The following is a 72,089-nucleotide window of genomic DNA, read 5'->3' on the forward strand; positions in this document are numbered from 1 at the left end:
TAGAGGATAGGATAGCATAGAGGATTGGATAGGATACAGGATAGGATTGAGGATAGCATAGGATATAGGATAGGATTGGATAGAAGACAGGTTAGGATAGAGTATAGGATAGGATAGGATAGAGGGTAGGATACGATACAGGATAGGATAGGATAGAGGATAGAATAGGGGATTGGATACTATAGAGGATAGGAGAGGATAGAGGATAGCATAGGATAGAGGATAGGATAGGATAGAGGATAGGATAGGGGATTGGGTAGGATTGAGGATAGGATAGAGGATAGGATAGGATAGAGGATAGAGTAGGATTGACGATAGGATAGGAAAGAGGATAGGATATGATAGAGGATAGGATAGGATAGAGGATCGGATAGGATAGAGGATAGGATAGGGGATTGGATACTATAGAGGATAGGATAGGATAGAGGATAGCATAGGATAGAGGATAGGATAGGATAGAGGATAGGATTGGATAGAAGACAGGTTAGGATAGAGTATAGGATAGGATAGGATAGAGGGTAGGATACGATACAGGATAGGATAGGATAGAGGATAGGATAGGGGATTGGATACTATAGAGGATAGGATAGGATAGAGGATAGCATAGGATAGAGGATAGGATAGGATAGAGGATAGGATAGGATAGAGGATAGGATAGAATAGAGGATAGGATAGGATAGAGGATAGGATAGGATAGAGGATAGGATAGGATAGAGGATAGGATCGGACGGAGGATAGGATAGTATAGAGTATAGGATTGGATAAAGGATATTATAGGATATACGATAGGATAGGATAGACGATATTATAAGGTAGAGGATGGGATAGGATAGAGGATATTATAGAACAGAGGAATGGATAGGATAGAGGATAGGATAGGATAGAGGATAGGATAGGATAGAGGATAGGATAGGATAGAGGATAGGATAGGATAGAGGATAGGATAGGATAGAGGATAGGATAGGATAGAGGATAGGATAGGATAGAGGATAGGATAGGATAGAGGATAGGATAGGATAGAGGATAGGATAGGATAGCATAAGGGGATAGGATAGGATAGAGGATAGGATAGAAGATTGGACAGGATAGGGGATAATATAGGATGGAGGATAGGATAGGATAGTGGGCAGGATATGATAGAGGATGGGATAGGATAGAGGATAGGATAGGATAGAGGATAGGATAGGGGATTGGATAGGGTAGAGGATAGGATAATATAGAGGATATTATAGGATACAGGATAGGATAGGATAGAGGATAGGATAGGATAGAGGATATTATAGGATAGAGGGTAGGATAGGATAGAGGATGGGACAGGATAGAGAATAGGATAGGATAGAGGATAAGATCGGGGATTGGATAGGGTGGAGGATAGGATAGGATAGAGGATATTATAGGATACAGGATAGGATAGGATAGATGGCAGGATAGGATAGAGGATACGATAGGATAGAGGATAGAATAGGATAGAGGATAGGATAGGATAGAGGATAGGATAGGATTGAGGATATTATAGGATATAGGATAGGATAGGATAGAGGATGGGATAGGATAGAGGATGGGATAGGATCGAGGATACGATAGGATAGAGGATAGGATAGGATACAGGATAGGATTGAGGATAGCATAGGATGTAGGTTGGGATAGAGGACTGGATAGGATAGACGATATTATAGAATAGAGGATTGGATAGGATAGAGGATTGGATAGAATAGAGGATATTATATAATAAAAGATAGGATAGGATAGAGGATAGGATAGGGGATTGGGTAGGATTGAGGATAGGATAGAGGATAGGATAGGATAGAGGATAGAGTAGGATTGACGATAGGATAGGAAAGAGGATAGGATATGATAGAGGATAGGATAGGATAGAGGATCGGATAGGATTGAGGATAGGATAGGGTTGAGGATAGGATAGGATAGAGGATATGATAGGATAGAGGATAGGATAGAGGATAGGATAGAGGATAGGATAGGATAGAGGATGGGATAGGATAGAGTATAGGATAGGATAGAGGATATTATAAGATACAGGATAGGATAGGATAGAGGATAGGATACGATAGAGGATGTGATAGGATAGAGGATAGGATAGAGGACAGGATAGGATAGAGGATAGGATAGGATAGAGGATAGGATAGGGTAGAGTGTAGGATATGATTGAGGATAGGATAGGATAGAGGATAGGATAGCATAGAGGATTGGATAGGATACAGGATAGGATTGAGGATAGCATAGGATATAGGATAGGATTGGATAGAAGACAGGTTAGGATAGAGTATAGGATAGGATAGGATAGAGGGTAGGATACGATACAGGATAGGATAGGATAGAGGATAGGATAGGGGATTGGATACTATAGAGGATAGGATAGGATAGAGGATAGCATAGGATAGAGGATAGGATAGGATAGAGGATAGGATAGGATAGAGGATAGGATAGAATAGAGGATAGGATAGGATAGAGGATAGGATAGGATAGAGGATAGGATAGGATAGAGGATAGGATAGGATAGAGGATAGGATAGGATAGAGGATAGGATAGGATAGAGGATAGGATAGGATAGAGGATAGGATAGGATAGCATAAGGGGATAGGATAGGATAGAGGATAGGATAGAAGATTGGACAGGATAGGGGATAATATAGGATGGAGGATAGGATAGGATAGTGGGCAGGATATGATAGAGGATGGGATAGGATAGAGGATAGGATAGGATAGAGGATAGGATAGGGGATTGGATAGGGTAGAGGATAGGATAATATAGAGGATATTATAGGATACAGGATAGGATAGGATAGAGGATAGGATAGGATAGAGGATATTATAGGATAGAGGGTAGGATAGGATAGAGGATGGGACAGGATAGAGAATAGGATAGGATAGAGGATAAGATCGGGGATTGGATAGGGTGGAGGATAGGATAGGATAGAGGATATTATAGGGTACAGGATAGGATAGGATAGATGGCAGGATAGGATAGAGGATACGATAGGATAGAGGATAGAATAGGATAGAGGATAGGATAGGATAGAGGATAGGATAGGATTGAGGATATTATAGGATATAGGATAGGATAGGATAGAGGATGGGATAGGATAGAGGATGGGATAGGATCGAGGATACGATAGGATAGAGGATAGTATAGGATACAGGATAGGATTGAGGATAGCATAGGATGTAGGTTGGGATAGAGGACTGGATAGGATAGACGATATTATAGAATAGAGGATTGGATAGGATAGAGGATTGGATAGAATAGAGGATATTATATAATAAAAGATAGGATAGGATAGAGGATAGGATAGGATAGAAGACAGGATAGGATAGAGGATAGGATAGGATTCAGGATAGGATAGGACAGAGGATAGGATAGGATTGAGGATAGGATAGGATAAAGGATAGGATAGGGGTTTGGGTAGGATACAGTATAGGATAGGATAGAGGATAGGATAGAGGATAGGATAGGATAGATGATAGGATAGGGTACGGGATAGGATAGGATTGAGGATAGGATAGGATAGAGGATAGGATAAAGGATAGGATAGAGGATTGGATAGGATAGAGGATATATTAGGATAGACGATAGGATAGGATAGAGGATGGGATAGGATAGAGGATAAGATAGTACAGAGGACACGATAGGATAGAGGATAGGATAGGATAGAGGATTGGATAGGATAGAGGATATTATATAATAGATTATAGGATAGGATAGAGGATAGTATAGGATAGAGCATAGGATAGGGTAGAGGACAGGATAGGATAGAGGACAGGATAGGATAGAGGATAGGATAGGACAGAGGGTAGGATAGAGGATAGGATAGGATAGAGGATAGGATAGGATACGGGATAGGATAGGATTCAGGATAGGATAGGATAGAGGATAGGATAGAGGATAGGATAGAGGATTGGATAGGATAGAGGATATAATAGGATAGACGATAGGATAAGATAGAGAATGAGATAGGATAGAGTATAGGATAGGATAGAGGATATTATAGGATACAGGATAGGATAGGATAGAGGATAGGATACGATAGAGGATGTGATAGGATATAGGATACGATAGGATAGAGGATAGGATAGGATAGAGTATGGGATAGGATAGAGGATACGATAGGATAGAGGATAGGATAGGATAGAGGATAGGATAGGGAAGAGGATAGGATAGGATTGAGGATAGGATAGGTTAGAGGATAGGGTAGGATAGTGGATAGGGTAGGATTGAGGATAGGATAGGATAGAGGATAGGATAGAGGATAGGAAAGAGGATATTATATAATAGTATATAGGATAGGATAGGATAGAGGATAGGATAGGATAGAGGATAGGATACGATACGGGATAGGATAGGATTGAGGATAGGATAGGATAGAGGATAGGATAGGATACGGGATAGGATAGGATTGAGGATAGGATAGGATAGAGGATAGGATAGAGGATAGGATAGAGGATTGGATAGGATAGAGGATATAATAGGATAGACGATAGGATAGGATAGAGGATAGGATAGGATAGAGGATATTATAGGATAGAGGGTAGGATAGGATCGAGGATGGGACAGGATAGAGAATAGGATAGGATAGAGGATAAGATAGGGGATTGGATAGGGTGGAGGATAGGATAGGATAGAGGATGGGATAGGATAGAGGATGGGATAGGATAGAGGATACGATAGGATAGAGGATAGGATAGGATACAGGATAGGATTGAGGATAGCATAGGATATAGGTTAGGATAGAGGACTGGATAGGATAGACGATATTATAGAATAGAGGATTGGATAGGATAGAGGATTGGATAGAATAGAGGATATTATATAATAGAAGATAGGATAGGATAGAGGATAGGATATAATAGAAGACAGGATAGGATAGAGGATAGGATAGGATAGAAAATAGGATAGGACAGAGGATAGGATAGGATTGAGAATAGGATAGGATAGAGGATAGGATAGGGGATTGGGTAGGATACAGTATAGGATAGGATAGAGGAGAGGATAGAGGATAGGATAGGATAGAGGATAGGATAGGATAGAGGATAGGATAGGGTACGGGATAGGATAGGATTGAGGATAGGATAGGATAGAGGATAGGATAGAGGATAGGATAGAGGATTGGATAGGATAGGGGATATATTAGGATAGACGATAGGATAGGATAGAGGATGGGATAGAATAGAGGATAAGATAGTACAGAGGACACGATAGGATAGAGGATAGGATAGGATAGAGGATTGGATAGGATAGAGGATATTATATAATAGAGGATAGGATAGGATAGAGGATAGGATGGGATAGAGGATCGGATAGAGGATAGGATAGGATGCAGGATAGGATAGGATAGAGGATGGGGACTGAGGGGATATGGGCTCAGTAGTGGTGACTCGGATCCACTACTAGGTATGCCACAGTGGTGGCGGTCATATCCCTAAAATCCTCTACGCTCCACCTCCGCGTGGTGGTCCCTGGGAACACACATAGTTGTGTGTTGCTAACGGAGCGAGGGGTATTCCGCGGGAAGTAGTCCTAATGATGTGTGAGGCGATGCCGGCGGGATCTTCGGATCCTGGCAGGGCCTCCCTTGCCGGGAAGGCTCACACGGAGGGATGAAAAACCGCGGAATGGGTCCTGCGATAACGACCGGGGAGGTCGCCGCAGGGCCCTTGCCGTAAACCGGTGGTCATGTTTTACCGGAACGGTGGTCTTGCCTTAACCGGCCGGGCCGCGAGGATGATAACCTCTATAAAAAATCCCCAACCCTAAGCTTGGTGCGCGGTGAGAGGGTACGCCCTTGTTACAGGGCGTGGCTGGTGGGGTACATCAGCCACTAGCGCACCAACGTCTGGATAGCTGGCGAACTCCAGCGGAAATTAGCCTTACCCGGGCAAGGAGGCTCTGCCCGGGCGGTCGTGTTTTTTCCTGCCAATCTCGTGGGACCAGAAATGGAAACAAATGACGAAAAAAATCTCGATGTTGTGGGGGAGGCTGCCGATACGGCAGCAGCGACTGTGGGGGAAGCGACGGCAGCGGTCACTGCCGGGGAGGGGATGGCAGCGGTTACTGCCGGGGAGGACGCGGTCGTGGTCATCGCGGACGAGGACTCGGATGGGGATGAAACAATCATCTCCATCTCGAGCTCCGTCGGCTCGATCGTGACGCGCGGGGGCGCGGAGAAGCGGGGCGCGACATCTGGGGTCTCTGACCCCAAGCGTGCCCGGTTAGAGGGGGGGCAGCACACCCGCGGCGGGTCGGTGTCGCGGACGGACCCCGGGGAGGGCTCGTCGGGGACGCCCATCATGGATCTGGCTCTCGGCGGCCGCGCCGAGAGGAGTCAGAAGAGGAGGGTCGGTGACCTCATCGAGCTGGGTGGGAGGATGCCGACAGCGCAGCTAGTCGGGGAGGTGGAGGAGGCGATGTTGAGGGTGGAGAGAGTCTCCACCGTCTCAAAGGGCCTCAAGGGGGACCTGGCCAAAGACTTGCGGGATTGTTCTGCAGTCGCCAGGGCCCACTGCACCACCTTGATGCAGCGGTGCTTTACCGGGATGGCGTGGCAGGGGAGCCAGGAGGTGGCCCGCCTCCGCGAGCAGAACGCGGCCCTCGCGAAGGAGGCGGGTGACCTCCGGGCGAGGCTCCGGTCAGTGGAGGCCGGGCGGCGGGCGAACACCGACAGCGGTCGCCGGGCGGGACATGCGCCAATAGGGGAAGCGCCCCCCGCCTCCTCGACAGCGGGGGTCCGTACGCGGGGGACGGAGGCGATGGGGTCGTCGGGGGAGGGAGTGGGAGTTTTGGACTCCGAAGCCCTGCTTCTCCGGGTCGGCGCGCTGATAACGGCCAGGAACCGGGAGCTAGAGGCCCGGATGGAGGAGCGGTTCCGGACGATTCTGGCCGGGTTGGCCCCGGCCCTCCGGGCGGAGGGTAAGTCGGCGCGCGAGGCGACGCCGGTGGCTTCTCTGCCGGCGACGTCTGTCACCAAGGGGACTGGACCGGTGGTTGTGTCCAACGTGAGGGTGGTGCCCCCCGTTATCATTCCGCCACCGGTCGTCCCGGCCTCGTGGATGGAGGTGACGAGCAAGGCGGCGAAGAGGGCCAAGAAGAAGATGGCCGCGGAGGAGGCTGCGGCGAGAGCAGCCGCGGCCGAGGCAGCTGCCGCCGCTTCACGGCTGCAGGCTGCGAGGGAGCCGAGGGCGGCGGGCGGCGCACGAGTGCAGGGCGGCGCAAGCGCGGCGAAGCCCGCCGCCGGGAGGGACGGTGGCCTGGGACGCACCCCCAGAACGGGAGCAGTGGCCATCACCATCCCCGAGAGCTGCAAGCTCACTTATTCGGAGGTGATGGCCAGGGCAAAAGAGAGGGTGGACCTCAAGGCTATCGGGATCGAGTCGGGGGTGCTTCCCAGGCGGTCGAAAACCGGCGGGATCCTCCTGGAGGTCAGGGGCACGGGGTGCCAGGAGAAGGCACGGGCCCTCTCCGGGAGGATCGCCGAGGCGCTTGGGGGGACCGGGGTTAAGGTCTCCCAGGCGGTCAAGCGCGGCGAGGTGCGCGTGGCGGGCCTGGACGACTCGGTGTCGTCCGGGGACGTAGCGGCGGCGCTGGCGGCGGCGGGGGGGTGTTCCGCGGCGGAGTTCCGGGTCGGCGAGATCCGCAGACCCGCCTCGGAGCAGGCGCTGGGCTCCTGTTGGGCCCAGGGCCCCCTCGCGGCCGTCAAGAAAGTGTTGGCGGGAGGCCGGCTGCTGGTCGGCTGGTCTTCGGCCCGCGTCGAGGCGCTGAGGGAGCGGCCCCTCCAATGCTTCCGTTGTTTGGAGACGGGGCACACGCGGGCGACATGCAAGAGCGCGGTCGACAGAGGCGCGTTGTGCTACCGCTGCGGGGCGGCGGAGCACCGGGCTTCGGCCTGTAAGGCCGCCCCCAGGTGTCCGCTCTGCGCGGACCTGGGGAGACCACCGGGCCATAGATTCGGGGCCAAAGCGTGTGCCCCGGCTCCCAAGAGGGGCCGCGCGGCGACGAAAGAGAAGGGCGCGTCTGGGGCTGCATCCGCGCAGCGGCCGCAGACGGCGCCGGGGGCCCGGCCCTCCCAGGGAGGGGACTCTGCAGAGCCCATGTTAGAGTAGGTACTTTTAATCCTACTCCGGTTCTGCAGGCGAACCTCAACCACTCGCGCGCGGCACAGGACCTGTTTGTCCAAGCCGTGCGCGAGTGGGGGGCTGGGCTGGCAGTTGCGGCGGAGCCGTACGCAATCCCCGAACACCCCTTCTGGGTGGGGGACGAGATCGGCTCCGTAGTAATAGTGGCGGGAAGCCGCCCCGGGTCCCCGTCGGTCTCCCTTCTGGAGCGGGGCGAGGGATTCGTGGCGGTGCAATGGGGGGACATCGCGGTTGTCGGGATCTACATCTCGCCGAGCTGTGGCCTCGATCAATTTCGGGGGTTCCTGGGTGGGCTGAACAGCTGCATCGCGCGGTGCAGCGCCCGCCCGGTTCTCGTTTTGGGAGACTTCAATGCCCACGCGGTATCGTGGGGGAGTCCCAGGACGACCACTAGGGGTAGCGAGGTGTTAACCTGGGCGGCCGGCCTGGATCTCCGGTTGATTAACCGGGGATCCACGCCGACGTGCGTGCGTCCGCAGGGGGTCTCGATTGTCGACCTGACATGGGGGACTCCCTCGGCCGTGCGCCGGGTGTCGGGATGGAGGGTGGCCGAGGAGATAGAGATTGCGTCAGACCATACGCCCATCGTCATGGACGTGTGGCCCACCCTCCACGCGCGGGATTCCCGGCCGGGCCGGGGGGACCGACGGCCGCGATGGGCCTTGAAGCGGCTGGACGCGGACGCGTTCGGGGCCGCGGTAGCCGCGGCGACATGGACGGGGCCGGCCCTGTCCGAGCTGGCGCCTGCGCAAGGGGCGAGGCGGCTGCGGGAGGTAATGACGGCGGTGTGCGACACCGCCATGCCCCGCAGCCGGTTCGCCCCCAGGAGGGCGGCGTACTGGTGGTCCGCCGGCATTGCGGAGCTCCGGCGTGCCTGCAATGCCGCGCGGCGTCGGTACGGCCGAGCGCGTAGGAGGCGCGACGTCGAGGAGGCGACGGCGAGGCTCGGCGGGGAGTACCGAGCCGCGCTCGGGGTTCTCCGCAGGGCTATCGCACGGGCCAAGGCCGACGCGTGGTCGGAGCTCGTCGGCATGGTGGACTCCGATCCATGGGGGCGCCCGTACAAGCTTGTCATGAACAAGCTGCGCGCGTGGGCGCCTCCGGTGACGGAGTCGATGGACCCCCACCTGCTCGAGGGAGTGGTGGCGTCCCTCTTCCCGCGAGAGGGGGGACAACTGCGCCGCTCCCATTGGGAACAGGAGCCTCTCTCCTGGTCCGCAGAGTGGGAGGTGTCGGCCGGCGAGCTGGGTGAGGCGATGGCCAGGGCGCGGCGGGTGGGCCGCAAGGCCCCGGGCCCGGACGGGGTGCCGGGCCGCGCGTTGGTCTTGGCCCTGGAGGGGGGACTCGCCGCCGAACTCCGGCAGCTGTATAACGGCTGTCTGAGGGAGGGGGTGTTCCCCACGGAGTGGAAGTCGGGCAGGTTGGTCCTCCTTCCGAAGGGGGGCAAGTCCCGGGACTCGCCCTCAGGGTACCGGCCAATTTGTCTGCTGGACGAGGCGGGGAAGTTGTTCGAGCGCGTACTCGTTGGACGCCTCGTCCGGCACCTGTCGGCGGGAGGGGTCCCCGATCTGAGCGGGGTTCAATTCGGCTTCCGGGAGGGTCTCTCCACCGTCGACGCTATTCGGCGGGTGAGGGCTCTCTCGGAGGCCTGTACGAGGGGGGGCGGTGTTGCGTTGGCGATATCCTTGGATATCGCTAACGCGTTCAACACCGTCCCCTGGGATCGGATAATGGAGGCCCTGGTCTTCCACCGGGTGCCTCTGTATCTCAGAAGGGTGATCGGGAGCTATCTCTCCGACAGGGGTATAGAGTATCCCGGCCGGTACGGGATGGTGCGCAGGGGCGTCGTGCGCGGGGTTCCGCAGGGCTCGGTGTTGGGCCCGTTGCTGTGGAATCTTGCGTACGATCGCGTCCTGCGGGAGGAGATGCCTCCCGGGGTCAGCCTGACGTGTTACGCCGACGACACGCTGGTATTGGCCACCGGGAGGTATGCGAAGGAGGCCATCTGCCTGGCGGAGCGCGGCGCGTGGCGCGCGGTGCGCGCGATCCGGTCGCTGGGCCTAGAGGTGTCCGTCGAGAAAACCAGGGCCATGTGGTTTCTCCGCTCGGCCCGGTTGGCGGCGCCTCCCCAGTGCTGGATCTGCGTGGGGGAGGGGATGGTCAAGGTCGGGTCCCAGATGCGGTACCTGGGACTCGAGCTTGACGGCCGGTGGCGTTTTGACCGCCACCTTGAGTCGCTGGCGCCCCGGGCGGAGAGGGCGACCGCTGCGCTCGGTCGCCTTCTCCCGAATCTCGGGGGACCCTGTGGACGGGTGCGTCGTCTGTTCGCGGTGGTGGTGCGAGTTTTGGTCCTGTACGGAGCCCCTGTATGGGCGCGCGATGTCTTGGCTAGGGGGCGCAGTGGCGGCACACGGTCGCTGCTGCGTCGCATCGAGCGCAGGCTGGCCATAGGCATCGTGCGGGGGTACCGCACCATTTCATACGCGACGGCGATGGTGATGTCGGGGCTGATCCCCCTCGAGCTGGAGGCCCGCGTGTTGGCGGATGTGCATACGCACTCCAGGGAACTCCGGCTCCGGGGGGTGGCCCCGGATCAGGCGCGGCTCATGGTGGATGAGCTCAGGCGACATGCTCGGCGGCACGCAGCCCGGGAGTGGCGCGATAGCCTTCCCGGGACGAGGGAGGGCGAGAGGCGGGCCGTTCGGGCCATCCTCCCGGTGTTCGATCAATGGAACAGGGGATGGATGGGGCATAGGGTCTCCTACCGTGTGACGCAGGTGATGAGCGGGCACGGGTGCTTCGGCGACTACCTGTGTCGCATCGGGAGGGAGACCGAGGAGGCGTGTCACCACTGCGGCGAGCCGCGGGACACGGCGCAACACACTCTGGAGGAGTGTCCGGCATGGGGGGGAGAGCGCCGTGCCCTGCGGCGCGCGGTGGGCCACGACCTCTCGCTCCCGGCTGTCGTCGCTGCGGCAGCCGGTGGCGAGGAGGCGTGGAGGGGGTTCGCTTCCTTCTGCGAGCGGGTTATGCTGCGGAAGGAGGCTGCGGAACGGGATCGGGAGCGTAGTCACGATCCCGGCCGAAGGGGGGGAGGCGGCGCAGGGTACGCCCCGGGGGCGTACCCCCGTTGCGACGCCTCTGACGCGAGCGGGGACGCCCTTGATGATCTCGAGGCGGGGGATCGGATATCCCCTTACACTCGGTCACCAACGGCGTCCCCGGAGGCCGCCGGGCATCTCGGGCGGGGGCCCGGAAGCTCATCGGGCGGCCTAACAGGGGGGGAAGGCGCCACGTCGTCCGTTGCGTGGTGCCTTCGGATAGAGTAGGTACGGGAGGGGGCCGCGTCCCCCCCCCCCCTGGGTGGTATGCTAAGGCGGGGGCACACCGGATTGACATGCACGCGCAGAGCACGGGTGCCCCCAGGAGTCTAGGGACGGACGGGGAGGAGTTAGTGGGTATACTCGGCGTTGCACCAACCAGCCGAGGAGTCCCACATAACCTGGACCACCCCCCCCCCCCCGGGGGGGTTCGGGTATCCGTAACGAGATTACCTCCTCGGAGAAAAAAAAAAAAAAAAAAGGATAGGATAGAGGATAGGATAGGATAGAGGACAGGATAGGATGGAGGATAGGATAGGATAGAAAATAGGATAGGACGGAGGATAGTATAGGATATAGTAAATAGGATAGGATTGAGGATAGGATAGGATAGAGGAAATGATAGGACAGACGGTAGAATAGGATAGAGGATGGGATAGGATAGAGGATACGATAGGATAAAGGATAGGATAGGATAGGATAGGATAGAGGATAGGATAGGATAGAGGTTCGCATAGAGGATAGGATAGGATAGAGGACAGGATAGGATGGAGGATAGGATAGGATAGAAAATAGGATAGGACAGAGGATAGTATAGGATAGAGTATAGGATAGGATTGAGGATAGGATAGGATAGATGAAAGGATAGGACAGACGGTAGGATAGGATAGAGGATAGGATAGGATAGGATAAAGGATAGGATAGGATAGAGGATAGGATAGAGGACAGGATAGGATAGAGGATAGGATAGAATACAGGATAGGGTAGGATAAAGGATAGGATAGGATAGAGGATAGGATAGGATAGAGGATAGAATAGAGGATAGGATAGGATAGAGGATAGGATAGAGGATAGGATAGAGGATAGGATAGGATAGAGAATCGGATAGAGGATAGGATAGGATAGAGGATAGGATAGAGGATAGGATAGAGCATAGGATAGAGGATAGGATAGGATAGAAGATCGGATAGAGGATAGGATAGGATAGAGGATAGCAAAGAGGATAGGATAGGATAGAGGATACGATATTATGGGCTATATGGCAGGATGGAGGACAGGATAGGATAGAGGAGAGGATAGGAAAGTGGATAGGATAGGATGGATGATAGGATAGAGGATAGGATAGAGGATAGGATAGAGGATAGGATAAGGGATAGGATAGGATAGAGGATAGGATAAGGGATAGGATAGGATAGAGGATAGGGTAGGATAGAGGATAGGATAGGATAGAGGATAGGATAGGATAGAGGATAGGATAGAGGATAGGATAGGATAGAGGATAGGATAGGATAGAGGATAGGATAGGATAGAGGATAGGATAGGATAGAGGATAGGATAGGATAGAGGATAGGATAGGATAGAGGATAGGATAGGATAGAGGATAGGATAGGATAGAGGATAGCATAGGATAGAGGATAGGATTGGAAAGAGGGTAGGATAGGATAGAGGAGAGGATAGGATGGACGATAGATTATAAAATAGAGGATAGGATAGGATAGAGGATAGGAGAGGATAGAGGATTGGGTAGGGGATTGGATTGTATAGAAGATAGGAGACGATAGAGGATAGGATAGGATAGAGAATAGGATAGAGGATAGGATAGGATAGAGGAAAGGATAGGATAGAGGATAGGATAGGATGGAGGATAGGATAGGATAGATGATAGGATTGGATTGAGGATAGAAGATCGGATAGAGGATAGGATAGGATAGAGGATAGCAAAGAGGATAGGATAGGATAGAGGATACGATATTATGGGCTATATGGCAGGATGGAGGACAGGATAGGATAGAGGAGAGGATAGGAAAGTGGATAGGATAGGATGGATGATAGGATAGAGGATAGGATAGAGGATAGGATAGAGGATAGGATAAGGGATAGGATAGGATAGAGGATAGGATAAGGGATAGGATAGGATAGAGGATAGGGTAGGATAGAGGATAGGATAGGATAGAGGATAGGATAGGATAGAGGATAGGATAGAGGATAGGATAGGATAGAGGATAGGATAGGATAGAGGATAGGATAGGATAGAGGATAGGATAGGATAGAGGATAGGATAGGATAGAGGATAGGATGGGATAGAGGATAGGATAGGATAGAGGATAGGATAGGATAGAGGATCGGATAGAGGATAGGATAGGATAGAGGATAGAGGATAGGATAGGATAGAGGATAGGATAGGGTAGAGGATAGGATAGGATATAGGACAGGATAGGATGGAGGATAGGATAGGATAGAAAATAGGATAGGACAGAGGATAGTATAGGATAGAGTATAGGATAGGATTGAGGATAGGATAGGATAGAGGAAAGGATAGGACAGAGGGTAGGATAGGATAGAGGATGGGATAGGATAGAGGATAGGATAGGATAGAGGATAGGATAGAGGATAGGATAGAGGATAGGATAGGATAGAGAATCGGATAGAGGATAGGATAGGATAGAGGATAGGATAGAGGATAGGATAGAGCATAGGATAGAGGATAGGATAGGATAGAAGATCGGATAGAGGATAGGATAGGATAGAGGATAGCAAAGAGGATAGGATAGGATAGAGGATACGATATTATGGGCTATATGGCAGGATGGAGGACAGGATAGGATAGAGGAGAGGATAGGAAAGTGGATAGGATAGGATGGATGATAGGATAGAGGATAGGATAGAGGATAGGATAGAGGATAGGATAAGGGATAGGATAGGATAGAGGATAGGATAAGGGATAGGATAGGATAGAGGATAGGGTAGGATAGAGGATAGGATAGGATAGAGGATAGGATAGGATAGAGGATAGGATAGAGGATAGGATAGGATAGAGGATAGGATAGGATAGAGGATAGGATAGGATAGAGGATAGGATAGGATAGAGGATAGGATAGGATAGAGGATAGGATAGGATAGAGGATAGGATAGGATAGAGGATAGGATAGGATAGAGGATAGCATAGGATAGAGGATAGGATTGGAAAGAGGGTAGGATAGGATAGAGGAGAGGATAGGATGGACGATAGATTATAAAATAGAGGATAGGATAGGATAGAGGATAGGAGAGGATAGAGGATTGGGTAGGGGATTGGATTGTATAGAAGATAGGAGACGATAGAGGATAGGATAGGATAGAGAATAGGATAGAGGATAGGATAGGATAGAGGAAAGGATAGGATAGAGGATAGGATAGGATGGAGGATAGGATAGGATAGATGATAGGATTGGATTGAGGATAGAAGATCGGATAGAGGATAGGATAGGATAGAGGATAGCAAAGAGGATAGGATAGGATAGAGGATACGATATTATGGGCTATATGGCAGGATGGAGGACAGGATAGGATAGAGGAGAGGATAGGAAAGTGGATAGGATAGGATGGATGATAGGATAGAGGATAGGATAGAGGATAGGATAGAGGATAGGATAAGGGATAGGATAGGATAGAGGATAGGATAAGGGATAGGATAGGATAGAGGATAGGGTAGGATAGAGGATAGGATAGGATAGAGGATAGGATAGGATAGAGGATAGGATAGAGGATAGGATAGGATAGAGGATAGGATAGGATAGAGGATAGGATAGGATAGAGGATAGGATAGGATAGAGGATAGGATAGGATAGAGGATAGGATGGGATAGAGGATAGGATAGGATAGAGGATAGGATAGGATAGAGGATCGGATAGAGGATAGGATAGGATAGAGGATAGAGGATAGGATAGGATAGAGGATAGGATAGGGTAGAGGATAGGATAGGATATAGGACAGGATAGGATGGAGGATAGGATAGGATAGAAAATAGGATAGGACAGAGGATAGTATAGGATAGAGTATAGGATAGGATTGAGGATAGGATAGGATAGAGGAAAGGATAGGACAGAGGGTAGGATAGGATAGAGGATGGGATAGGATAGAGGATAGGATAGGATAGAGGATAGGATAGGATTGAGGACAGGATAGGATGGAGGATAGGATAGGATAGAAAATAGGATAGGACAGAGGATAGTATAGGATAGAGTATAGGATAGGATAGAGGAAAGGATAGGACAGACGGTAGGATAGGATAGAGGATACGATAGGATAAAGGATAGGATAGGATAGGATAGGATAGAGGATAGGATAGGATAGAGGATAGCATAGAGGATAGGATAGGATAGAGGACAGGATAGGATGGAGGATAGGAAAGGATAGAAAATAGGATAGGACAGAGGATAGTATAGGATAGAGTATAGGATAGGATTGAGGATAGGATAGGATAGATGAAAGGATAGGACAGACGGTAGGATAGGATAGAGGATAGGATAGGATAGAGGATAGGATGGGATAGAGGATAGGATAGGATAGAGGATAGGATAGGATAGAGGATCGGATAGAGGATAGGATAGGATAGAGGATAGAGGATAGGATAGGATAGAGGATAGGATAGGTTAGAGGATAGGGTAGGATAGGGGATAGGGTAGGATTGAGGATAGGATAGGATAGAGGATAGGATAGAGGATAGGAAAGAGGATATTATATAATAGTATATAGGATAGGATAGAGGATAGGATAGAGGACAGGATAGGATAGAGGATAGGATAGAATACAGGATAGGATAGGGTAAAGGATAGGATAGGATAGAGGATAGGATAGGATAGAGGATAGGATAGAGGATAGGATAGGATAGAGGATAGGATAGAGGATAGGATAGAGGATAGGATAGGATAGAGGATCGGATAGAGGATAGGATAGGATAGAGGATAGGATAGAGCATAGGATAGAGGATAGGATAGGATAGAAGATCGGATAGAGGATAGGATAGGATAGAGGATAGCAAAGAGGATAGGATAGGATAGAGGATACGATATTATGGGCTATATGGCAGGATGGAGGACAGGATAGGATAGAGGAGAGGATAGGAAAGTGGATAGGATAGGATGGATGATAGGATAGAGGATAGGATAGAGGATAGGAAAAGAGGATAGGATAAGGGATAGGATAGGATAGAGGATAGGATAAGGGATAGGATAGGATAGAGGATAGGGTAGGATAGAGGATAGGATAGGATAGAGGATAGGATAGGATACGGGATAGGATAGGATTGAGGATAGGATAGGATAGAGGATAGAATAGAGGATAGGATAGCTGATTGGATAGGATAGAGGATATAATAGGATAGACGATAGGATAGGATAGAGGATAGGATAGGATAGAGGATATTATAGGATAGAGGGTATGATAGGATAGAGGATGGGACAGGATAGAGAATAGGATAGGATAGAGGATAAGATAGGGGATTGGATAGGGTGGAGGATAGGATAGGATAGAGGATATTATAGGATACAGGATAGGATAGGATAGATGGCAGGATAGGATAGAGGATGGGATAGGATAGAGAATACGATAGGATAGAGGATAGAATAGGATAGAGGATAGGATAGGATAGAGGATAGGATAGGATTGAGGATATTATAGGATATAGGATAGGATAGGATAGAGGATGGGATAGGATAGAGGATGGGATAGGATAGAGGATACGATAGGATAGAGGATAGGATAGGATACAGGATAGGATTGAGGATAGCATAGGATATAGGTTAGGATAGAGTACTGGATAGGATAGACGATATTATAGAATAGAGGATTGGATAGGATAGAGGATTGGATAGAATAGAGGATATTATATAATAGAAGATAGGATAGGATAGAGGATAGGATAGGATAGAAGACAGTATAGGACAGAGGATAGGATAGGATTGAGAATAGGATAGGATAGAGGATAGGATAGGGGATTGGGTAGGATACAGTATAGGATAGGATAGAGGATAGGATAGAGGACAGGATAGCATAGAGGATAGGATAGGGTAGGATTGAGGATAGGATAGGATAGAGGATAGGATAGAGGATAGGATAGGATAGCGGATAGGATAGAGGATAGGATAGAGGATAGGATAGAGGATAGGATAGGATAGAGGATCGTATAGAGGATAGGATAGGATAGAGGATAGGATAGAGGATAGGATAGAGGATAGGATAGAGGATAGGATAGGATAGAGGATAGGATAGGATAGAGGATAGGATAGGATAGAGGATAGGATAGGATAGAGGATAGGATAGGATAGAGGATAGGATAGGATAGAGGATAGGATAGGATAGAGGATAGGATAGGATAGAGGATAGGATAGGATAGAGGATAGGATAGGATAGAGGAAAGGATAGGATAGAGGATAGGATAGGATAGAGGATAGGATAGGATAGAGGATAGGATAGGATAGAGGATAGGATAGGATAGAGGATAGGATAGGATAGAGGATAGGATAGGATAGAGGATAGGATAGGATAGAGGATAGGATAGGATAGAAGATAGGATAGGATAGAGGATAGGATAGGATAGAGGATAGGATAGGATAGGATAGAGGATAGGATAGGATAGAGGATCGGATAGAGGATAGGATAGGATAGAGGATAGGATAGGATAGAGGATCGGATAGGATAGAGGACAAGATAGGACAGAGGATAGTATAGGATAGAGTACAGGATAGGATTGAAGATAGGATAGGATAGAGGAAATGATAGGACAGACGGTAGGATAGGATAGAGGATGGGATAGGATAGAGGATACGATAGGATAAAGGATAGGATAGGATTGGATAGGATAGAGGATAGGATAGGATAGAGGATAGCATAGAGGATAGGATAGGATAGAGGACAGGATAGGATGGAGGATAGGATAGGATAGAAAATAGGATAGGACAGAGGATAGTATAGGATAGAGTATAGGATAGGATTGAGGATAGGATAGGATAGATGAAAGGATAGGACAGACGGTAGGATAGGATAGAGGATAGGATAGCATAGGATAAAGGATAGGATAGGATAGAGGATAGGATAGAGGATAGGATAGAATAAAGGATAGGATAGGATAAAGGATAGGATAGGATAGAGGATAGGATAGGATAGAGGATAGGATAGAGGATAGGATAGGATAGAGGAAAGGATAGAGGATAGGATAGGATAGAGGATCGGATAGAGGATAGGATAGGATAGAGGATAGGATAGTATAGGATACAGGATAGGATACGATAGAGGATAGGATAGGATAGAAGATCGGATAGAGGATAGGATAGGATAGAGGATAGCAAAGAGGATAGGATAGGATAGAGGATACGATATTATGGGCTATATGGCAGGATGGAGGACAGGATAGGATAGAGGAGAGGATAGGAAAATGGATAGGATAGGATGGATGATAGGATAGAGGATAGGATAGAGGATAGGAAAAGAGGATAGGATAAGGGATAGGATAGGATAGAGGATAGGATAAGGGATAGGATAGGATAGAGGATAGGGTAGGATAGAGGATAGGATAGGATAGAGGATAGGATAGGATAGAGGATAGGATAGAGGATAGGATAGGATAGAGGATAGGATAGGATAGAGGATAGGATAGGATAGAGGATAGGATAGGATAGAGGATAGGATAGGATAGAGGATAGGATGGGATAGAGGATAGGATAGGATAGAGGATAGGATAGGATAGAGGATCGGATAGAGGATAGGATAGGATAGAGGATAGAGGATAGGATAGGATAGAGGATAGGATAGGTTAGAGGATAGGGTAGGATAGGGGATAGGGTAGGATTGAGGATAGGATAGGATAGAGGATAGGATAGAGGATAGGAAAGAGGATATTATATAATAGTATATAGGATAGGATAGAGGAGAGGATAGGATAGAGGATAGGATAGGATTGAGGATAGGATAAGATAGAGGATAGGATAGGGGATTGGGTAGGATACAGTATAGGATAGGATAGAGAATAGGATAGAGGATAGGATAGGATAGAGGATAGGATAGGATACGGGATAGGATAGGATTGAGGATAGGATAGGATAGAGGATAGGATAGAGGATAGGATAGAGGATTGGATAGGATAGAGGATATAATAGGATAGACGATAGGATAGGATAGAGGATAGGATAGGATAGAGGATATTATAGGATAGAGGGTATGATAGGATAGAGGATGGGACAGGATAGAGAATAGGATAGGATAGAGGATAAGATAGGGGATTGGATAGGGTGGAGGATAGGATAGGATAGAGGATATTATAGGATACAGGATAGGATAGGATAGATGGCAGGATAGGATAGAGGATGGGATAGGATAGAGAATACGATAGGATAGAGGATAGAATAGGATAGAGGATTGGATAGAATAGAGGATATTATATAATAGAAGATAGGATAGGATAGAGGATAGGATAGGATAGAAGACAGTATAGGACAGAGGATAGGATAGGATTGAGAATAGGATAGGATAGAGGATAGGATAGGGGATTGGGTAGGATACAGTATAGGATAGGATAGAGGATAGGATAGAGGACAGGATAGCATAGAGGATAGGATAGGGTACGGGATAGGGTAGGATTGAGGATAGGATAGGATAGAGGATAGGATAGAGGATAGGATAGAGGATTGGATAGGATAGAGGATATATTAGGATAGACGATAGGATAGGATAGAGGATGGGATAGAATAGAGGATAAGATAGTACAGAGGACACGATAAGATAGAGGATAGGATAGGATAGAGGATAGGATAGAGGATAGGATAGGATAGCGGATAGGATAGAGGATAGGATAGAGGATAGGATAGGATAGAGGATCGTATAGAGGATAGGATAGGATAGAGGATAGGATAGGATAGAGGATAGGATAGGATAGAGGATAGAATGGAGAATAGGATAGGATAGAGGATAGTATAGGATAGAGGATAGGATAGGGGATTGGATAGGATAGAGGATAGGATCGGATAGAGGATAGGATAGGGGATTGGATAGGATAGAGGATACGATAGAGGATAGGATAGGATAGAGGATAGGATATAATAGAGGATAGGATAGGATAGATTATAGGATAGGAAAGAGGATACGATAGGATAGTGAATAGGATAGGATAGATGTTAATATTGTATAGAGGATAGAATATGATAGAGGATACGATATTATAGAGTATAGGATCGGATAGAGCATAGGATAGGGGATTGGATAGGATAGAGGATAGGATAGGATAGAGGATAGGATAGGATAGAGGATAGGATAGGATAGAGGATAGGATAGAGAATAGGATAGGCTAGAGGATAGGATAGAGGATGGGAGACGATAGAGGATAGGATAGGGGATTGGATAGGATAGAGGATAGGATAGGATAGAGGATAGGATAGAGGATAGGATAGGATAGAGGATAGGATAGAGGATAGGATAGAGGATAGGATAGGATAGAGGATCGGATAGAGGATAGGATAGGATAGAGGATAGGATAGAGCATAGGATAGAGGATAGGATAGGATAGAAGATCGGATAGAGGATAGGATAGGATAGAGGATAGCAAAGAGGATAGGATAGGATAGAGGATACGATATTATGGGCTATATGGCAGGATGGAGGACAGGATAGGATAGAGGAGAGGATAGGAAAGTGGATAGGATAGGATGGATGATAGGATAGAGGATAGGATAGAGGATAGGAAAAGAGGATAGGATAAGGGATAGGATAGGATAGAGGATAGGATAAGGGATAGGATAGGATAGAGGATAGGGTAGGATAGAGGATAGGATAGGATAGAGGATAGGATAGGATAGAGGATAGGATAGGATAGAGGATAGGATAGGATAGAGGATAGGATAGGATAGAGGATAGGATAGGATAGAGGATAGGATAGGATAGAGGATAGGATGGGATAGAGGATAGGATAGGATAGAGGATAGGATAGGATAGAGGATCGGATAGAGGATAGGATAGGATAGAGGATAGAGGATAGGATAGGATAGAGGATAGGATAGGTTAGAGGATAGGGTAGGATAGGGGATAGGGTAGGATTGAGGATAGGATACGATAAAGGATAGGATAGAGGATAGGAAAGAGGATATTATATAATAGTATATAGGATAGGATAGAGGATAGGATAGGATAGAGGATAGGATAGGATTGAGGATAGGATAAGATAGAGGATAGGATAGGGGATTGGGTAGGATACAGTGTTGAGATCGTCACGGGTTGGTCGATGCTCAACTGGTCAATTTCGAACTTAAACGAAAGTTGACCTCGTCGAAATAATTAGATGCCGTTGTTCGGTAAAATGTAATTTATTAATAGAGAGCAACACAGAAATTAACAACTAACTAGGCAGTGATTAAAAAAGCTCTTGAGAATATCGTGGTCGAAATATGGTTGTTCGCGTTTTCACGGTTGAGATGGTTCTGCCTGGTCAGTTTGTGCGCTGCCTCGAAGTCCACTCATTCCATCCCCGTTGACGGGGAAAACTTGCGGGGGATGCAAAAGTCTCGTGCCATTGGCTGATGGGACTTGGAGAGATATTTTTTGGGACCGCCTCTTGTCGTGGAGGTGAGACCCCCCTCTCCAAGCCCCGGTGGGAAATTCGAATTCGTAGTTAACGGGACTTCGAGACTACGCGAGAGCAGGCCCAATTGGCCCGCATCTGTTTCGGCTTGCATGTATTGTCGCGTTGGCCTTGCTGACCATACCGTCGTTCGAACGCGGGACTGGGGCCTCGGACACGTCGTAAACGTTATTAGAGGGCCCCAAGCTGGAAAAGGCCATATTCCTCTAACATCCGAGGATGCGACAATTTTCGAAGGGTACGCGGGTCGGCTCGCGTGGGCCCCAGAAGCCGCCGAGTTATGGCAAGGGTCCGTCTTTGTTCGCACGGTTGCCGTAGGCCTGCGAGGGATTACCGTTGAGGGTCACGCCTCAACATATCGCCCCCCTTGAACGGACTGTTCAATGTTGATTAGAACTCGGACTTACTTATATTTGTAACTAAAGTAAGCATCGGCTGGATGCACTTATCGATAAAGTAAAAGAACCGCTAAGCTAATACGATGAATATAATATTAGGTACTAAGTTTAAGCTATGCTAGGATATAGGGGTGCTTGTATAATTACATGTCGACTGGTAACGGAGAAAGACGCTTTACTGATCGCTTGTATTCGCCGCGAGAGGTTTTTACAGTGACCACGCGAATGATACCGTCTTCGCCAGGATGAATTGCGGTAACTCGACCCAATGGCCATTTCATCGGTGGGGTGTTGTCCTCCTGCAGTATGACCATGGATCCGATCGGCAGATGGAATGTCCCGCCAGAATGCCATTTCCTACGAACGGTCAGCTCCTGTAAATATTCAGTCTTCCAACGCTTCCAGAAGTGTGCTTTAATGTTTTGGATATGTTGCCACGACGAGAGTCGTCCGTCGGGCACCTGCGCGTAATCATGGTCAGGCATATTTATCAGGGACTCGCCAATTAAAAAATGACCTGGCGTTATCGCCGTCAGGTCGTTCGGATCGCTCGAGATAGGTGTTAGCGGACGCGAATTTAAGACCGCTTCAATCTGCGCTGTTAAGGTCAGGAGGCCTTCGAATGACAATAGTGCCTCCCCCATTACGCGCACGAGGTGATGCTTTAGGGATTTTACCGCAGCTTCCCAGATGCCACCAAAATGTGGCGACTTCGGTGGTATGAAATGCCACGTTATTGACTGATTCGCGAGCGATTCAACGATTGCCTGATTATTTGTTTTGTCGCTCAAGAAGCTGTACAGTTCTCGTATTTCCTTATTAGCGCCGACGAAATTAGTCGCATTGTCGGAATAAATGTCGCTAGCCCTTCCTCGTCTCGAAAAGAATCGACGCAATGCCGCTAAAAACGCTTCTGTCGTTAAATCAGATACAATTTCTAAGTGTACGGCTCGAGTGACGAAGCATGTAAAGACGGCTAGGTAGATCTTGATTTTTCCGGGGTTTCGATGAATTTTCTCCTTAATAAGGAATGGTCCGCAAAAATCAATTCCGCATCGTAAAAACGGTCGTGAATATGTGACTCTACTTGCCGGTAAATTTCCCATCGGATAATTTATTGACACCGGCTTAGCCCGACGACAAATAATACAGTTATGTATTATTTTTCGTATTACTCCCTTTACTTGTGGAATCCAATAGTATTGGCGGATTGCATTTAATGTGGCTTGTACACCGGCGTGCAGATTTTTCAGATGTGCTTCGTGAATAATTAACCTAGTTACTAAATGAGATTTAGGTAATAGTATTGGATGTTTTTCTCGGAAGGGTAGAGCCGCGTTTTTCAAACGACCGCCCACTCGCAAGATGCCATCGTCGTCTAGAATCGGAGTTAACGATGACAAATTAGAAATTCGACTTGATGCCTTAATTTCGCGAAGTTCGGATTTGTATGCTTGTTGTTGAACAAGTGTCACGATTCGCAGTTCTGCATTATTTAATTCCCGTGTTGACAAAGGTCCAGATGATGGACTCTTTTTCAAACTGTTTTGGACGAATCGAAGCATGTACGCGACCACGCGTTTAAGCCGCTGAAACGAAGAGAACCTGATTAAAAAATCGGGTTCAGGTAGTTGAGTTGTTAGTGTTGTGATTGGACGCAACTCTGGTACGTCGATTGGTTGAAGCGGAGAAATAGGCCATTGCTCTTCTTCAAGAGCTAACCAGGATGGCCCGCGATGCCAGAGATTGCAATGAATGAAATCGACTGAGCGCATGCCGCGAGATATGAAATCTGCCGGATTTTCGGCGGAAGCAATGTGACGCCAGTGACTAATATCCGTTATTTCCTGAATCTCCGTTACGCGATGAGATATGAAGGTTTTTAATGTGTGAGGGGCTGATTTGATCCAGTGCAAAGCTACGGTGGAATCTGACCAGAAGAACACTTTGTTAAGATTGACATGTCGTAACGCTTGTTTCGTGGAGGCGAATAAATGTGCGAGGAGTTGCGCGGCACATAATTCTAATCTCGGAAGGGTTACGGTTTTTAACGGAGCTACTCTTGATTTGGAAGCTATTAATTGCGTAATTATTAACCCATGTTTATTGCTGGACCGCAGGTACAGACAAGCGCCGTAGGCGCGCTCACTCGCGTCACAAAACCCGTGGAGTTGAATCTCGGTGCAATCCGCTTGCATAACATGCCTACGTATTTGAAGATTTTGGAGTTCATGTAATTCTTCCCAAAAGGTAACCCACTCGGTATGAAGATCCGTTGGTAAAGATTCATCCCAATCAAGTTGTAGTTTCCACAAGGTTTGCATGATTAATTTTGCGCGCACAATAACCGGTCCCAAGAGTCCGAGAGGATCGAATAATGTCGCGATTTTAGAAAGGATAGTACGCTTAGTGACCTTATTTGTTAATGCGGACTCCTTGACCATATATGAAATTGCATCTGTACGCGCATTCCAATAAACTCCGAGTGTCTTGATGGTTGTGTCTAAATCTAATTTAAGATGTACAGATTCTGCCTTGTCGGTTAACGCGTGAATTAATCCTTCTTTATTTGTCGCCCACTTACGAAGTTTAAACCCCCCCTTTGCGCAGAGCAATTGAATTTCGTTTATAGTGGCGACCGCCTCTTCGAAAGTATCCGCGCCGGTTAGCATGTCGTCGACATAAAAGTCCTCGCGTAATACTCGTGCGGCTCGTGGAAAATTTTCGCCTTCGTCGGCGGCTAGTTGGAATAACGTGCGAATTGCCAAAAAGGGGGCTGCAGATGTACCGTACGTCACGGTATTTAGCGCGTACGTCTCTATGGGATTGTCTGGAGTTTCGCGCCATAAAATCTTTTGGTATATCCGGTGATCGGAACTGACTTCGATCTGCCGATACATCTTTTCTATGTCAGCCGTTATAACGTATGTGTAGGTTCGAAATTTAATTAAGAGTGCGTAAAGCTCTTCTTGAATGGTAGGGCCTGTCAAAATATTGTCGTTTAGTGATTGACCTGATGTAGTTTTCGCTGATGCATCAAATACTACGCGTACCTTAGTAGTCAGACTGTCTGTCTTGACTATTGCGTGGTGTGGTAGATAGTATCCTTCAGTCGTACTAGCGGATTCGAGTTTCGTCATATGACCTAATTTTTGATATTCCCTTAAAAAATTGACATATTCTTCCCTTAGTGCGGGTTCCCTTGCAAGTTTTGTTTCTAGCGCGTGAAATCTGCGAAGCGCGGCCTTATATGAATCTCCTAAATTCGGTGGGAAAGATTTGAATGGGAGTTTTACAGTGTATTTCCCGGTCACGGAGTCGCGCGTGATATGTTCCACGTAATGTTTCTCACATGTGCGCTCGTCAATTGATAGAACAGGCCTTTGCGGTATTTCTTCCAATTCCCAAAACCTTGATATGTTATCATTCAAAGAAATACGGGTTACATGGCAATGAGTTGCCTGATTAGAATTTTCGCCCGGTACCGTCCCTGCTAAAACCCAACCAAATTTAGTTTTGCTTAGGATTAGCGAACTATTCGCAAGATTTATTTTCCCAACGCACTGAACTTCGTAGAACAAATCTACGCCGAGCAAAGCATCTATCTCGGAGGGAACGTTGAAATTAGGATCTGCCAGTGGCAAATTAGACGGAATCTGAAGTTGCGTCTTTGAAATTTGTTTAGATGGTAACGTAGCGGTGATGCTGGGGAGAATGAAAAATGTGGCGTCTGCGGTGAATTTGTTAATTCGCGATTGAATAGTGGCACGCGAATAGTGCATGGTGTTGGATACACCCTTGTTGACCCCTATAATTGGAATGTTAGTTCCCTTTAACGAAAGGCCTAACCTTTTTGCGAAGCGTTCAGTCATGAGATTTGACTGCGATGCTGAATCTAGGATGACTCTACATGAAATAAGACGACCTGCCTTGTCCGGAATATACACAACCGCGGTGGAAATAAACGTTTCGATGCCTAAGATCGATTTTAATGATACGACCGTTGCAAGTCTAGCCGATGGCTCCTTGTGCAGCAATGTATTATGTTTTTCGTTGCATTGTTTACATGTGCCAAAGGTGCACTTTGTAACATCGCGATTCGGTCGGAGACAGTTTATGCACAAGCCTGCCTTCTGCACGATTTCGATGCGTCTTTCGACGGTTGTGCTTAGGAATTTCTGGCAATATTGGATGTAGTGATTGCCCTTGCACAATGCGCAGCGCCCCTTTTGCACGGAAAGTGTTAAGGCGTGCACGTTCGAATTAGATAGTTTCCGGATTCGAATGTTCGGGTTCGTAAAAGATTGACTGGTTGCCTTAATTGGCTCGTTCTTTGCCGGTTCTAATATTTTGCAACGACTATGTAAAAATTGCAAAAGATCGTCCATGCTCGGGATTTCGGTATCCTGAGTATGTTCTCTCCATTTTAATCGCGTTTGATCGTCTAGTTTGCTTGTGATTGCGTAAATCGGGAACGATTCAAGAAAAGGTTTTTTGAGAGCCTTCAATGCGTTGTAATGCTTGGTTACTAAATGCGTTAAGTCCGTCAACGACTTATTCACGTTTCGCGTACATGCTTGTAGTTCGAAAAATGCCTGAATCCTATTGTTAATAATAATCCTTGGATCGTTATACGTTTTTTCGAGAATATCCCAAGCTACCGAGTAATTCGCCTCGGTAGTTTCTAATGATTCGATGAGTCCGGCGGCTTGCCCCTTTACGCATGATTTTAGATAAACTAATTTCTGCACGCCGCGCAACTTGACATCGTCGTGAACTGCTGCCCTGAATGCGTCCGAAAAACTTGGCCATCCGTCACAAGAACCACTGAATTCCGGCAATTGCATGGTCGGTAATTTAACCTGCGTGTGAGTTTCCGAATGAACCGTTAACGGAGAGTCTGCGTTCGAATTTCCGGCGCCCAAACCCGAGAATTGTTGAGAATGAGACAATTGTGCATTTATCGCAAGACGGTCTGCCTGAGCTTGTGCCCTATCATGTTCGCCCTCGAGTTGCCTTGCCATAGCTAATGTTTCGAAATATTGCGCTTCGAATTCGGCTCTTTCGTTGAGCCGTGATTCAAACTGATTATCCTCCGCACTTAATTCTAACGCTTCTTGGATTAATTGAAATTTTTGAAATTCGCGTTCGATTTGCGCTATGCGTATTTTTATATTCGCGATAGGGATTTGTTCCGAAGATGTAAGCGGCGAAATAAAACCTTTGAACAATGTTAATTTGGTTTTTATAGTAGCGCGTTTTCGAATCAGATCGCGTTCGCTGGGTTGCGCCTTGTCTTGAGAAGCCATCGTAACAGACTTTATTGTACGACTACGTGAACTACGACGAAATTACGAAATTGGCGAGTATGATTTATGCTTTGACTCACAATTACGATGATGACGTCGTCTCGATGTTGGAGTTCCCTGCGGTGTACTTGTTCCGTACAGCTGTAGACTCCTTGATGACGACGCTTCGACGCTTGACGTCCTTACGGTTGGAATCCGTGGACGCCCTCGATGATTCTCCACGTTGTTGGCTGCGATGTGGAAATCTCTGCGATGGATTGGTTCCAGGCAGATCGTAGATTTCCCGAGTCGATGATCCTTAGATAGGCCTTGCCGCTTCGATCCGACGGTAGATTGTCACTATAGTTGATTGTTGTTGCTCTCCGATGATTGGCACAGTGAATCAGAGGATGATGCTTGTCCCAATGTCACTGGTATCCGGCTCGAAGGACCAAATTTTATGTTGAGATCGTCACGGGTTGGTCGATGCTCAACTGGTCAATTTCGAACTTAAACGAAAGTTGACCTCGTCGAAATAATTAGATGCCGTTGTTCGGTAAAATGTAATTTATTAATAGAGAGCAACACAGAAATTAACAACTAACTAGACAGTGATTAAAAAAGCTCTTGAGAATATCGTGGTCGAAATATGGTTGTTCGCGTTTTCACGGTTGAGATGGTTCTGCCTGGTCAGTTTGTGCGCTGCCTCGAAGTCCACTCATTCCACCCCCGTTGACGGGGAAAACTTGCGGGGGATGCAAAAGTCTCGTGCCATTGGCTGATGGGACTTGGAGAGATATTTTTTGGGACCGCCTCTTGTCGTGGAGGTGAGACCCCCCTCTCCAAGCCCCGGTGGGAAATTCGAATTCGTAGTTAACGGGACTTCGAGACTACGCGAGAGCAGGCCCAATTGGCCCGCATCTGTTTCGGCTTGCATGTATTGTCGCGTTGGCCTTGCTGACCATACCGTCGTTCGAACGCGGGACTGGGGCCTCGGACACGTCGTAAACGTTATTAGAGGGCCCCAAGCTGTAAAAGGCCATATTCCTCTAACATCCGAGGATGCGACAATTTTCGAAGGGTACGCGGGTCGGCTCGCGTGGGCCCCAGAAGCCGCCGAGTTATGGCAAGGGTCCGTCTTTGTTCGCACGGTTGCCGTAGGCCTGCGAGGGATTACCGTTGAGGGTCACGCCTCAACATACAGTATAGGATAGGATAGAGAATAGGATAGAGGATAGGATAGGATAGAGGATAGGATAGGATACGGGATAGGATAGGATTGAGGATAGGATAGGATAGAGGATAGGATAGAGGATAGGATAGAGGATTGGATAGGATAGAGGATATAATAGGATAGACGATAGGATAGGATAGAGGATAGGATAGGATAGAGGATATTATAGGATAGAGGGTATGATAGGATAGAGGATGGGACAGGATAGAGAATAGGATAGGATAGAGGATAAGATAGGGGATTGGATAGGGTGGAGGATAGGATAGGATAGAGGATATTATAGGATACAGGATAGGATAGGATAGATGGCAGGATAGGATAGAGGATGGGATAGGATAGAGAATACGATAGGATAGAGGATAGAATAGGATAGAGGATAGGATAGGATAGAGGATAGGATAGGATTGAGGATATTATAGGATATAGGATAGGATAGGATAGAGGATGGGATAGGATAGAGGATGGGATAGGATAGAGGATAGGATAGGATAGAGGATAGGATAGGTTAGAGAATAGGATAGGATAGAGGATAGGATAGGATAGAGAATAGGATAAGATAGTGAATAGGATAGGATAGATGGTATTATTGGATAGAGGGTACAATATGATGGAGGATACGATATTATAGAGGATAGGATAGGGGATTGGATCGGATAGAGGATAGGATAGGTTAGAGGATCGGATAGGATAGAGGATTGGATAGGCTAGAGGATAGGATAGAGGATAGGAGACGATATAGGATAGGATAGGGGATTGGATAGTATAGGGGACAGGAGACGATAGAGGATAGGATTGGATAGAGGATAGGATAGGATAGAGGATAGGATAGGATAGAGGATAGGATAGGATAGAGGATAGGATAGGATAGAGGATAGAGGATAGGATAGGATAGAGGATAGGATAGGATAGAGGATAGGATAGGATAGAGGATAGGATAGGATAGAGGATAGGATAGGATAGAGGATAGGATAGGATAGAGGATAGGATAGGATAGAGGATAGGATAGGATAGAGGATAGGATAGGATAGAGGATAGGATAGGATAGAGGATAGGATAGGATAGAGGATAGGATAGGATAGAGGATAGAGGATAGGATAGGATAGAGGATAGGATAGGATAGAGGATAGGATAGGATAGAGGATAGGATAGGATAGAGGATAGGATAGGATAGAGGATAGGATAGGATAGAGGATAGGATAGGATAGAGGATAGGATAGGATAGAGGATAGGATAGGATAGAGGATAGGATAGGATAGAGGATAGGATAGGATAGAGGATAGGATAGAGGATAGGATAGAGGATAGGATAGAGGATAGGATAGGATAGAGGATAGGATAGGATAGAGGATAGGATAGGATAGAGGATAGGATAGGATAGAGGATAGGATAGGATATAGGATAGGATAAGATAGAGGATACGATATTAGAGGGGATAGGATAGGATAGAGGATAGAGTCGGATAGAGGATAGGATAGGGGATTGGATAGGATAGAGGATAGGATCGGATAGAGGATAGGATAGGGGATTGGATAGGATAGAGGATACGATAGAGGATAGGATAGGGGATTGGATAGGATAGAGGACACGATAGAGGATTTTATAGTATAAAGGAGTGGATAGGATTGAGGGTAGGATAGGATTTAGGATAGGATAGTATAGTGGATAGGATAGGATAGAGCAGACGACAGAGGATAGGATAGGATAGAGGACAGGATATAATAGAGGATAGGATAGGATAGATGATAGGATAGGAAAGAGGATACGATAGGATAGTGAATAGGATAGGATAGATGTTAATATTGTATAGAGGATAGAATATGATAGAGGATACGATATTATAGAGGATAGGATAGGGGATTGGATCGGATAGAGTATAGGATATGATAGAGGATACGATATTATAGAGAATAGGATAGGATGGAGGATCGGATAGGATAGGTTAGAGGATAGGATAGGGGATTGGATCGGATACAGGATAGGATACGATAGAGGATAGGATAGGATAGAGGATAGGATAGGCTAGAGGATAATATAGGATAGAGGATAGGATAGGATATAGGATAGGATAGCGGATTGGATAGGATAGAGGATAGGATAGAGGATAGGATAGGATAGAGGATAGGATAGGATAGAGAATAGGATAGGAAAGAGGATAGGATAGGATAGAGGAGAGGATAGGATAGGATTGAGGATAGGATAGGATAGAGGAGAGGATAGGATAGGATTGAGGATAGGAAAGGATAGAGGATAGGATAGGATAGAGGATAGGATAAAGGATTGGATAGGATAGAGGACAGGATACGATAGAGGATAGGATAGGATAAAGGATAGGATAGGATAGACGATATGATAGGATAGAGGATAGGATAGGATAGAGGATATGATAGGATAGAGGATATGATAGGATAGAGGATACGATATTATAGAGGATAGGATAGAGGATAGTATAGGATAGAGGATAGGAAAGGATAGAGGATAGGAAAGGATAGAGGATACGATATTATAGAGGATAGGATAGAGGATAGGATAGGATAGAGGATACGATATTATAGAGGACAGGATAGAGGATATGATAGGATAGAGGAAAGGATAGAATAGAGGGTATTATAGGATAGTGGACAGGATAGGATAGAGGATATGATAGGATAGAGTATAGGATAGGGAAGAGGATGGGTTAGGATAGAGAATAGCATAGGATAGATGATATTATAGGATAGAGGATAGGATAGGATAGAGGATACGATATTATAGAGGATAGGATAGAGGATAGGACAGGATAGAGGATAGGATAGGATAGAGGATAGGATAGGTTAGCGGATATAATAGGATAGAGTATAATATAGGGCAGATGATGGGATAGGATACAGGATACAATAGGATAGAGAATAGGATAGAGGATACGATACCATGGAGGATAGGCTAGGATTAAGGATAGGATAGGATAGAGGATAGGATAGAGGATAGGATAGGATAGAGGATAGCATAGGATAGAGGATAGGAAAGGATAGAGGATTGGATAGGATAGTGGATAGGATAAAGGATTGGATAGGTGTAACGAGTCCGTTTCCCGGCGGATCTCGTCACAACGTATTTCCTCGCGGCCGGATTTGGCTCGCCGTGCCAGGGTTCTCGCAGGATAACGCGAGGGTTACGGCGGGGTCGCGGACGGTCGGGCACGGGTGATTAACGACGCGAGTATGTCGAACGTTCGTCACTGTCCCGGCTTCGCGTTTCGGCGGTCGGCGGTCGCGGTTCGTGCCTCAGGTTACGGCGAGGTCGAGGCCGTACGCGGCGGCGTATCCGGACCAGGGTAGCTTCGGCGGGCGGAGAGCCCGTGCCCCAGGGCGGCCGGCGAGGGGCCGGCTGCGGGTGGTTCGCTCTCCGTGGGTGTGTGGGCGGGAGCGGAGGTACCGGGTTAATGGGAAAGTAAGGTACTCACTCTGAGTCCGGTCTCGATCGCTCGGCGGTCAGGTCGGCGCTTCGGGATGTCCGGTACGCTGCGGCGTGGCCGGTGCGGTGGTCGGCGGACACACGTCGGCACACTCTCGTAACCGAGGATCGGTTTTCCCGGTACGCGGACTACGCGTGTTATTCTCCGGCGGCTTCGGTGTCGCGGCGGAGCGGTCTTCGGCAGGGTCTCGGCGGTTCGCGTTCGTTTCGGTTCGTACTCGTCGTCGCTTACGTCCGTACTCACGCGTGGCGGAAAGCCAAAGAGGCCGTTTTCCGGCTCGTCTCTCTCGTCTTCTAGGCGAGGGGTGCGGTGCGGCGCGGTTCGCGGACGGGTTTTCCGGCGTCGTCCGGTATCCGGCGCGGCGGTATTTCGTCATGGCGGGTTCCGGTTCCCGCCAAGATCGGTTTGGGGGTGCGGGGATCGCAGGGGCGCTCGCGGGTGCCGGCGGATCTCGGCATCCGTCGGCCGTGTTCGGCTCGGAACAGGCCTGGCGCAGCCAGGTCTGTTACATAGGATAGAGGATAGGATCAGATAGATGATATTATAGGATAGAGGATAGGATAGGATTCGATTGAGGATAGCATAGGATAGAGGATAGGATAGAGGATAGGATAGAGGATTGGATAGAATATAGGATATTATATGATAGAGGATATGGGAGGATAGAGGATAGGATAGGATAGAGGATATGATAGGATAGAGTATAGGATAGGGCAGAGGATGGGATAGGGTAGAGAATAGCATAGGATAGATGATATTATAGGATAGAGGATAGGATAGGATAGAGGATACGATATTATAGAGGTTAGGATAGAGGATAGGACAGGATAGAGGATAGGATAGGATAGAGGATAGGATAGGATAGAGGATACGATATTATAGAGGATAGGATAGGATAGAGGATAGAGGATATGATAATGTAGAGGATAGGATAGGATAGAGAATAGGATAGGATAGAGGATCGGATAGGATAGAGAATAGGATAGGATAGAGGATAGGATAGGATAGCGGATATAATAGGATAGAGTATAATATAGGGCAGATGATGGGATAGGATACAGGATACGATAGGATAGAGGATATGATAGAGGATAGGATACCATGGAGGATACGATAGGATTAAGGATAGGATAGGATAGAGGATAGGATAGAGGACAGGATAGAGGATAGGATAGGATAGAGGATAGCATAGGATAGAGGATAGGAATTGATAGAGGATAGGATAGTATAGAGGATAGGATAAAGGATTGGATAGGATAGAGGACAGGATACGATAGAGGATAGGATAGGATAAAGAATAGGATAGGATAGAGGATATGATAGGATAGAGGATAGGATAAGATAGAGGATATGATAGGATAGAGGATATGATAGGATAGAGTATAATATAGAGCAGATGATGGGATAGGATACAGGATACGATAGGATAGAGGATAGGATAGCATGGAGGATAGGATAGGATTAAGGATAGGATAGGATAGAGGATAGGATAGAGGATAGGATAGCATGGAGGATAGGATAGGATTGACGATAGGATAGGATAGAGGATAGGATAGAGGATAGGATAGAGGATAGGATAGGATAGAGGATAGGATAGGATAGAGGATATGATAGGATAGAGTATAATGTAGGGCAGATGATGGGATAGGATACAGGATACGATAGGATAGAGGATAGGATAGAGGATAGGATACCATGGAGGATAGGATAGGATTAAGGATAGGATAGGATAGAGGATATGATAGGATAGAGGATATGATAGGATAGAGGATACGATATTATAGAGGATAGGATAGAGGATAGTATAGGATAGAGGATAGGAAAGGATAGAGGATAGGAAAGGATAGAGGATACGATATTATAGAGGATAGGATAGAGGATAGGATAGGATAGAGGATACGATATTATAGAGGACAGGATAGAGGATAGGATAGGATAGAGGAAAGGATAGAATAGAGGGTATTATAGGATAGTGGATAGGATAGGATAGAGGATATGATAGGATAGAGTATAGGATAGGGAAGAGGATGGGATAGGATAGAGAATAGCATAGGATAGATGATATTATAGGATAGAGGATAGGATAGGATAGAGGATACGATATTATAGAGGATAGGATAGAGGATAGGACAGGATAGAGGATAGGATAGGATAGAGGATAGGATAGGTTAGCGGATATAATAGGATAGAGTATAATATAGGGCAGATGATGGGATAGGATACAGGATACAATAGTGTAGAGAATAGGATAGAGGATATGATACCATGGAGGATAGGATAGGATTAAGGATAGGATAGGATAGAGGATAGGATAGAGGATATGAAAGGATAGAGGATAGCATAGGATAGAGGATAGGAAAGGATAGAGGATAGGATAGGATAGTGGATAGGATAAAGGATTGGATAGGATAGAGGATAGGATCAGATAGATGATATTATAGGATAGAGGATAGGATAGGATTCGATTGAGGATAGCATAGGATAGAGGATAGGATAGAGGATAGGATAGAGGATTGGATAGAATATAGGATATTATATGATAGAGGATATGAGAGGATAGAGGATAGGATAGGATAGAGGATAGCATAGGATAGAGGATAGGAAAGGATAGAGGATAGGATAGGATAGAGGATAGGATAAAGGATTGGATAGGATAGAGGACAGGATACGATAGAGGATAGGATAGGATAAAGGATAGGATAGGATAGAGGATATGATAGGATAGAGGATAGGATAAGATAGAGGATATGATAGGATAGAGGATATGATAGGATAGAGTATAATATAGAGCAGATGATGGGATAGGATACAGGATACGATAGGATAGAGGATAGGATAGCATGGAGGATAGGATAGGATTAAGGATAGGATAGGATTGACGATAGGATATGATAGAGGATAGGATAGAGGATAGGATAGAGGATAGGATAGGATAGAGGATAGGATTGGATAGAGGATAGTATAGGATAGAGGATAGAGGATATGATAATGTAGAGGTTAGGATAGGATAGAGAATAGGATAGGAAAGAGGATAGGATAGGATAGAGGATAGGATAGGATAGAGGATAGGATAGGATAGAGGATAGGATAGGATAGCGGATATGATAGGATAGAGTATAATATAGGGCAGATGATGGGATAGGATACAGGATACGATAGGATAGAGGATAGGACAGGATAGAGGATAGGATAGGATAGAGGATAGGATAGGATAGAGGATAGGATAGAGGATAGGATAGCATAGAAGATAGGATAGGATTGACGATAGGATAGGATAGAGGATAGGATATAATAGAGGATACGATATTATAGAGGATAGGATACGATAGAGGATAGGATTGGATAGAGGATAGGATAGGATAGAGGATAGAGGATATGATAATGTAGAGGATAGGATAGGATAGAGAATAGGATAGGAAAGAGGATAGGATAGGATAGAGGATAGGATAGGATAGAGAAAAGGATAGGATAGAGGATACGATATTATACAGTATAGGATAGGATAGAGGATACGATATTATAGAGGATAGGATAGGATAGAGGATAGAGGATATGATAATGTAGAGGATAGGATAGGATAGAGAATAGGATAGGATACAGGATCGGATAGGATAGAGGATAGGATAGGATAGAGGATAGGATAGGATAGCGGATATAATAGGATAGAGTATAATATAGGGCAGATGATGGGATAGGATACAGGATACGATAGGATAGAGAATAGGATAGAGGATACGATACCATGGAGCATAGGATAGGATTAAGGATAGGATAGGATAGAGGATAGGATAGAGGATAGGATAGGATAGAGGATAGCATAGGATAGAGGATAGGAAAGGATAGAGGATAGGATAGGATAGAGGATAGGATAAAGGATTGGATAGGATAGAGGATAGGATCAGATAGATGATATTATAGGATAGAGGATAGGATAGGATTCGATTGAGGATAGCATAGGATAGAGTATAGGATAGAGGATAGGATAGAGGATTGGATAGAATAGAGGATATTATATGATAGAGGATATGAGAGGATAGAGGATAGGATAGGATAGAGGATATGATAGGATAGAGTATAGGATAGGGCAGAGGATGGGGTAGGGTAGAGAATAGCATAGGATAGATGATATTATAGGATAGAGGATAGGATAGGATAGAGGATACGATATTATAGAGGTTAGGATAGAGGATAGGAAAGGATAGAGGATAGGATAGGATAGAGGATAGTATAAAGGATTGGATAGGATAGAGGACAGGATACGATAGAGGATAGGATAGGATAAAGGATAGGATAGGATAGAGGATATGATAGGATAGAGGATAGGATAGGATAGAGGATATGATATGATAGAGGATATGATAGGATAGAGTATAATATAGAGCAGATGATGGGATAGGATACAGGATACGATAGGATAGAGGATAGGATAGCATGGAGGATAGGATAGGATTAAGGATAGGATAGGATAGAGGATAGGATAGAGGATAGGATAGCATGGAGGATAGGATAGGATTGACGATAGGATAGGATAGAGGATAGGATAGAGGATAGGATAGAGGATAGGATAGGATAGAGGATAGGATAGGATAGATGATATGATAGGATAGAGTATAATGTAGGGCAGATGATGGGATAGGATACAGGATACGATAGGATAGAGGATAGGATACAGGATAGGATAGCACGTAGGATAGGATAGGATTAAGGATAGGATAGGATAGAGGATAGGATAGGATTAAGGATAGGATAGCATTGAGGATAGGATAGGATAGAGGATAGGATATAATAGAGGATACGATATTATAGAGGATAGGATAGGATAGAGGATATGATAGGATAGAGTATAATATAGGGCAGATGATGGGATAGGATACAGGATACGATAGGATAGAGGATAGGATAGAGGATAGGACAGGATAGAGGATAGGATAGGATAGAGGATAGGATAGGATAGAGGATAGGATAGAGGATAGGATAGCATAGAAGATAGGATAGGATTAACGATAGGATAGGATAGAGGATAGGATATAATAGAGGATACGATATTATAGAGGATAGGATACGATAGAGGATAGGATTGGATAGAGGACAGGATAGGATAGAGGATAGAGGATATGATAATGTAGAGGATAGGATAGGATAGAGAATAGGATAGGAAAGAGGATAGGATAGGATAGAGGATAGGATAGGATAGAGAAAAGGATAGGATAGAGGATACGATATTATACAGTATAGGATAGGATAGAGGATACGATATTATAGAGGATAGGATAGGATAGAGGATAGGATAGGATAGAGGATAGGATAGAGGATAGGATAGGATAGCGGATATAATAGGATAGAGTATAATATAGGGCAGATGATGGGATAGGATACAGGATACGATAGGATAGAGAATAGGATAGAGGATACGATACCATGGAGCATAGGATAGGATTAAGGATAGGATAGGATAGAGGATAGGATAGAGGATAGGATAGGATAGAGGATAGCATAGGATAGAGGATAGGAAAGGATAGAGGATAGGATAGGATAGAGGATAGGATAAAGGATTGGATAGGATAGAGGATAGGATCAGATAGATGATATTATAGGATAGAGGATAGGATAGGATTCGATTGAGGATAGCATAGGATAGAGGATAGGATAGAGGATAGGATAGAGGATTGGATAGAATAGAGGATATTATATGATAGAGGATATGAGAGGATAGAGGATAGGATAGGATAGAGGATATGATAGGATAGAGTATAGGATAGGGCAGAGGATGGGGTAGGGTAGAGAATAGCATAGGATAGATGATATTATAGGATAGAGGATAGGATAGGATAGAGGATACGATATTATAGAGGTTAGGATAGAGGATAGGACAGGATAGAGGATAGGATAGGATAGAGGATAGGATAGGATAGAGGATACGATATTATAGAGGATAGGATAGGATAGAGGATAGAGGATATGATAATGTAGAGGATAGGATAGGATAGTGAATAGGATAGGATAGAGGATCGGATAGGATAGAGGATAGAGGATATGATAATGTAGAGGATAGGATAGGATAGAGAATAGGATAGGAAAGAGGATAGGATAGGATAGAGGATAGGATAGGATAGAGGATAGGATAGGATAGAGGATAGGATAGGATACCGGATATGATAGGATAGAGTATAATATAGGGCAGATGATGGGATAGGATACAGGATACGATAGGATAGAGGATACGATAGAGGATAGGATAGCATGGAGGATAGGATAGGATTAAGGATAGGATAGGATAGAGGATAGGATAGAGGATAGGATAGGATAGAGTATAATATAGGGCCGATGATGGGATAGGATACAGGATACGATAGGATAGAGGATAGGATAGAGGATAGCATAGAATGGAGGATAGGATAGGATTAAGGATAGGATAGGATAGAGGATACGATAGAGGATAGGATAGAGGATAGGATAGGATAGAGGATAGGAAAGGATAGAGGATAGGAAAGGATAGAGGATAGGATAGGATAGAGGATAGGATAAAGGATTGGATAGGATAGAGGACAGGATACGATAGAGGATAGGGTAGGATAGAAGGATAGGATAGGATAGAGAATAGGATAGGATAGAGGATAGGATAGGATAGAGGATTGGATAGAATAGAGGATATTATATAATAGAGGATAGGAGAGGATAGAGGATATGATAGGATAGAGTATAATGTAGGGCAGATGATGGGACAGGATACAGGATACGATAGGATAGAGGATAGGATAGAGGATAGGATAGCATGGAGGATAGGATAGGATTAAGGATAGGATAGGATAGAGGATACGATAGAGGATAGGATAGAGGATAGTATAGGATAGACGATAGCATACGTTAAAGGATAGGATAGTATGGAAGATAGGATAGGATTGAGGATAGGATAGGATAGAGGATAGGATAGAGGATAGGATAGGATATAGGGTAGGATAGGGTAGAGGATAGCATAGGATAGATGATATTATAAGATAGTGGATAGGATAGGATAGAGAATAGGATAGGAAAGAGGATGGCATAAGAATAGAGGCTAGGATAGAGGATAGGATAGAGGATTGGATAGGATAGAGGATATTCTAGGATAGTGGATAGGATAGGATAGAGGTTATGATAGGATAGAGTATAGGATAGGGCAGAGGATGAGATAGGATAGACATTAGCATAGGATAGATGATATTATAGGATAGAGGATAGGATAGGATAGAGGATACGATATTATAGAGGATAGAATAGAGGATAGGACAGGATAGAGGATAGGATAGGATAGAGGATACGATATTATAGAGGATAGGATAGAGGATAGGATAGAGGATAGGATAGGATATAGGGTAGGATAGGGTAGAAGATAGCATAGGATAGTTTATATTATAAGGTAGTGGGTAGGATAGGATTGAGGATAGGATAGGATTGAGGATAGGATAGGATAGAGGATAGGATGCAGGATAGGGTAGGGCAGAGGATATGATAGGGTAGAGGTTAGCATAGGATAGATGATATTATGGGATAGAGGATAGTATAGGATAGAGGAAACGATATCATAGGGGATAGGATAGGGTAGAGGATAGGATAAAATAGAGGATATTATAGGATAGTGGATAGGATAGGATAGAGGATATGATAGGATAGAGTATTGGATAGGGCAGAGCATGGGATAGGATAGAGGATACGATAGGATAGAGGATAGGATAGAGGATAGGATAGGATTGACGATAGGATAGGATAGAGGATAGGATAGAGGATATGACAGGATAGAGTATAATATAGGGCAGATGATGGGATAGGATACAGGATACGATAGGATAGAGGATAGGATAGAGGATAGCATAGCATGGAGGATAGGATAGGATTAAGGATAGGATAGGATAGAGGATAGGATAGAGGATAGGATAGGATACAGGATAGGATAAAGGATTGGATAGGATAGAGGATAGGATCAGATAGATGATATTATAGGATAGAGGATAGGATAGGATTCGATTGAGGATAGCATAGAATAGAGGATAGGATAGAGGATAGGATAGAGGATTGGATAGAATAGAGGATATTATATGATAGAGGATATGAGAGGATAGAGGATAGGATAGGATAGAGGATATGATAGGATAGAGTATAGGATAGGGCAGAGGATGGGGTAGGGTAGAGAATAGCATAGGATAGATGATATTATAGGATAGAGGATAGGATAGGATAGAGGATACGATATTATAGAGGTTAGGATAGAGGATAGGAAAGGATAGAGGATAGGATAGGATAGAGGATAGGATAAAGGATTGGATAGGATAGAGGACAGGATACGATAGAGGATAGGATAGGATAAAGGATAGGATAGGATAGAGGATATGATAGGATAGAGGATAGGATAGGATAGAGGATATGATAGGATAGAGGATATGATAGGATAGAGTATAATATAGAGCAGATGATGGGATAGGATACAGGATACGATAGGATAGAGGATAGGATAGCATGGAGGATAGGATAGGATTAAGGATAGGATAGGATAGAGGATAGGATAGAGGATAGGATAGCATGGAGGATAGGATAGGATTGACGATAGGATAGGATAGAGGATAGGATAGAGGATAGGATAGAGGATAGGATAGGATAGAGGATAGGATAGGATAGAGGATATGATAGGATAGAGTATAATGTAGGGCAGATGATGGGATAGGATACAGGATACGATAGGATAGAGGATAGGATAGAGGATAGGATAGCATGTAGGATAGGATAGGATTAAGGATAGGATAGGATAGAGGATAGGATAGGATTAAGGATAGGATAGCATTGAGGATAGGATAGGATAGAGGATAGGATATAATAGAGGATACGATATTATAGAGGATAGGATAGGATAGAGAATAGGATAGGAAAGAGGATAGGATAGAGGATAGGATAGGATAGAGGATAGGATAGGATAGAGGATAGGATAGGATAGCGGATATGATAGGATAGAGGATAGGATAGAGGATAGGACAGGATAGAGGATAGGATAGGATAGAGGATAGGATAGGATAGAGGATAGGATAGAGGATAGGATAGCATAGAAGATAGGATAGGATTGACGATAGGATAGGATAGAGGATAGGATATAATAGAGGATACGATATTATAGAGGATAGGATACGATAGAGGATAGGATTGGATAGAGGATAGGATAGGATAGAGGATAGAGGATATGATAATGTAGAGGATAGGATAGGATAGAGAATAGGATAGGAAAGAGGATAGGATAGGATAGAGGATAGGATAGGATAGAGAAAAGGATAGGATAGAGGATACGATATTATACAGTATAGGATAGGATAGAGGATACGATATTATAGAGGATAGGATAGGATAGAGGATAGAGGATATGATAATGTAGAGGATAGGATAGGATAGAGAATAGGATAGGATAGAGGATCGGATAGGATAGAGGATAGGATAGGATAGAGGATAGGATAGGATAGCGGATATAATAGGATAGAGTATAATATAGGGCAGATGATGGGATAGGATACAGGATACGATAGGATAGAGAATAGGATAGAGGATACGATACCATGGAGCATAGGATAGGATTAAGGATAGGATAGGATAGAGGATAGGATAGAGGATAGGATAGGATAGAGGATAGCATAGGATAGAGGATAGGAAAGGATAGAGGATAGGATAGGATAGAGGATAGGATAAAGGATTGGATAGGATAGAGGATAGGATCAGGTAGATGATATTATAGGATAGAGGATAGGATAGGATTCGATTGAGGATAGCATAGGATAGAGGATAGGATAGAGGATAGGATAGAGGATTGGATAGAATAGAGGATATTATATGATAGAGGATATGAGAGGATAGAGGATAGGATAGGATAGAGGATATGATAGGATAGAGTATAGGATAGGGCAGAGGATGGGGTAGGGTAGAGAATAGCATAGGATAGATGATATTATAGGATAGAGGATAGGATAGGATAGAGGATACGATATTATAGAGGTTAGGATAGAGGATAGGACAGGATAGAGGATAGGATAGGATAGAGGATAGGATAGGATAGAGGATACGATATTATAGAGGATAGGATAGGATAGAGGATAGAGGATATGATAATGTAGAGGATAGGATAGGATAGTGAATAGGATAGGATAGAGGATCGGATAGGATAGAGGATAGAGGATATGATAATGTAGAGGATAGGATAGGATAGAGAATAGGATAGGAAAGAGGATAGGATAGGATAGAGGATAGGATAGGATAGAGGATAGGATAGGATAGAGGATAGGATAGGATAGCGGATATGATAGGATAGAGTATAATATAGGGCAGATGATGGGATAGGATACAGGATACGATAGGATAGAGGATAGGATAGAGGATAGGATAGCATGGAGGATAGGATAGGATTAAGGATAGGATAGGATAGAGGATAGGATAGAGGATAGGATAGAGGATAGGATAGAGGATTGGATAGAATAGAGGATATTATATGATAGAGGTTAGGATAGAGGATAGGACAGGATAGAGGATAGGATAGGATAGAGGATAGGATAGGATAGAGGATACGATATTATAGAGGATAGGATAGGATAGAGGATAGAGGATATGATAATGTAGAGGATAGGATAGGATAGTGAATAGGATAGGATAGAGGATCGGATAGGATAGAGGATAGAGGATATGATAATGTAGAGGATAGGATAGGATAGAGAATAGGATAGGAAAGAGGATAGGATAGGATAGAGGATAGGATAGGATAGAGGATAGGGTAGGATAGAGGATAGGATAGGATAGCGGATATGATAGGATAGAGTATAATATAGGGCAGATGATGGGATAGGATACAGGATACGATAGGATAGAGGATAGGATAGAGGATAGGACAGGATAGAGGATAGGATAGGATAGAGGATAGGATAGGATAGAGGATAGGATAGAGGATAGGATAGCATAGAAGATAGGATAGGATTGACGATAGGATAGGATAGAGGATAGGATATAATAGAGGATACGATATTATAGAGGATAGGATACGATAGAGGATAGGATTGGATAGAGGATAGGATAGGATAGAGGATAGAGGATATGATAATGTAGAGGATAGGATAGGATAGAGAATAGGATAGGAAAGAGGATAGGATAGGATAGAGGATAGGATAGGATAGAGAAAAGGATAGGATAGAGGATACGATATTATACAGTATAGGATAGGATAGAGGATACGATATTATAGAGGATAGGATAGGATAGAGGATAGAGGATATGATAATGTAGAGGATAGGATAGGATAGAGAATAGGATAGGATAGAGGATCGGATAGGATAGAGGATAGGATAGGATAGAGGATAGGATAGGATAGCGGATATAATAGGATAGAGTATAATATAGGGCAGATGATGGGATAGGATACAGGATACGATAGGATAGAGAATAGGATAGAGGATACGATACCATGGAGCATAGGATAGGATTAAGGATAGGATAGGATAGAGGATAGGATAGAGGATAGGATAGGATAGAGGATAGCATAGGATAGAGGATAGGAAAGGATAGAGGATAGGATAGGATAGAGGATAGGATAAAGGATTGGATAGGATAGAGGATAGGATCAGGTAGATGATATTATAGGATAGAGGATAGGATAGGATTCGATTGAGGATAGCATAGGATAGAGGATAGGATAGAGGATAGGATAGAGGATTGGATAGAATAGAGGATATTATATGATAGAGGATATGAGAGGATAGAGGATAGGATAGGATAGAGGATATGATAGGATAGAGTATAGGATAGGGCAGAGGATGGGGTAGGGTAGAGAATAGCATAGGATAGATGATATTATAGGATAGAGGATAGGATAGGATAGAGGATACGATATTATAGAGGTTAGGATAGAGGATAGGACAGGATAGAGGATAGGATAGGATAGAGGATAGGATAGGATAGAGGATAGGATAGGATAGAGGATACGATATTATAGAGGATAGGATAGGATAGAGGATAGAGGATATGATAATGTAGAGGATAGGATAGGATAGTGAATAGGATAGGATAGAGGATCGGATAGGATAGAGGATAGAGGATATGATAATGTAGAGGATAGGATAGGATAGAGAATAGGATAGGATAGAGGATCGGATAGGATAGAGGATAGGATAGGATAGAGGATAGGATAGGATAGCGGATATAATAGGATAGAGTATAATATAGGACAGATGATGGGATAGGATACAGGATACGATAGGATAGAGAATAGGATAGAGGATACGATACCATGGAGCATAGGATAGGATTAAGGATAGGATAGGATAGAGGATAGGATAGAGGATAGGATAGGATAGAGGATAGCATAGGATAGAGGATAGGAAAGGATAGAGGATAGGATAGGATAGAGGATAGGATAAAGGATTGGATAGGATAGAGGATAGGATCAGATAGATGATATTATAGGATAGAGGATAGGATAGGATTCGATTGAGGATAGCATAGGATAGAGGATAGGATAGAGGATAGGATAGAGGATTGGATAGAATAGAGGATATTATATGGTAGAGGATATGAGAGGATAGATGATAGGATAGGATAGAGGATATGATAGGATAGAGTATAGGATAGGGCAGAGGATGGGGTAGGGTAGAGAATAGCATAGGATAGATGATATTATAGGATAGAGGATAGGATAGGATAGAGGATACGATATTATAGAGGTTAGGATAGAGGATAGGACAGGATAGAGGATAGGATAGGATAGAGGATAGGATAGGATAGAGGATACGATATTATAGAGGATAGGATAGGATAGAGGATAGAGGATATGATAATGTAGAGGATAGGATAGGATAGTGAATAGGATAGGATAGAGGATCGGATAGGATAGAGGATAGAGGATATGATAATGTAGAGGATAGGATAGGATAGAGAATAGGATAGGATAGAGGATCGGATAGGATAGAGGATAGGATAGGATAGAGGATAGGATAGGATAGCGGATATAATAGGATAGAGTATAATATAGGACAGATGATGGGATAGGATACAGGATACGATAGGATAGAGAATAGGATAGAGGATACGATACCATGGAGCATAGGATAGGATTAAGGATAGGATAGGATAGAGGATAGGATAGGATAGAGGATAGGATAGGATTGAGGATAGGATAGGATAGAAGATAGGATAGGATATAGGATAGGATAGGATAGAGGATAGGATAGGATAGAGAATAGGATAGGATAGATGATAGGATAGGATAGAGGATAGGATAGGATAGAGGATAGGATAGGATAGAGGATAGGATAGTGGATAGGATAGGATAGAGGATAGGATAGGGCAGAGGATGGAATAGGATAGAGAATAGCATAGGATAGATGATATTATAGGATAGATGATAGGATAGGATAGAGGATAGGAAAGAGGATAGGATAGCATAGAAGATAGGATGGGATTGACGATAGGATAGGATAGAGGATAGGACAGGGGATAGGATAGGATATATGGTAGGATAGGCTAGAGGATAGCATGGGATAGATGATATTATAAGATAGTGGATAGGATAGGATAGAGAATAGGATAGGAAAGAGGATAGGATAAGAATATAGGATAGGATAGAGGATAGGATACAGGATATTATAGGATAGAGGATAGGATAGGATAGAGGATAGGTTAGCATAGAGGATAGGGTAGAGAATATTATAGGATAGTGGATAGTATAGGGCAGAGGATAGGATAATATAGAAGATAGGATAGGATAGAGGATAGGATAGGATAGGATAGAGGACAGGATAGGATAGGATAGAGTATAATATAGGGCAGATGATAGGATAGGATACAGGATACGATAGGATAGAGGATAGGATAGAGGATAGGATAGCATGGAAGATAGGATAGGATTGAGGATAGGATAGGATAGAGGATAGGATAGAGGAAAGGATAGGATATAGGGTAGGATAGGGTAGAGGATAGCATAGGATAGATGATATTATAAGATAATGTATAAGATAGGATAGAGAATAGGATAGGAAAGAGGATGGCATAAGAATAGAGGATAGGATAGAGGATAGGATAGAGGATTGGATAGGATAGAGGATATTATAGGATAGTGGATAGGATAGGATAGAGGTTATGATAGGATAGAGTATAGGATAGGGCAGAGGATGGGATAGGATAGACATTAGCATAGCATAGATGATATTATAGGATAGAGGATAGGATAGGATAGAGGATACGATATTATAGAGGATAGGATAGAGGATAGGACAGGATAGAGGATAGGATAGGATAGAGGATACGATATTATGGAGGATAGGATAGAGGATAGGACAGGATAGAGGATAGGATAGGATAGAGGAAAGGATAGAGGATAGGATAGCATAGAGGATAGGATAGGATTGACGATAGGATAGGATAGAGGATAGGATAGGATGTAGGGTAGGATAGGGTAGAGGATAGCATAGGATAGATGATATTATAAGATAGTGGATAGGATAGGATTGAGCATAGGATAGGATAGAGGATAGGATTGGATAGAGGATAGTATAGGATAGAGGATAGAGAATATGATAATGTAGAGGATAGGATAGGATAGAGAATAGGATAGGAAAGAGGATAGGATAGGATAGAGGAGAGGATATACTAGAGGATAGGATAGGATAGAGGATAGGATAGGATAGCGGATATGATAGGATAGAGTATAATATAGGGCAGATGATGGGATAGGATACAGGATACGATAGGATAGAGGATAGGATAGAGGATAGCATAGCATGGAGGATAGGATAGGATTAAGGATAGGATAGGATAGAGGATAGGATAGACTATAGGATAGGATAGAGGATAGGGTAGGATAGAGGATAGAAAGGATAGAGGATAGGATAGGATAGAGGATAGGATAAAGGATTGGATAGGATAGAGGACAGGATACGATAGAGGATAGGATAGGATAGAGGATAGAATAGGATAGAGGATAGGATAGGATAGGGGATAGGATAGGTTTGAAGATAGGATAGCATAGAGGATAGGATAGGATAGAGGATAGGATATAATACAGGATACGATATTATAGAGGATAGGATAGGATGGAGGATAGGATTGGATAGAGGATAGGATACGATAGAGGATAGAGGATATGATAGTGTAGAGGATAGGATAGGATAGAGAATAGGATAGGAAAGAGGATAGGATAGGATAGAGGATAGGATAGGATTGAGGATAGGATAGGATAGAGGATACGATATTATAGAGGATAGGATAGGATAGAGGATAGGTTAGCATAGAGGATAGGGTAGAGGATATTATAGGATAGTGGATAGGATAGGGCAGAGGATAGGATAATATAGAAGATAGGATAGGATAGAGGATAGGATAGGATAGGATAGAGTATAATATAGGGCAGATGATAGGATAGGATACAGGATACGATAGGATAGAGGATAGGATAGAGGATAGGATAGCATGGAGGATAGGATAGGATTAAGGATAGGATAGGATAGAGGATAGGATAGGATAGAGTATAATATAGGGCAGATGATGAGATAGGATATAGGATACGATAGGATAGAGGATAGGATAGAGGATAGGATAGCATGGAGGATAGGATAGGATAGAGGATAGGAAAGGATAGAGGATAGGATAGGATAGAGGATAGGATAAAGGATTGGATAGGATAGAGGACAGTAGACGATAGAGGATAGGATAGGATAGAAGGATAGGATAGGATAGAGAATAGGATAGGATAGAGGATAGGATAGGATAGAGGATTGGATAGAATAGAGGATATTATATAATAGAGGATATGAGAGGATAGAGGATTGGATAGGATAGAGGTTAGGATAGGATAGAGGATAGGATATAGGATTCGATAGGATATAGGACAGGATACGATAGAAGATAGGATAGGATAGACGATAGGATACGTTAAAGGATAGGATAGTATGGAAGATAGGATAGGATTGAGGATAGGATAGGATAGTGGATAGGATAGAGGATAGGATAGGATATAGGGTAGGATAGGGTAGAGGATAGCATAGGATAGATGATATTATAAGATAATGTATAGGATAGGATAGAGAATAGGATAGGAAAGAGGATGGCATAAGAATAGAGGATAGGATAGAGGATAGGATAGAGGATTGGATAGGATAGAGGATATTATAGGATAGTGGATTGGATAGGATAGAGGTTATGATAGGATAGAGTATAGGATAGGGCAGAGGATGGGATAGGATAGACATTAGCATAGGATAGATGATATTATAGGATAGAGGATAGGATAGGATAGAGGATACAATATTATAGAGGATAGGATAGAGGATAGGACAGGATAGAGGATAGGATAGGATAGAGGAAAGGATAGAGGATAGTATAGCATAGAGGATAGGATAGGATTGACGATAGAATAGGATAGAGGATAGGATAGAGGATAGGATAGGATATAGGGTAGGATAGGGTAGAAGATAGCATAGGATAGATGATATTATAAGATAGTGGATAGGATAGGATTGAGGATAGGATAGGATAGAGGATAGAATAGGATAGAGGATATAATAGGATAGAGGATTGGATAGGATAGACGTTAGGATAGGATAGAGGATAGGATAGACGATTGGATAGGATATAGGACACGGTACGGTAGAGGATAGGATAGGATAGAGGATAGGATAGGTTAGGGGATAGGATAGTATAGAGGATAGGATAGGATTGAGGATAGGATAGAGGATAGGATAGAGGATAGGATAGGATAGAATTGAGCATAGCATAGGATAGAGGATAGGATAGAGGATAGGATAGAGGTTTGGATAGAATAGAGGATATTATATAATAGAGGATAGGAGAGGATAGAGGATAGGATAAGATAGAGGTTAGGATAGGATAGAGGATAGGATAGAGGATTTGATAGGATATAGGACAGGGTACGATAGAGGATAGAATAGGATAGAGGATAGGATAGGATAGAGGATAGGATAAGATAGAGGATAGGATAGGATAGAGGATAGGATAGGATAGAGGATAGGATGGGGGGACCCAGGGGATATGGGCTTAGTAGTGGTGACTGGGATCCACTACTAGGTATGCCACAGTGGTGGTGGTCATATTCCTAAAACCCTCCACGCTCCATGTCCTCGTGCTGGTCTCTGGGAACACACATAGTTGTGTGTTGCTAACGGAGCAAGGGGTATTCCGCGGGAAGTAGTCCCAATGATGTGTGAGGCGATGCCGGCGGGATCTTCGGATCCTGGCATGGCCTTTTTTTTTTTTTTTTATCGTGAGGAAATGTTTTATACATACCCCGACTCCCTGGGGGAAGCCGTTGTTATGTGGGATTCTCTCCGGGGGGCGGAGCTACCGGAGACTACCCACTAAAACCTCACGCCCACCTAAGCTACACGGGAGGTGCCTGGATCACGCGAGTACTCAACAGGACACCTTCCAGCTATCATCATGCCCCGGGGGAGGGGTTAACCTCCCCCACTGCCTACGCTATAAGACCCCGGGCGGAAGGACCCGCCCGGTGTCCCCATCCCTGGAGCCTTCGGATTGGGCTTCCCGAGCCCCAGCTCGGTCCACCCACAGCTCCCGGAGTCTTCGTGTCCCGCTCGGGGCCGGTGTCCCGAAGGAACCAGCCCCGGCCGAGACAAGAAGACGCCGCCACCGGAAGGAAGGGCCGTCGGAGGCGTGATCCGGCACGCCCCGACCCTTCCTCACCCAATACCCCCCACGGATCCCCCTCCCCAATCGGGGAGGGACGGACCGACACCCCCCTACACCGGGAAACTAACCCGGGAGGTGTCGGCCTATCACGGGGGGAGCTATGCTCCCCCCCGGGGGCCCGGGTCAGCTCACACCCCGGGCCACCGAGTTCACCGCCCCCAGTTGTGGGGGCATAACAGGGCGCGGGGAGACTCCCCGCGCCAGACCCCCTCCGCCCCCACCACCGGGGGCACACGTTGGCGCGGGGGAGACCCCCGCGCCCTCCCTAACCTCTCCGCCCCCCTCCTGGGGGGCACACGACGGCGCGGGGGTCGTCCCCGCGCCCACACCCTCCTCGCGGAGCCCGGGTCCCGCTCCCGGGCCCGCTCGGCGGCCTCCTTCTGGGTCATTACTACCTCACAGAAGGAGGCCACCGCATTCCACGACCCCACGCTGCCGACCATGTGGTCGACCACGGTCGACAGCGCGAGGTCCCACCCGCCCACTGCGGCTCTCAGGACACGGCGCGGCCCGGCCCAAGCAGGGCACTCCTCCAGAGTGTGCCGCGCCGTGTCGACATCTTCGCCGCAGTGGTGGCACTGCGTAGTCGGCTCCCGCCCCATTCTATGCAGGTACTCTCCGAAGCAACCGTGGCCGGAGAGCACCTGCGTGAGGCGGAAGGTCAACCTTCCCCGCCTCCTGCACCATATATGAAATATCGGCAGGAGGGCCCGGACAATCGGACGTGTGGAGGGCGTTAACAGCGCCCTCCACTCCGATAAACTTTCCGTCCGGGCCTGGCAATTCTGGCCCTCGAGCTCCAACTCCTCCTCGCGCGTGAGTTCCACCCCCGGCGGGCGGCGGAAGGAGCGGGCGATGTGGTATAGCCTCGCCCGCTCCGCCGCCACCACAGTGAAGGGTGGAATCACGGCGAGGAGTCCCGCCGCCTCGGTGGAGATGGTGCGGTACCCCCGTATGACCCGCAAGGCCAGCCGCCGCCGCACTCTTTCGAAGAGTTTGCGGCTAGGCGTGCTGGCCTCGAGCGAGCGGTGCCATACGGGGGCCCCATACAGGGCTATAGACCGCACCACCTCCACATAGAGGCGGCGTACTTTCACATCCGGCCCCCCGACATTCGGCAGCAGCCGCGCCAATGCGGCTGCCGTCCTCTCTAGTCGGGGGGCGAGGAGCTCGAAGTGTCCATCAAATCGCCAGCGGCCGTCTATGATCAGGCCCAGGTACCTCATCCTGGGCCCGATCGCGACGGAGGTTTCAGCGACACGAATCCGGAGATCTTGACCACGGGGTAGCCGCCACACCCGAGGCGAATACAACCAAATCGCCTCGGTTTTTGTGGCGGCCACGGTCAACCCCATTCTCCGGATTCGCCCGATCACGCAGTCCAGGGCGGCCTCTCCGAGGTGCCTGGTCCTCCTCCAATCCTCCCCCTCGGCATAAACCAGAGGACACCCGCTATGCTATGCAGATGACACCCGTATCCGGGGGGAGGACAACCCGCAGCACCGCGTCGTACGCCAAGTTCCACAGGAGCGGTCCGAGGACCGACCCCTGTGGAACGCCGCGGTGCGTCTCCCTCGAGTGCACAATACCATACCGGCCGGTAAATACCACCTCTCTGTCGCGGAGATAGTCGCCGACCACCTCCCGGAGATAAGGGGGCACCTGGAAATAGTCCAGCGCCCCCATTATCTCCGACCAGGGCAGGGCGTTGAAGGCGATCCTGGCAGGGCCTCCCTTGCCGGTAAGGCTCACATGGAGGGATGAAAACAGCGGACCAATGGGTCCTGCGATAACGACCGGGGAGGTCGCCGTAGGGTCCCATGCCGTAAACCGGTGGTCATGTTTTACCGGAACGGTGGTCTTGCCTTAATCGGCCGTGCCGCGAGGATGATAACCACTATAAAATATCCCTAATGCCCTAAGCTTAGGTGCGCGGTGAGAGGGTACGCCCTGGCTACAGGGCGCGGCTGGTGGGGTACATCAGCCACTAGCGCACCACCGTCTGGATACCTGGCGAACTCCAGTTGAAATTAGCCTTACCCGGGCAAGGAGGCTCTGCCCGGGCGGACGTGTTTTTTCCTACCAATCTCGTGGGACCAGACATGGAATCTAAGAATAAAAACCTTGATGTTGTGGGGGAGGCTGCCGATACGGCAGCAGCGACGGCGGGGGAAGAGAGGGCAGTGGTCACTGCCGGGGAGGAGATGGCAGTGGTTACTGCCGGGGAGGAGATGGCAGTGGTTACTGCCGGGGAGGACGCGGCCGCGGTCATCGCGGACGAGGACTCGGATGGGGGTGAAACAATCATCTCCATCTCGAGCTCCGTCGGTTCCATCACGACGCGCGTGGGCGCGGAGAAGCGGGGCGCGACATCTGGGGTCTCTGTCCCCAAGCGTGCCCGGTTAGAGGGGGGGGGCACCACACCCGTGGCGGGTCGGTGCCGCAGGCGGACCCCGGGGAGGGCTCGTCGGGGACGCCCATCATTGACCTGGCCCTCGGCGGCCGCGCCGAGAGGAGTCAGACGAGGAGGGTCGATGACCTCATCGAGCTGGGTGGGAGGATGCCGACGGCGCAGCTGGTGGGGGAGGTGGAGGAGGCGATGTTGAGGGTGGAGAGAGTCTCCACTGTCTCAAAGGGCCTCAAGGGGGACCTGGCTAAAGACTTGCGGGATTGTTCTGCAGTCGCCAGGGCCCACTGCACCACCTTGATGCAGCGGTGCTTTACCGGGATGGCGTGGCAGGGGAGCCAGGAGGTAGCCCGCCTCCGCGAGCAGAACGCGGACCTCGCGAAGGAGGCTGGTGACCTCCGGGCGAGGCTCCGGTCAATGGAGGACGGGCGGCCGGCGAACACCGACAGCGGTCGCCGGGCGGGGCATGCGCCAATAGAGGAGGCGCCCCCGCCTCCTGGACAGCGGGGGTCCGTACGCGGTGGACGGAGGCGATAGGGTCGTCGGGGGAGGGAGCGGGAGTTTTGGACTCTGAAGCCCTGCTTCTCCGGGTCGGCGCGCTGATAACGGCCAGGAACCGGGAGCTAGAGGCCCTGATGGAGGAGCGGTTCAGGACGATTCTGGCCAGGTTGGCCCCGGCCCTCCGGGCGGAAGGTAAGTCGGCGCGCGAGGCGACGCCGGTGGCTTCTCTGACGGCGACGTCTGTCACCAAAGGGACTGGACCGGTGGTCGTGTCCAACGTGAGGGTGGTGCCCCCCGTTGTCATTCCGCCACCGGTCGTCCCGGCCTCGTGAATGGAGGTGACGGCTAAGGCGGTGAAGAAGGACAAGAAGAAGATGGCCGCGGAGGAGGCTGCGGCGAGAGCAGCCGCGGCCGAGGCAGCTGCCGCTGCTTCACGGCTGCGGGCTGCGAGGGAGCCGAGGGCGGCGGGCGGCGCACGAGTGCAGGGCGGCGCGAGCGCGGCGAAACCCGCCGCCGGGAGGGACGGTGGCCTGGGACGCACCCCCAGAACGGGAGCAGTGGCCATCACCATCCCCGAGAGCTGCAAGCTCACTTACTCGGAGGTGATGGCCAGGGCAAAAGTGAGGGTGGACCTCAAGGCTATCGGGATCGAGTCGGGGGTGCTTCCCAGGCGGTCGAAAACCGGAGGGATCCTCCTGGAGGTCAGGGGCACGGGGTGCCAGGAGAAGGCACGGGTCCTCTCCGGGAGGATCGCCGAGGCGCTTGGGGGGACCGGGGTTAAGGTCTCCCAGGCGGTCAAGCGCGGCGAGGTGCGCGTGGCGGGCCTGGACGACTCGGTGTCGTCCGGTGACGTAGCGGCGGCGCTGACGCGGTGTTCCGCGGCGGAGTTCCGGGTCGGCGAGATCCGCAGACCCGCCTCGGAGCAAGCGCTGGGCTCCTGTTGGGCCCAGGGCCCCCTCGCGGCCGTCAAGAAAGTGGTGGCGGGGGGCCGGCTGCTGGTCGGCTGGTCCTCGGCCCGCGTCCAGGCGCTGAGGGAGCGGCCCCTCCAATGCTTCCGTTGCTTGGAGACGGGGCACACGCGGGCGACATGTAAGAGCGCGGTCGACAGAGGCGCGTTGTGCTACCGCTGCGGGGCGGCGGAGCACCGGGCTTCGGCCTGCAAGGTCGCCCCCAGGTGTCCGCTCTGCGCGGACCTGGGGAGACCATCAGGCCATAAATTCGGGGCCAAAGCGTGTGCTCCGGCTCGCAAGAGGGGCCGCGCGGCGACGAAAGAGAAAGGCGCGTCTGGGGCTGCATCCGCGCAGCGGCCGCAGACGGCGCCGGGGGCTCAGCCCCCCCCCCCCCCCCGGGAGGGGAGTCTGCAGAGCCCATGTCAGAGTAGGTACTTTTAATCCTACTCCGGTTCTGCAGGCGAACCTCAACTACTCGCGCGCGGCACAGGACCTGTTTGTCCAAGCCGTGCGCGAGTGGGGGGCTGGGCTGGCAGTTGCGGCGGAGCCGTACGCCGTCCCCGAACACCCCTTCTGGGTGGGGGACGAGAGCGGCTCCGTAGTAATAGTGGCGGGAAGCCGCCCCGGGTCCCCGTCGGTCTCCCTTCTGGAACGGGGCGAGGGATTCGTGGCGGTGCACTGGGGGGACATCGTGGTTGTGGGGATCTACATCTCGCCGAGCTGTGGCCTCGATCAATTTCGGGGTTCCTGGGCGGGCTGAACAGCTGCATCGCGCGGTGCAGCGCCTGCCTGGTTCTCGTTCTGGGAGACTTCAATGCCCACGCGGTATCGTGGGGGAGTCCCAGGACGACCACTAGGGGTAGCGAGGTGTTAACCTGGGCGGCCGGCCTGGATCTCCGGTTGATTAACCGGGGATCCACGCCGAAGTGCGTGCGTCCGCAGGGGGTCTCGATTATCGACCTGAGATGGGGGACTCCCTCGGCCGTGCGCCGGGTGTCGGGATGGAAGGTGGCCGAGGAGATTGAGATTGCGTCAGACCATACGCCCATCGTCATGAACGTGTGGCCCACCCTCCACACGCGGGATTCCCGGCCGGGCCGGGGGGACCGACGGCCGTGATGGGCCTTGAAGCGGCTGGACGCGGACGCGTTCGGGGCCTCGGTAGCCGCGGCGACATGGACGGGGCCGGCCCTGTCTGAGCTGACGCCTGCGCAAGGGGCGAGGCGGCTGCGGGAGGTAATGACGGCGGTGTGCGACACCGCCATGCCCCGCATCCGGTTCGCCCCCAGGAGGGCGGCGTACTGGTGGTCCGCCGGCATTGCGGAGCTCCGGCGTGCCTGCAATGCCGCGCGGCGCCGGTACGGCCGAGAAACCACAAGATTCAGAACTTCCAATTCCGCTGTGATTCAACGGTCAGCAGCTGCATTTCTTCGGAAGTCTTTCATCATTCTCCACTCTATGCGACGCTCGCGATGCCTTGTACATCGTCTTAGTAGACTCCCATCAGTTCTGCAGACATCCAACCACTCCGCTGGTAGTCGCATAAGAATGAGATCTACGTCTAGAGGTTCCTGTGACGACTCGGACTGTAGGTAAAATGACGTGTGTTCGGTTTTCTACAAAGTACTTTATTAAGCCGACGGAGTAGGTAAGGCGCGTGTACAAAATCTGACCCGCTGTCTCGGATGGTCGCTTATATTTTCGTCGGGAAAGGCGTTACCTTTTCCGAAGGTACCGGGGTGGAGCCTACAACTTTGAAGCCGTCAGAGTGGTAGTTTTATTTTTTATTGCTTCCGCCTGTTCGGCGGGCGAAGGGAAATCCCTGTCGCTCGGTTAGGCGACTATAAACACTTTGGGACTTTCCTTGACCGTGCTGGCCGCGTGGCCAGGCGGTCCCGTAGCGGTGCACAGGCTGGCGATGCTTCTGTTATTGCACACGTAAAACCAATAAAGAAGTAAAGTCATTTTTGACTTTGCAGATGCCGAGGACGGTTTTATGTCCTAATCCTTGACGTCTGTAAGGGGACCGTCCTAATGGTTATTACGGTCGCCAACCGTGAGCCGCTACATTCCAAAAGTCAGGTCACGCAAAAGAAAACCTTGAAGTGCTCCGTATTGTCGCTGTGGGAATAAGAACTTCCGTGCTTCTGCACTGTAGATTTTTGATTGGATCAACGTATTCAGGTTTCAGTTACAGAACACTATGGAAAATACGTTATTAAATAAATCTTAAAATAAATACCTCTGTTAGATTTTGTTAATCCTTATGTTCCCGAAGGATCTTCAGGTTGTCCTATTAAACCTCTTCCCCTTATTTTGTATAATACATGCCTTTATTTCTGTACATATACACGTGGTAGCAGAGCGTGGTTAGATAAAGAAGAAAAATACATCGAGAATAGAATAGACTAGAGGGCGCGCAGGAAGCAGTTGAGTGAGCGCGGTGAATTTTTTCTAACACCCCCTCTCAATGTGGACACTTATCAATGGCATTCAGTCCTAAGCCGCGCATTAATTTAGCGTGATTGACATTGCAGAGACTCTTAGTTAACAAGTCTGCCAGCATGTCTTGCGTTGGGATATATTCAACATCGACCCCCCCCCCCCCCCCCTCCTTGATATATCTCGCGGATATTGTGATAGCGGATATCGATGTGCTTGGTTCGCGAATGGAATACTGGATTCTTTATCAACTTTTGGGCTCCTTGATTATCGCAATATACGATGGTTCCCCCATGGTCAACTTCGGACATCGCAAGTTCGCTCAAGAGGCTTCGCAGGTAAACCGCTTCCTTGATTGCCTCAGTTAGCGCCATGTACTCAGCCTCCACACTCGACAGTGCAACGCATCTCTGTCTTCTAGACTCCCACGTGATGGGTGCGTCTGCTAATCTCAATATGTAGCCTGTTTGGGATTTCCTATCATCCATGTTGCTGCCCCAGTCTGAGTCCACAAATCCGTGAAAATCGCATCCCGTCTTTTTGTAAGTGATACCGTGCGATATCGTCCTTTAAGGTAACGTAGTACCCTTTTCGCGGATGTCCAGTGCTTCCCTCCTGGATTTTCATTAAATCGGCTCAACATACTTACAGCATATGCTATGTCTGGCCTCGTGGATACTGCCGCATACATAAGTGAGCCCACCAAAGATCGGTATGGTTCAGACTTCATTCTCGATCGTTCATCGTCAGTCTTTGGTCTCATTTGCTGTGATAATTTGATCTTCGGCTCTAGTGGTGTTTGTACTGGTTTGGCATCCATCATTACGAAACGTTGTAGTATGCCTGTAATATACTTTTTCTGAAACATATATAATTCACCGGATTTATTATTGCGTTTAAATTCAATTCCCAGACAATAACTCAGTCGCCCAAAATCCTTCGTGCGAAAATCAGTGCTCAACTCTTTCTTGAGTTGGTTGAATGCACTTAGTTGGTTCGTCGCTATGATAATGTCGTCCACGTATACGACCACTATAAGTACATTCTGTTCACATTTTCGGAATTACAAACATTTATCCGCATTTATAGCCCTCAATCCGAATGATTTTGGCTTACTATCTAGCTTTTGAAACCATTGTCTTCCAGACTGCTTCAAACCATAAAGTGCCTTTTTCAAGAGTAGAACCTTCCCTGTGTTATCTCGAAATCCTTCAGGTTGTTCCATGTGAATTTCCTCTTCAAGGTCGCCATTTATATAAGCCATTTCCACATCCAATTGGAATAATGACAGATTCCATTCGGCGGCAAGCGCCATGACAATCCTTATCGTGCCCAATCTGGCCACTGGTGAATACGTTTCCATGAAGTCTATGCCAGGTTGCTGGGCAAAACCTTTTGCCACCAGTCGCGCTTTTCGGCGCTCAATGGTTCCATCAGAACGGAGTTTTGTTCTTAGAACCCACTTACATCCAATAACATTTTTGTTAGTCGGCTTTTCAACTTCAATCCATGCACCCGCGCTTTTGAGAGCGTCATATTCCTTCTCCATTGCGCTTTTCCAGTCATTTGAATTCGGACCTTTTAGTGCTTCTTCCAATGTTGGATATTCTTCGTGGATCATGTTAGCTTGATGTTGGATAGGTACCAGGTTGTATTGTTTCTTCGGCGCACCTCTGTTTCCTGTTCGAATGATTTTTGGCCTGCCACGTCCTCTCCTGAAACCACTGTTGGGTCGGTTTTCATTCAGACTGTGGCCAGAATCTTCATTCGAATCATGGCTTTCCTCATCCTCATGGATATTGCCATCAGCCTCTTCAGCCTCGGTTTCCAGTGACATGTTATTGTCATTTGTTAATGCAACTTTCAGAGTGCCTTTTTCAGCCTCCTTTTTGAAATCTTCCTCGATGAATCTCACGTCTCTGCTTTTGATCAATTTCTGTGATTGTGTGTTCCAGAGTCTGCATGCCTTTGCGTCATCTGCGTAGCCTGTAAAAATACATGCTTGCGACTTTGATATTAGTTTATCACGGTTAGGCGTATTGTCTACAGCGTATGCTTTGCATCCAAAAATCCTAAAATGTGATACGTCAGGCTTCTTTCCAAACCAACATTCGTACGGTGTGACATCCTTCAAAGCCTTAGTAGGAAATCAGTTCCTTATGTCCATCGAGGTATTTATCGCTTCTGCCCAGAATTTCTTTGGTAGATCAGCGTCTATTAATATACATCTTGCCATTTCGACGAGCGTTCTATTCAACCTCTCAGCGACACCACTTTGTTGTGGCGTGTATGCAACAGTTCTTTCATGCTTAATTCCCCACTCACTTAGTTGTTTGCTGAACTCCTTACCGCAATATTCGAGTCTATTATCCGTTCTTAAGGTCTTGATCTTTTTACCAATTTCATTTTCAGCTAGAGCCTTGAATTCTTTAAAAGCTTCTTTCACTTGATCCTTTGTCTTTAAGAAGTATATCTTCGTCCACCTTGCTTTGTCGTCTATAAAGCTAGCAAAATATTTTGCCCCACCAATAGATGTGGTACGCATCAGCCCACAAACGTCTGAATGTATCAATTCAAGTGGTTGTTTGCTCTTATGGGTCGATGGAGTGAATGGAATTTTAGTTTGCTTACCCTTTATGCAGGTTTCACAGGTGAGCATATTATTGTTCAGGTTCATCGTCAAACCCTTCACCATTTGTTTGGATATTAAACTCTTCAAGTCTGCTGCATTGAGATGTCCATATCTCAAATGCCATAGTTCATTAGAGGTTTCTGCCATGTTCGCTGTCTCTTCTATTTCACGCGTAGTTGCCTTGAATGAGATTGGTGAAGGTTTCAGAAAATATAAGTTTCCTACCTTTGGGGCTACTGCAACTATTTTCCCTTCAGCATTCCTTATTGTTGCTTTGTCGTCCACAAATATAACCTTCTTTCCATTTTTGGTTAAGCTGGCCACCGATAGCAGGTTTGTTTTCAAATCGGGCACATACAGTATATTTTTGCACCTCACATTAATAACTTCCTTTCCATTTGACAGCGTAAGGCACACCGTTCCAATGCCCTTAATTTCTGCACTTTTATTTACGGCCAATCCAACATCTTTTCCTGTGACAGTATTTAATTCTGAAAACAAGGATTTGTTATTGCACATGTGTGACGTAGCCCCACTGTCCAAGCACCAAACATCCTTGCGAGTGATGATAGCACCAAGTGCTGACAGCGCCAATGCATTTTGACAATCGCCATGAGTCATAAAGGCTTCGCAATCCTTTTCACAATAACTAGCTTGGTGTTGCCTATTAGATTTCTTCTTCCAGCAGTCACTGGCGTTGTGACCAGGCTTTTTGCAAAATGTGCACTTGTAAGGCTTGTACGTTGAAGGACTGTCGTTGCTTTTATATTTAACAGCCATTTCTTCTTTATTAGTTTTACTATTTGTGTATTTTGGATTTCCTTGCCTCACGTAAAGGGCATCATGCGTGTGTTCTTCATTGAGCCTGCTTCTTGCTTCAGCTTCCTCTAAAATTTTTATTTTCAACGCGTATGGATCAGGCAATGTATCTCTGGATTCTATTGCACACCTGAAACCTTTATAACTTCTTGGGATACTGTACAGAATTACGATGGTTAACAGGTCATTTGCAATTGGTATGTCCATTTGCTGCAATTTATCTACAATATCAAATAATTTGTTTAAGTGATCTGCCATACTACCGTCCTCCGTGAGCCTTGTGAAAAGCAGCTTCTGCCATAGTGTAGCCCTCTTTTCTGGTCCTTTCGAAGCGTATACCCTTTCCAGCGCAGTCCAAGCGTCACTTGACGTTTGAAGATTCTTCACGTGGCATATTTCGGATGTACTTAACGAGAGAACTATATCAGCTTTCGCCTTTTTGTCGTTCCTTACCCAATTTGCAATTTGGTCGGCATTGTTCTCCCTTTCAGCAGGTTTCGGTCTCGATCCATCGACGTAGCACCAGAGATCATTTTTCGTAAGAATTGCCTCCATTCGTTCTTTCCACGTATCATAATTATCTTTAGTTAATTTGTCTATTTGAGTGTTGTGACTCATGATTAACTATTTGTATAATAGGTTCTTGATCGCGAACACGTGGCACTTTGTAGGTTAAATTGGCACTTGAGGTTAGGTTTTCCGTTCGTAACGAATTTACGCTACTGGGCCCATAACCTGTTTGATTTTGTTAATCCTTATGTTCCCGAAGGATCTTCAGGTTGTCCTATTAAACCTCTTCACCTTATTTCGTATAATACATGCCTTTATTTGTTCAGTATTGGCATGAAAAGGGCGAATTCAAACAAAGATGTTCCGACCGTTGATGATGATTCCAAAATTGTTTTCGCGTTACGAACGCGCGATCGAGCGGCTGTTGTCTCGCTCGCGTAAACAGCCGTGTCACCGGCGACAAACACCTCCGTTTGAATCTCACCTCACGCGCAAAGGTGAACCGAATTCACCCATTAGAACAATGCGATCAAGCGTCCTTCCGACGTTTCGTGCGTTCTCTTGCGCGAACGAGATCTCAGAATACGTTCTGATTTTGCAGCGCTCGCTTGCAGTAAGACTCACTCGTGACTTCATCTACGTTCAATTATTCATTTTCTCGCGGCATCGTCGCTTCCTATCTCGCTACAGTTTGTATCGCGATTTCCGTCACATTTCTTTGTTTGTGCCAGCGGTGTGGCCTAGTCGTGTCGAAAACCATTAAAGTGACTTGCAACAAATTTCGCGTTCGTTTATATCACCTGCAGTCTCCACCAGTTTCCTCAGCGCTCAATTCTGAGTGGTCCCGGCCTCAGGCACTCGAACACTCCTTTAAGTGCCCGGGTCAGTCACGTGACTTTTCAAGATTCGGTGGTCGGTATCTGCCGTACAGTTTCCTTTACAGAAATCGTATTACCTACAAATGTGTAGCTGACTGATGAATACGAGATGGAGCTATCGTCGTATTCTATTATGAATCAGAAAGAGAACTCGATTGACGTTGCAACACAAGAGGTGTGTGACGAGGAAGCCAGATTTTACTGCGTTGTCAGCTTTTAAAAGGGCAATGTTGCCGTATCATATTCATATAAACACCGTCGATGATCGCATGGAAAGCGTTGGAGCTGGTTCGAGCGGTTTCTTTTCTTCCTTTCGGATCTGTCGAAATTTGGAGGCTTATTCCTTCTTAATTTAAAAAATGGAATTTTCAATTGTAAATAATTGTATTAAACGATCATTGAATATTGACTTCTTTAAAAATCTTCTTAATTTTTTAAACTTTCTATACGAATATAACACGAATATATGTATATGTAAAGTTTACAGAACAAAAGTATAGTTTTAAAAATTACGTTTTTTATATATTGTTAACAAATGGTAACACATCAATATAATTGATTTGAATTTTAATACGAAGAGTATTATTTTTCGACGTGGAAATGAAAGGTATAAACAATCACGGCATGATTAAAATATTAAAAATATTAAAAGATATTAAAAAGATAAAAATAAGAAATATTATAAAAAAACAAAAAACCCGACTGCGAAGAGAATTAAAAAGAGAAGAAACAAAAAACTAATTTATCAAATAAAATATTGATAATAAATAAAATAAAAAATAAAAAAAAAATAGAAAGTATAAATTATCAATAATTCTTTTCGCAGCAAGATTTTTTGTTTTATTAATAATATTTTTTATTTTTATCTCTTTAGCGTATGTCGCGGTCAGGTTTTTTGTTTGTTTTGTTTGAAACGTGCGTAAATCGCCTCATCTGGATAAGCTCTAAAGGTTCGACAAGGATAGCGAAGAGCCATCCCGAGAGTGAACAAGATAGACATACTACGACGAGCGACCGCGATCGAGCTCTAGCACTTGAAAGCAGAGTTGGGCAAAATATTCATCTAAATAAAAATTTCGAATAACCAATAAAAGATAAAAAAATCTTTACTCGTCGAGAATCGAACAAATAATTTTATTCGACGAGAATTTATCCGACGAATAAAGATAATTTTTTTTATTCGAAGCGGATTTATTCGAACTTCGAATAATTTTTCCATCTTTGATCTGTATCTTTTATTCGAAGGCTTCGAATAAATCTTCGAATAACTTTTGCCAGCTCGAATAAACGGTGACGAGGTCCGACGAGCTACGAACTTCAAAGACCCAGCGACTGACAAACGGCATACAATGTAAGCAGATAAAGAATCGCGCACGAATGAAAGTTTAAACTTTTAGATTTTTCGATATACCTTCATGAAATTGTGACGAGTGAATTGATGGGAGTTTCCTGATGAAAATGAGTTCAAATTCGAGTGTAATCGAACAATTTTCATTGATACGTAATGTTACGATAAAAATTACAATCTCATTGAAGATGGTTCAAATGATGTCGTGTTTGGACTCATTTTCATCGGAATAAGCTCTTTTATTTTCTCATAAAAATTACACCGAACATGATATAATTAGCATCACATTTAATTGACGATTACAAATTCTATCAAGTACAAGCTTGCTGCAAACAAGTTCTCGTACAATCGACCGAAGCAAGGATGTTTTGTGTGAGTTCTGGGCCAAGGTCGAATATTTTCATTTTATTCATACGAAACTGATCCGATTTCCACATATAATATTTAAATGTTTAGTAATCTGTTCAATTCAAATTTTGTAATGAAACAAATACATTGTAATATTTGTTGTAATTTCTTTGAAATAATGCCACAACAATTTCTAGTGGTGGTTCAGAGTCACCACTCGAGTGCAAAGGGTTAACAATTTCTTTTTCTCTTTTGTATAATGTGGTACTGTATGTAAGCTCATCGGTATACAAATGTGATCGCAATTTCATATGATACATGAAGCTACAGCTACGACTATGCTATATGCGTATATGGACAACTGCACATTGCTGCACATTGCTTGCATGAGTCCGAAACATCAAACTAGCGGATTATTTGCATGTATAGGAAAATTAAATACATATACACACATATACAGACAAACGTTACGGATGAGCGAATAGGCGTCGAACATAACCACAATCTACGCTTGCAGTTTCCTCCAATCCCACTTCGACAGTCCTTCTACTTAGGCGCCACCTGACGAGCTCCAGCTCAACTAAACCTGTCACATTTTTTGCTCTATATTATCGATATCAAGAATTCTGACGCTAGAAAGCCATGCCGAAACGGGAAACAAGTTTTCGCCTTTATTTCGCAACAGAATCAAGACAAATTATAGCTCAATTTGTAGCTGGAGATATTTTCTAATGCGGGCTGGTCTCGACATCATCCAGAAAACTCATCCAATGGCAGAAAAATGCTTGAATTCCACGGCACGTGCATCGTCAATGTTGGGCCTACTTCTAACGCTCATATTTCTAAATATCTCCATAATCTCGTCAGCTCATGACCAGCCCGCATTAGATTGAACCTTCCTCTTTCGAATGAGCCCTTTACCAGCGATAAAATATTCCTTTTTAAGGACGAAAACTTGATCCCCGTAAAACCATATATTGTCGGTAACGTCGTCACTCTACTTTTGGCAGCCCGGGCCCTTAAGCCGCAACATTATTTCTGTACATATACACGTGGTAGCAGAGCGTGGTTAGATAAAGAAGAAAAATACATCGAGAATAGAATAGACTAGAGGGCGCGCAGAAAGCAGTTGTGTAGGGGCTACGTATGTTTCCGCACCTTGCCGCAGCGCTAGCGTCGCCGGCATCAGCCGCGTGCAAGCGGCAAGAGCGAGTCGCCACTCTAGACTCTGCGTGCCCGACGACCCAAGGCGGATTTGCCGCCGCCGAGATTACATAATCTCTCTTGTAACAACCTTCGTCGAGTCAAGTTGCCATAAAGTTCTCTGTACTACAACACGCAACAGTGCCTTCCATCCAGTTTCCGGTTTCCCGGCGGTAGTAGGCCGCAGTCTGGAAATTCCACTAGACCGTAAACCTACATCTGGTGACCCCGACGTGATCGTTGCCGACGTGATAGTTGCCGACGTCACAGTCGTGTTTTCGGAAAATCTTCGAAACTGTGACGAGGCATGGGACGCCTCGTGGAACGGACATCGCCTGTTGCTGCCGTTGTACATCCGCCGACGTGCTTTTCGTACCGAAAAGCCTGGCTGCACGTGCTCGGAACCCGTGCACGTTGTTCGGAGATCCGACGAGGAAGAGGTTACCTGGCGGCGAGCAATCCGCTCGCTGCAATCCGCCGTTCCTGTTTCCAGGCGGCGAGCAGGCCGCTGGCTGCACGTTGTAGCCGCCGAGCGTGAAGCCATCGACGTCACGTGGGTACCACCGTCGCCGCCATTGCTGCCGCCACGAGGGTACCATTATCGGCGCTATTGCTGCCGCCACGTGGGTACCGTTGCTGACGCCGTTGCCGAAGCCGTGGAAAGCTGCCGTCGTCGTGAAGTGAGCGTATTTTTTAAGCTGTTTTTAGTTCCGTTTTAGTTCTAGTCTCGCGTGTGAAAAATGTCGCAACCCACGCCGGAAGATAGAATCGCACGGTTAGAGGCGGAGATCGAGGCCGCGTGCGAACTTTTAAACGCCCGTTCTGCGTCGGACGCCGACGCGTTCGCGAACCGCGTAGACAGTTATCGTGCGCCGAAACTCCCTGTATTCTTGAAGAACGAGCCTGCGCTATGGTTCGGACAGGTCGAGGCGTCGTTTCGAAACGCGCGAAGTACGAGCCAGACCACCATGGCCGACACCGTAATTGCCGACATGGATGCGGATACCGCGTCGGTTATATCCGATCTCATATTCTCACCGGATCCCGTCGCGCCGTATAACCGACTCAAGGAGCGCATTATTTCCACGCTCTCCACTTCGGCCGAAACGAAACTCCGGCAGCTCCTCAAGGGGCAGGTATCGTCGCATGGCAAACCTCCGCATATCTTGTCGCTCATGCGTAATTTAAACAATTGTGCTTGCGCGGATAATGTGCTTAAATCGATTTTTTTCGACCTGCTGCCCGAGCAGTGTCGCGCGATCCTGGTTGATCCTAGTTGTGATAAGATCGTCGAGACGATACAGCCAGCGAGCGCTTCTGTCCTCGCACCAGCTGCCGACGTATCGCGGCCGGGCTCCGTGCAGGAGCAGTTGGACAAACACTTCCGTCAGGTAGCTAGATTGAATACCGCGATCGAGCGTGTCTCGCGGACACGCCAGCGCAGCCCCGGGAGAAATGTCGCTTCGAGAACGCGGAATAGGTCCCAGAGTCGTGACCCTTCCGGTCTCTGCCGTCTGCATGCGAAATTTGGCGAACGCGCGTTCCGTTGCATTAAGCCGTGCGCGTGGCCCAGTCCTCCTAGAGCGTCGGAAAACTGAGGCCACTCTCCTCCTCGGAGACTGTTGGAGAGTGTTATGCGTCCTCGAAACGTCTCCACATACGCGACCGTAAGTCAGGCAGTACCTTTCTCGTAGACACAGGTTCGGACCTGTCTCTGCTGCCCCTTTCAGCTGCGTCGCGTGCGCGTCCCAGCGCGTTTAAATTGTTTGCCGCGAACGACACCCGTATCGATACGTATGGCGATATTCGCGTTGCCCTCGATTTCGGATTGCGTCGCCCGATCGAGTGGAATTTTTGCGTAGCAGCAGTCCCGTATCCCATCATAGGAGCCGATCTGCTGACGCATCATGGTCTCACGGTAGATTTGAAGAGGCGTCGCCTGATAGATTCTGCTACCGGTTTGTTTGTTTTGGCCGGTATCGCGAGCTCTCCCTCTTCATGCGTGAACGTCCTTGGACCATCGTTCAAGTACTCTGGTATATTAGCTCGTTTTCCGCAAGTCATCGGACTCGAGCAACCGACTCCTCTCGAGTCGCGCGGGGTGTATCATCACATTTCCACCACCGGCCCCCCGTCGCGGAGCGCGCTCGGCGTCTATCGTCCGAGAAACTCAAGGCCGCGAAGGCCGAGTTTAAACACCTGATCGAGGCAGGAATTTGCAGGCCTTCTAGCAGCCCTTGGGCTAGTCCCATCCACTTAGTCAAAAAGAAGTCCGGTGAATGGCGGGTATGCGGAGATTACCGCCGTTTGAATAGCGTGACGATACCCGATCGTTACCCCGTGCCTCACCTGCACGACTTCCCGGCTAACCTGCACGGCAAGACCATTTTCACGGCGCTAGACCTGTACATAGCGTATCATCAGATACCCGTAGCCGCTGAAGATATTCAAAAAACTGCCGTCATCACTCCTTTCGGCCTTTTTTAATACTGTGCGATGACCTTTGGCCTCCGCAACGCGGGGCAAACCTTTCAAAGATATATAAACCGTGCTCTCGGCGATCTCGATTTCGTTTTCACGTTTCTCGATGACATCCTCATCGCCTCTTCCTCTCCGGAAGAACATGAGACTCATCTGGCGATCGTCCTAGAGCGTTTAAGTGACTTTCATCTGCGCGTGAACCTCGATAAATGCCGTTTCGGCGTAACCGAGTTAGTTTTTTTGGGACACCTAGTTAACTCTGAGGGGTTTAAACCCACTCCAGAGAAGGTCGAGGCTATTAGTCGTTTCCCCAAACCGCGCACGATCGACGACCTGCGTCGTTTTCTAGGAATGGTAAGTTTTTATCGGCGCTGTATCCCTCACGCTGCCGCCACTCAAGCTCCGTTGAACGCGTACATGCAGGACGCGCGTAAACGTAATAAGCGACCCATCAGACGCATCCGACGTGGCCATGGGTGCAGTTCTCGAGCAGCTGTGTGGCGACAGTTGGAGACCGCTCGCCTTTTTCTCGCGTAAGTTTTCCCCGGCTCAGTGCAAATACAGCACGTACGACCGTGAGCTTACCGCAGCATACGATGCTGTGCGCCACTTTCGCCACTTCCTAGAAGGTCGCGAATTCAATATCTACACCGACCACAAACCGCTCATCTACGCCTTCGCGCAGAATTCTGAGCGTGCGTCTCCTCGGCAGACTCGACAGTTGTGCCACATAGCACAATTTACGTCGAAAATTCTCTTCTTGCCCGGAAATGAAAACGTCGTTGCCGATTCGTTCTCGCGTACTGAGGCAATTCGTCTGCCGACGCAATTCGATTTGAACGAGCTCTTCCGCGAACAGGAAAACGACCCCGAGCTTAGGGAAATTCTTGCATCGCCCGAACACTCTCTCGCCCTTAAGAGGCTCACGTGGGACACATATCACTCTCCTGTGTATTACAGCGTATCTGAGGAGTGCATCCCCGTCCGTATATCCCCGCCTCCATGCGCGAGCGGTTGTTCAAGCTCTTCCATTCTCCCGCACATCCGAGCGCGAAAGTCACTGACCGACTCATACAACAGCGATATGTCTGGCCCGACATGCACCGCGACATAGCTCGCCAGTGTAAGTCGTGTGTTGATTGCCAGCAAACCAAAATTTCTCGACACGTCAAGCTGACTCCGTCCCAGTTCGTCGCGCCCGACGGACGTTTTACTCACGTGCACATCGACCTCGTCGGTCCGCTGCCAGTCAGCGAAGGTTTCCAATATTGCCTTACCATGATCGACAGATTCTCTCGCTGGGCCGAGGCCGTTCCCCTGAAGGAGACGTCCGCTCAGACGGTCGGCCGCGCCTTTTTCGAGCAATGGGTGTCACGTTTCGGCGCTCCTGCATTTTTGACGAGTGATCAAGGTCCGCAATTCGAGTCACAGCTTTTTTCAGCCCTCCTGGCGCTCGTTGGCTGCCGGAGAAAAAGAACCACCGCGTATCACCCCGCGTCTAACGGCATGGTTGAGCGCTGGCACCGCGTCTTGAAGGCAGCAATCATGTGCCACGCCAATCAGCAATGGTCGCGCGTCTTACCTATTGTACTGTTAGGGTTGCGTACCCATATCCGTCTCGATACCAACGCTTCTCTTGCCTACTACGTTTACAGAACCTCGTTGCGTCTGCCGGGCGAATTTTTCCTGTTAGATAATTTTAGCCCTGATCCGCAGCCATTCCTCGAGGAATTCCGACAGTATATGCGTGCCGTCAAGCCCGTGCCCGTAGCGCACAAGCGTAGCGTTAAAGCCTTTGTATACAAGGATCTCGGATCATGTTCGCATGTATTTATGCTTGTTAAATCCGTGCGTAGACCGTTAGAACGGCCTGAAGGAACAGGATTATGTAAGGCGGGTGCCTTACAATAAATGCTCAAAATCAGGCGTACGTGACTGAGTCGTTTATTTACAAATAGAATGATGTCGCGAGAGCGTCCGAGGTGGTTCAACTAAACTCACGATTCACTTGACTCGCGATTGAACTTGGGCTGCGGTTTTTACAGCGACCGGACTGCGACCCGACTCTAAGTGACTCGGCGGAGAATCGGCTGTGACTTCTTCGTGACTCTCTCCTCGTCGGTAGTCTCTGCCTTATATTCTCGAAAATGCTTGTCGGCTGATTGGTGGAAGTCCTTGCGAGGAACTTCCACCAATCCGTGCATTTTGCATAACACGCCCACGTTCCACGCCTCTCGTGCGTGAGAAGGGTGAGCGTGTCGTGCTGTTAAAAATCTAATTTTGGTGATGCAGCGGGGTGTCTTCCGGGCCCCGTGCTAAGTGCGGTACGTGACTGCTGGCTTACGTCAACGGGCCCAGCTTTCCCGGGTGATAGAAACCAGGCACGCGTCGCTGGGACACTCTAGGCTGGAGACCCTTAGACTACCCAAAATTTATGGCGTCCACTTGCGCTATTGAGTTCGTCGCTAGGAACTACAAGGACACATCTGTCCGCTAAGTGGCCAAAAACGTTAAAGACGTTTTCTCACAAATAGCGTCTTATGCTGTGCAAACCATAAATCTTTCTTGGTGCTGGTGCGCTGAAGATTTCTCTTCCGGCGCCCCGCTAGCCGCTACAGGCCTTACACGGGACCCCATCGGGTGCTCCAGCGTATGTCCGAACAAGTGTATTCAATCGAGGTCAACGGTTTACCGCGCAGCGTCTCCGTGGAGCTGTTGAAACCCGCGCATAGCGTTTGTGAGGGACTTGCAGTCCCAGTATCGAGCGGTGCCCCGTAGTTGCCGAGCGCGCCTGTGCGCACTTACTCGCGTAAAAGAGTCACTTTTGCGGACTCCGTACGTTAGGTTAACGTTTTGTAAATATACGCGTAGCATGTAAGTCGTAGTTATAAGAGTCGTTTGTAATTGTATATAGCCTTAGAGCGAAATATCTTGTTTGTTTGTTCGCTGCCGCTCTTCCTTGGGGGGAGTGTGTAGGGGCTACGTATGTTTCCGCACCTTGCCGCAGCGCTAGCGTCGCCGGCATCAGCCGCGTGCAAGCGGCAAGACCGAGTCGCCACTCTAGACTCTGCGTGCCCGACGACCCAAGGCGGATTTGCCGCCGCCGAGATTACACAATCTCTCTTGTAACAACCTTCGTCGAGTCAAGTCGCCATAAAGTTCTCTGTACTACAACACGCAACAGTGCCTTCCATCCAGTTTCCGGTTTCCCGGCGGTAGTAGGCCGCAGTCTGGAAATTCCACTAGACCGTAAACCTACAGTTGAGTGAGCGCGTTGAATTTATTTCTAACAACCTCGATTTTATTTGTAACATTTAATTTAGAAACACTAAGAAACTTCGTTGCAATCCAAAATCTAAAGATGCAGATTGATCGAAATGTTTATTTCTTTGTAAATTCTCTTGTCTCCTTACTGGAAAGGTTTTAGGGAAAAATATTTAATGGATACATTGTAGTGTCGTTGTTCATCTTGGCTTGCAAGAACGTCAAATGCTTACAAATTATAGCTATCTACGGATTACACAACGATATGTTAACAATAATTAGAGTATTTGCTACAAGTAGCACGTCACGATACAATTGAATTATATATTACATTCTTATACACGTACTACGCCTTAAACTTACTGAACATACTTTGTCCGCACTGTAGAACACCGTCAGAGTTTTTAGTCTCCCATGAGGTGCAGCCCTTTTCACCTTCGCGGGAACCGGCACCTCCCTCTGCACTGCCACTCTCGATTTGTCAACAGCATACCCTGTGAATCGCTCATTTCTTCTCCGCATTGTGCGTTGCTCATAGTGTCTGGCGGTTCGTCTAAGGTGTGGATCAGCCCTGCAGACATTCAACCACTTCCGTGACACTTGAGCTGCGCAAAGCAGAGACTTAGGATCCAAGTTGCGTAGAACCAATTGCGATACCTCCGGCGGTAGTTCTGAAATGAAATCCACCTTGGCAGATTCCAGCAGTCCTAGCGCACGAAGGAAAGACCTGAAAGACTCCATGTTGTCACTCTTAAGTCAGAACGTCGAATGTAGCACTCCTGAAAAATTGGGGTATATATACCCTGGTTCCGCCCCAGTGATCGTTCCGGAACAATGATTCGACCAATCAGGTGCGAGCATTAATTTTTTATCGGTGCAGGTTCAGCCTACCGTCAACACGATATTTCGAACATTATATACAGGGTGGCCCACATAACTCTGAACAGCTCAATATCTCGAAAACTATGTCATCGATTTTCAAGTTCTTAGTCTTAAATTGCATGGAACTGAAGGGCCTATCTGACTACATAAACGTGAAGTGGCCTTCCTTCCCCTTTAACGGGGGAGGGGAGGTACCTTTGTAATTTTAAATGGAACCCCCTATAAAATGTTACATATTTAGATTCTACAGGAAAAAACAAGTCAATTTTGTCTGAAACATTTTTTTGTCAGATACTTCCATGATGAGATATAACAGTATGAAGTTTCGAGTTGTAGGTACTTGAAGCGCTCGGAAAAAGCGTTACGGAATTATACGCGCTTGAGTCCTTTGCTTATTCTTGAAGAAATAAAATATACTTTAAATTAAATGTTCAAAATGTCCACCATGGGCTTGTAAACATTTATTTACTCGAAACATCAAAGTTGTTCTAACATTTTTTAACATTTCGGGAGTGACTGAAGCGCAAGCGTCACGTATTCTTTGTTTCATATCCTCTTTTGTCGTCGGTGGTTCAAACATAACTTTGTCCTTTACATATCCCCATAAGAAAAAATCTAATGGTGTTAGATCGGGGGATCCAGGAGGCCATTGCATAGGTCCCCCACGACCTATCCATTTGTTCCCAAATTTTTCGTTCAAAAATTGCCTGGTGATGATTGCAAAATGCGGAGGAGCGCCGTCTTGTTGGAACCACATTTCTCTTCTAACGTGCAGTGGCACATCTTCCAAAAGCGCAGGCAAATGATTTTTTAAAAAATCACAATAACTTGCAGATGTTACAGTTTCTTGGAAATAATAAGGTCCAATCACAAAATCTCCTATTAGGCTACACCAAACATTTAAAGACTATCGATGTTGAAAGGGAACCCATCGCGTCCAATTTGGGTTTTCCACGGCCCAATAATGCAGATTATGTCTATTTACATGCCCTGTATTCATAAAAGTGGCCTCATCGGAAAAAAGTATTTTGCACAGAAAGTCATTTTCCACAACACCCTGCAGCCACTCACAAAATCTTACGCGGCGATCGTAATCTGCTATCGAAAGCTCTTGTGATAAAACCATGTGATATGGATGAAACTTTTGCCGTTTCAAAATTCGTTGAATTGATGAACAACTAATATGTGATGTTTGTGCAAGTGTACGTTGACTAATATGAGGATTTTATGTAATTGCAGCAAGAATACTGGCACCATTATTTTCATTAGTGACAGCTTTAGGTTTATTGCGAGTTTTTTTACACAATTCACCGTGCTCGCGAAGCCGCTTGTCTAAATTATGAAATGTTGCATGACATTTTTTGATCCCATGACGTTCAAAAAACATCACTGCTGCACGCCGATAATTTTTTTGGCATTCACCTAACGTTAATAATCCGTGCTTCTGCACTGTAGATTTTTTATTGGATCAACGTATTCAGGTTTCAGTTACAGAAC

General features: G+C 46.8%; 1 protein-coding gene across 1 annotated transcript; it reads right to left on the bottom strand.

Moving 5' to 3' along the window:
• Window positions 1–22,389: 22,389 nt before the first annotated feature.
• On the bottom strand, window positions 22,390–27,270 carry LOC143363583 (uncharacterized). Its single transcript, XM_076804148.1, has 4 exons — window positions 26,313–27,270; window positions 25,599–25,739; window positions 24,831–25,229; window positions 22,390–23,147 (listed from the first exon to the last, which is right to left on the bottom strand). The coding sequence occupies exons 1-4, from the start codon at window positions 27,268–27,270 to the stop codon at window positions 22,390–22,392; spliced, it is 2,256 nt and encodes a 751-aa protein (XP_076660263.1).
• Window positions 27,271–72,089: the final 44,819 nt, after the last annotated feature.

The sequence above is a fragment of the Halictus rubicundus genome, unplaced genomic scaffold (genome assembly GCF_050948215.1).
Source record: "Halictus rubicundus isolate RS-2024b unplaced genomic scaffold, iyHalRubi1_principal scaffold0063, whole genome shotgun sequence".
In the NCBI taxonomy this organism is placed as follows: Eukaryota; Metazoa; Arthropoda; class Insecta; order Hymenoptera; family Halictidae; genus Halictus; species Halictus rubicundus.

Coding starts and splice junctions, on each gene's coding strand:
- LOC143363583 (XM_076804148.1), bottom strand. CDS start 27,270: ATGGCAAGGCAACTCGAGGGCGAACATGATAGGGCACAAGCTCAGGCA. Junction 25,740..26,312: donor AAAGTGCACCTTTGGCACAT/GTAAACAATGCA, acceptor GTTGGGTTTTAG/CAGGGACGGTACCGGGCGAA. Junction 25,230..25,598: donor ATCAATTGACGAGCGCACAT/GTGAGAAACATT, acceptor ATATTTTGACAG/GCCCTACCATTCAAGAAGAG.